The following is a 60,948-nucleotide window of genomic DNA, read 5'->3' as shown; positions in this document are numbered from 1 at the left end:
AAAACCACCCCCAGCTTCCCCCTCTCGTCCGTAAGCGGCAGCAAACAACAATTCACCTCCCCCAATGGCAAAAATAAAGTACACCTTTCTATTCCAGAATTATTTTTGAATTTCCTTTGAAACCTCTACGATATCAGCACATCTTTTCTTAGATAATGGTCCCACAACTGCTCATTGTGAGGACTTACGAAGCCTCAACATTACATCCCTGCTTTTGTATTCTCATCTCCAAAGCTTCAAACTGCAAATTAAACTTTAGGGAATCTTGCACAATCACAATTTGCTTTGCACCTCGATTTTTTGAATATTCTCCCATTTAGAATAGCCTATGTTTTTCTATTTTCTAACAAAGTGCATAACCATACACTTCCCGACACTGTATTCCACTCCTTTACACTTTCTCTTCATCTGTCGGTCCTTCTGCAGACTGTCTGCTTATGTAACACTATCTGCCCCTCTACTTATCGTTGTATCATCCACAAACTTGGCAAAAAGCCATCAATTCCATCCTCTGAATCATTGGCGCAAAGAGAAGCTGTCCCAACACATAGACTAGTGGAACAGCATCAGCCTCTTGCCTCTCTTTCACTCTTTGTATTTCAGAAGAAACTTTTCCTCTATAGTATTATTGGTTAGTTTACATTCCGATTCCATTGTTATGACTTTAGTTTCCTTTTCCAATCCTCTAACCCCACTATTTTTTGCTCTATTATATGCCCTTTGATGTATTTACCTTTTATTTTGCCGTTGTCTTCCTTTGTCCCCCTTTTCATTGGGGGAAAAAAACTTCAGGCTAAACTCCAGTCGCAGTTTGAAAAGAGTAACTTACTTATAAACTGATGCGGTTCATACATTGAGCGCGAACAAAACTTTATTCGTCGAAATAAATCGGCGAATTAAATCACGAGATATTGTTACAATAATAGCTACACTTAAATTAAATGCGGCAGACTTCAGAAATGGGTGAATGGAAAGACCAAGTCGACAAAGAGACCTGTATGAGTTGATTTTACATTAGGTTGAAACAAAGGATTTTTGGCGGGCTGTTTCAAATTCCAGTTTATTTTTTGGAGAGTGGCGGTTATTTTTCGCGCTTCTGCTGCCCTTTCTTGATTGGTGAATAAGGCAGCTCTCCGATTGGATTACTTTTTCTTTCCAATGATATGAAACGTTGTTCCACCAATTATAAACGATCTTCGCGCATTCTCCCAAAACATACAAGAACACTGAGGGCAGGAAGCATTTCCTCATTCGCTGTGAGAGTTTTGCTGAGATTGTGAAAATGAGTGGGCGAGGAAAAACCGGTGGCAAAGCTCGGTCCAAGGCCAAGTCTCGATCGTCTCGGGCAGGGCTGCAGTTCCCGGTGGGCCGTGTTCACAGGCTCTTGAGGAAGGGTAACTATGCTGAGCGGGTGGGTGCAGGCGCCCCGGTCTATCTGGCTGCTGTGCTCGAGTATCTGACGGCTGAAATCCTTGAGCTGGCCGGCAACGCGGCCCGGGACAACAAAAAGACCCGCATCATCCCCAGGCATCTGCAGCTGGCCGTCCGCAATGACGAGGAGCTTAACAAGCTGCTGGGAGGGGTGACCATCGCTCAGGGCGGGGTGCTGCCCAATATCCAGGCCGTGTTATTGCCCAAGAAAACCGGCGGAGCCAGCAAGTGAAGAGACAAAATCTGACCCAGTGACCCAAAGGCTCTTTTCAGAGCCGCTTACAGTGTCTGTGGAAGGGCTTCTCTACGGATGTCATGAGCCGGGGGAAAGGGCTCAGGTTCGCACTAGATTTTTACACAAATTGTTTGGCAAGATGCATTAAAATTGTCTGCTGCTGTGAAGCTCGCAGGGTTAGTGGTGAGTGTACAGTCTGAGAAAGCGGAGCTGGGTCTTCCGCCGGCTGTTGGAGTTGATCCGCCCCATTAAGGCTGCATTTATGCTATTGATGTCATGGATTTTAAACAGCTGGTTTTTCCCCACAATTGCGTGCGAGGTAAGCGTCATCTGTGCCCAGCTCCCGATGTGTATGACTCGCGGTCGGACTTCAGTCAGTTCGAAATGAGTCGCTGTCATTGGGAATAGTGATTTTTGCAGAAACATAAAATTTATCCTAACTTTATTTACATTTGCAATATCCCCCCCCCCCATTACCAACTATCTATACCACACCTCTGCGTTCAAAAATACCTAAATATGTACCGTAGGTGGAGGTGGAACTGTGTGGTGGTTTCTTTCGAACTTAACATTTTTGGACAATTTTTACTGTGCCCATGGTCTGTTTTCCTTTTTATCAATTATGATATTGTCTGCACTGTTGTAAATATATGTAACTATGTGGTTTAGTGTAGGTCTTGTAGCTTTAAGTTTTTGGTTTGTTGGATGGTAGAGTTGGTCTCCTGACTTGGTGTGCCTGGGTAGTCTTGTTTTGTCTGGTGTGTTCAGAGCTTCATTCCAGGGAACGCGTTAAGACGGCAGCGCGATATTAATACACAGCAGCCTCTCCGGACTCTGGATTTGGGTATTACCAAACGTTATGTGGATTTTCTGGTGTAGTCTGGTTTGACGTGAGCTTTTGTGATATCATTCTGGAGAACGTTGTCTCATTTTTTAACTGCCTTGTGTTTGTGGCTTCTAAATTACAATAAACTGAACTGAACTTAAAGGAACTATGAACAAACAAGTTAGCTTCGCCGATAAAATTACAAATAGCATCTGGGTCACTGCTCTCTGTGAGGTGGTGGGCGGCTCTTAGAAGAGCCTTTGTGTTGTGTTCAGGGGAACGGAGGTTTATTCAACCGCCGAAGCCGTAGAGCGTGCGGCCCTGGCGTTTCAGCGCGTACACCACATCCATGGCGGTGACTGTCTTGCGCTTGGCGTGCTCCGTGTAGGTGACGGCATCACGGATCACGTTTTCCAGGAAAACCTTCAGTACACCGCGGGTCTCCTCGTAGATTAGACCAGAGATCCGCTTAACGCCGCCACGGCGAGCCAGACGGCGGATAGCTGGTTTGGTGATGCCCTGGATGTTGTCACGGAGCACTTTACGGTGCCGCTTGGCTCCGCCTTTGCCGAGTCCTTTGCCTCCTTTTCCTCTGCCAGACATATTACCGCTTCACTGCAGACGCTGCTCAGTGACGAACTGACTGCTGCTGTCTTCTTTTATACACAGAGCTCCGACCTGCCCGAGAACTGTGCAAAAAGAGTGGCAGGAAGGGGTGGAGATAGAGTGACGCACAACGAGGTGTAGAGAGAGACGGGGAGGGATGGAGACAGGCTGATTTATACTTGTTAGACGGACGGGCATTGAGAGACCGGCCTCTCACTTTCCTGTCTACAACCGCCAATTCTTGACAGTTTATCCACAACGGGATACAATCTGTAAGATTACCACCAAATTCCCTGGGCAACTGAAGCCGTAACCTCTTGAGATTTGTCCACAATTCTCCGACAATTAAATGATAATCGTCAGAACACCACTAGTCACCGGCAGCCAACCAGAAAAAGCTCCCTTTATTCCAAATCTGTGCCTCCTGCCAAGCAGCCACTGCTTTATTCATGCTAGAATCGTTCCTGTAATACCATGGGCTCGTAGCTCGTTAAGCAGCTTCATGTCTGGCACTTTCTCAAAGGCCTTCTGAAAATCCAAGTGCACAACATCAACAGATTCTCCTTTGTCTGCCCTGCTTGTTATTTATTCAAAGAATTCCAACAGATTTGTGAGGCAATATTTTCCCTTGAGGAAAATCAGCCTTTTTTATCATGTGCCTCATTCTTAATAATCAATTCTAACATATTCCCAACGACTGAGCTCAGACTAACTGGCCTATAGTTTCCTTTAGAAACATAGCATACAAAATACAGGTTTGCTGTAGCACAATACAGGCCTTCACCCACAAAGCTGTGCCAAACATGTACTTACCTTAGAATACACAAAGTACAGTGCAGATGCTGTGGTCAAATCAACACATACAAACAAGCTGGATGAACTCAGCAGGTCAGGCAACATCCGTTGAAAGGAGCAGTCAATGTTTTGGGCCGAGACCGAATGCTTCCCAACCTGCTGAGTTTATCCAGCTTGTTTGTCAGTGTTGATCCTTACCTGAGAACTACATAGGCTTACCTATAGCCCTCTAATTTTTCTAAGCTCCATGTATCCATCCAGGAATCTCTTAAAAGACCCTATCATTTCTACCTCCACCACCGCCGCCGGCAGCCCATTCTATGCACTCAACACTCTCTGCATAAAAAAAAAACTTACCCCTGACATCTCCTTTCCAAGCACCTTAAAAATTGCCCTCCTGTGCTACCCATTTCAGGCCTGAGAAAAGGCATCTAATTATCCACAATATCAATGCCTCTCATTATCTTGTACACCTCTATGAGGTCACCTCTCATCCTCCATTGCTCCAAGGAGAAAAGGGCAAGTTCACTCAAACTATTCTCATAAGGCATGCTCCCCAATCCAGGCAACATCCTTGTAAGACTCCTCTGTACCCTTTCTATGGTTTCCACGTCCTTCCTGCAGTGAGGCAAGCAGAATTGAGCACAGTACTCCAAGTGGGGTCTGACCAGGGCCCTATATAGCTGTAACATTACTTCTCGGCTCTTAAACTCAATCCCACAATTGATGAAGAAGAATGCACCGTATGCCTTCTTAACCACAGAGTCAACCTGCATAGGTTTGAGTGTCCTATGGACTCAGGGCCCAAGATCCTTCTGATCCTCCACACTGCCAAGAGCCTTGCCATTAATGCTATGTGCTGCCATCATATTTGACTTACTAAAACAAATCACCTCACACTTGCATACCAAGCCTTCTTACTTTTTCAATAAGCCTTGCATAGGTACCTTATCAAATGCCTTGCAAAAATCCATATACACTACATCTAAGGCTCTACTTTCATCAATATGTTTAGTTACATCCTCAAAAAATTTAATCAGGCTCATAAGGCATGACATGCCTTGAACAAAGCCAAGCTGACTATGCCGAATCATATTATGCCTCCTCAAATGTTCATAAATGCTGCCTCTCAGGATCTTCTCCATCAAATTACCAACCACTGAAGTACGACTCATTGGTCTATAATTCCTGGGCTATCCCTGCTCCCTTTCTTGAATATGAGAACAACATCCACAATCCTCCAGAACCTCCCCTGTCCTCATTGATGATGTAAAAATCATCGCCAGAGGCTGAGCAATTTCCTCCCTTGCTTCCCACAGTAGCCTGGGGTATATCCCATCAGCCTCAGTAACATCCAACTTGATGCTTTCCAAAAGCTCCAGCACATCCTCTTCCTTAATATCTACATGCTCAAGATTTTCAGTCCAGTGCAAGTCATCCCTACATTCACCAAGATCCTTTTCTGTAGTGAATACTGAAGATAAGTATTTATTAAGTACCTCTGCTATCTCTTCCGGTTCCAACACTCTTTTCCACTGTCACACTTGATTGGTCCTATTCTCTCATATCTTCTCCTCTTGCTCTTCACGTACCTTTAGAATGCCTTAATCCCATCTGCCAAGGACTTCTCATGGCCCCTTCTGACTCTTCTAATTTCTTCTGCCCTTCTCCCTTCTTGAAGAGTGACACTTGCAAATTTTCAGTTTTCGAGAACCATTCCATAATTGAGTGATTCTTGAAAGATCATTACTAGTGCCTCCACAATTTCTTCAGCAACTTCTTTCAGAACATTGAGGTGTAAACCATCTGGTCTATTTACCTTTAGACCTTTCAGTTTCCCAAGAACCTTCTCTCTAATGATGGCAACTTCATACACTTCATGACCACTGGAAATTCTTCCATACTGCTAGTGTCTTCCACAGTGAAGATTGTTGCAAAATATTTCTTCATTTTGTCCTCTATTTCCTTATTCACGATTGCCTTAAGCTTCCTAATCAATTCCAGTTTGTTGCATAACATGCAATCCAGAATAGCTGATCCCTAGTGTGCTCCTGCATGAACTGCTCTAAAAGGCCATCTTTTAGGCACTCTAGAATACCCCCTCCTGGAATCTAGCACCAACCTGATTTGTCCAATCTACCTGCATATTGAAATCTTCCTTGACTATTGGAACATTGTCCTTTTGGCATGCATTTTCTATCTCCCATTGTCATTTGCAAAGGGCCTCCTTCTCCTCCTTATACAACTCCTATCAGGCTCATTTTACTCTTCCAGTTCCTTAGCCCTAACCATAATGATTCAATGCCTTTTTGACGCTATGTCATCTCTTTCTAATGATTTGATTTCATTTTATACTGAAAGGGCAGCACCACCCACTCTGCCTTCCTGCCTGTCCTTTTGGTATAATGTCTATCGTTGGACATGAAGCTCCCAGCTATAATTTTCATTCAGAAATGATTCAGTGACACCTACATCATATCTGCCTATCTGCAATTTTGCTAAAATTTCATCTACCTTATTCTGTATACTGTGCGCATTCAGTCCTGTGTTCACTCTTTTCAATTTTGTCTGCCTTTTATGTTGCAAATTTGCCCCATCAGCAGACTCTTCTCACTATACATTGCCTCTGTTTGTAAATCAGCTACCTCATCTTCAGTACTATTAACCACCTTCCCTATGATACCTCTTGCAGTGATATATATGCAGCTCAGCACACTAGTTGCCCCATGCTTAATCTTTTAATTTCTAACTTACGTCAAATCTCCATAACTTCTCCACTTACAACCGTGTAGTATGATCAAGCCTTCCTGCTAGGATATACATTCCCCTCTAGTTCAGTACAAACTGGGCCATTTGTACCAGTCCCACCTTCCATGGAAAATAATCTAATGATCATAAATGTTATGCCCTCCCTCCTACACCAATTCCTTAGCCACATATTAAACCAGCTAATCTTCCTACTTCTGGCCTCACTAGCATGTTCCATGGGTAACAATCTGGAGATTACGACTCCGGAGGTCCTGCCATTTAACATGGCACCTAACTCCCTGAACTACCGATACAGAACCTTGTCACTCATCCTGCCCATGTCATTGGTACTTACGTGCAGCACGACTTCTGTGTGGGAGCCAGGATGGGAGGAGGTTACACAGGACCAGAATCAGGTTTATTATCACCGAGATGTGACATGAAATTTGTTAACTTAGCAGCAGCAGTTCAGTGCAATACATAATCTAGCAGAGAGAAAAAAATAATAAATAAAATAATACATAAAAATAAATAAACAAGTAATCCTATTGTGTATATTGAATAGATTTAAAAAAACATGCAGAAGCACATATACAGTATATCTAATAAAAAGTGAGGTAGTGCCCAAAGCTTCAATTTAATTTAGGAATCGGATGGCAGAGGGGAAGAAGCTGTTCCTGAATCACTGGGTGTGTGTCTTCAGGCTTCTGTCCTCCTACCTGAGAAAAGGGCATACCCTGGGCACTGGAAGTCCTTAATGATGGATGCTGCCTTTCTGAGACACCACTCCCTAAAGATGTTCTGGGTACTTTGTAGACTGGTACCCAAGATGGAGTTGACTAGATTTACAACCTTGTTTTGGTCCTGTGTAGTAGCCCCTCCATACCAGACAGTGATGCAGCCTGTCAGAATGCTCTCCACGGTACAAATGTATACGTTTTTGAGTGTATTTGTTGACATCCCAAATCTCTTCAAACACCTAATAAAGTATAGCCACTATTTTGCCTTCTTTATGACTACATTGATATGTTGGGACCAAGTTAGACACCTTGATACCCAGGAGCTTGAAGCTGCTCACTCTCTCCACTTGTGATCTCTCTGAGGATTGGTACATTTTCCTTTGTCTTACCCTTCCTGAAGTCCACAATCAGTTCTTTTGTCTTACTAATATTGAGTGCCAGGTTGTTTCTGCGGCACCATACCACTAGTTGGCATATCTCACCCCTGTACACCCTCTCATCTGAGATTTTATCAGCAATAGTCGTATTGTCAGCAAATTTATAGATTTCAAGGAGGAATGTAATCCCAACAGTGAGAATGGGAAACCTGAGGCAGGGAGGCGGTGCAGTAAAGCACAGACAGCCACTCACTGTTCCTGGTCAGCAGTCAGGATGAGAAGAGGCAGATGCCTACAGTGGAGAAAAAGTCAACTCCCCCAGTCCATCCCCACATCTACATAGCAAAGGGAAAGAGCAAGGAGCAGCTCAGCGGATCCATTTGCCACCTTCTCCATCCCTCTCCATCAACCTGCAAACCATAGAAGCTAGTACATCACCACTCACTTTGCAAAACAACATGAGATATGGACTGACCCCACCTCAGTCCCTGCCACACTGCCAGGAGTGAAGACTCACCTCCAGCCCCAGGTCCCGGTAACTCCTGCAACCTCTGCCCAATGGCTAAGCATCATTCAAGCACACCAAGCACTCTTCTGGAAAGTATTCCACCACAGTCCCATTCACATTTGTATCAGTACAACCCCATATAGTACTAACATCATTAACATTTCCATACCTTATTAACCTATCTCTTCCACTTCCACCCACACCCTCCAAACCATCAGGTGTTAAATTTCCACAATGGTCATGAGGTATTTTTTTCCAATTTTCAACCACAGTTGACTCATAAACAGCGCCAATTTCCAAAATTCCGTGGTATCCTAGTTTTGACAAAGGTAGCCACTGCTCTTCCGTTACCAATTTTCCAATCATGTCTTCCATCAATGTAACCTTCTGCATGTGATAAGGATTTTTTTTCTGTCTTTCATTACCAAACAGCTTCGACCTTTGTAGCGAGTTTAGATTTTTTTATAATAAAATTATTACAATTCAAATTACAATTTAATTAATGTACATGTTTGATTATGCATATAGGGTACTGTGATTGCAAGTGTGATTTAAATATAATGTATTTGGTACATTCTTTTTTTTGATTCATAATATATATCTTCGTGTACTCTGTATTCTTCTATGTAAAAATTAATACAAATATCAAAGAAAAGCTTGTATTGTAAAACATGGTCAAGACCACGACCAGGTTTCCTGTACACATATAACATCAAGATTATTTGGTAAATACACACTGGGCCATTGCGACACCACCATCAAGAATGCCTACCGTGCTATTCCATACCCTCACTTCGGGATGTCTGATCACCTAGCTGTACTTCTACTCCCTGATTATAGGCAGATACTGAAGACTGCAGCACCAGCAGTGAAGACCAGAAAGGATTAGACAAGGAAAGCACAGAAGCACCTATGGGACTGCTTTGAATCAGTGAACTGGACAGTATTCAGGGATTCATCTTTGAATCAGGATGAATATGCTGCGGTTGTTACTGACTTCATTAAAACCTGGGTGTGCCTACAAAGACTTACTGTACATTCCAAAACCAAAAGCTGTGGATGAACCAAGAGGTGCATCATCTACTGAAAGCTTGGTCTGTGACATTCAGATCTGGTAACACAGGCCCTGTACCAGAAAAACAGGTATGATTTGTAGAGGGCTATTTCAAAAGTGAAGAGGCAATTTCTAATGATGTTGGAGGCGATATCAGATGCACTGTAACTCTGGCAGGGTCTGCAAGACATTACTTCCTCCAAAGTGAAACCCAACAGTTTGAATGGCAGTGATGCTTCACTACCAGATGAACTCAATGCCTTCCATGCACGCTTTGAAGGGCAGAACACGCCTACAGCTGTGATGATCTCTGCTGCACCTGATGACCCCGTTATCTCCATCCCAGAGGCCGATGTTAGACTGTCTTTAAAGAGAATGAACCCTCACAAGACAGAAGGTCATAGTCGAGTAACTGGTAAGATTCTGAAGACCTGTGTCATCCAACTAGCAGAAGTATTCAAGGCCATTTTCAACCTCTCATTACTATGGAAGAAGTTCCCATTTGCTTCAAAAAGGCATCAATTATACCAGTGCCAAAGAAGAATAATGTGGGCTGCCTTAATGACTATCAGCAGTGATGAAATGCATTAGAGAGGTTGGTTATGACTAGACTGAACTCCGGCCGCAGCAAGGACCTGGACTGATTGCAATTTGACTATCGCACAGTAGGTCAATGGCAGATGCAATCTCAATGGCTCTCCACCTGGCCTTAGACCACCTAGATAACAGAAACACCTACATCAGTATGCTGTTCATCGACTATAGTAGCTCAGCATTTAATAACATAATTCCCACAATCCTGATTGAGAAGTTGCAGAACATGAGCCTCTGTACCTGCCTCTGGAATTGGATCCTCAACTTTCTATGCAGCTTGGTGATAACATATCCTCCTCGATGGCACACCACAGGGGTATGTGCTTAGCCCACTGCTCTACTTTCTGTATACACGACTGTGTGGCTAGGTATAGCTCAAATACCATCAACAAACTGCTGACGATACAACCATTGTTGGTAGAACCTCAGATGGTCATGAGAAGGTGTATAGGAGTGAGATATGACAACTAGTGGAATGGTGCTGCAGCAAAAATCTGGCACTCAATGTCAGTAAGATGAAAGCTCATTGTGGACTTCAGGAATTTAAGACGATGGAGCACATACCAGTCCTCAAAGAGGGATCAGAAGTGGAAAGAGTGAGCAGCTTCAAATTCCTCGCTGTCAAGATCTCTGAGGATTTAACCTGGTCTCAACATGTCGATGTAGTCATAAAGAAGGCAAGACAGCAACTATACTTTATTAGAAGTTTAAAGAGATTTAGCATGTCAACAAATACACTCAAAAATTTATACTGTTGTACCTAATGCAATCATTCATATCACCTAAATTAACACTATCCAGCAACTTTTTTTTCCATCAAATTTAATCAAAAAGTGGGGGTAGTGTCATGACTAGCACAATGCTTTACAGTAAAGGTGACTAGGGTGCAATTCTCAACGCTGTCTGTAAGGAATTTATGCGTTCTCTTCCACCCCCCGCCCCCCCCATGACTGTGTGGGTTTCCTCCAGGTGCTCCAGTTTTTACCCACAGTCCAAAGACATACTGCATGGTAGGTTAATTGGTCAATATTACTTGTCCCGTGATTAGATAGGAATCACATCACATTTTACCCTTACAAACAGCTGCCAAACTTCTGGCGATGAAAACACCTCATAACTGATATAATTGAAACATATAACCCATATTACCTTAATTAATATTATCAGACAACTTTGTTCCATCAAATTTAATCAACACCGTTGAGCGGTCTATTCTAACTCTACCTTGAAACACATTTGGCATCCACAACTTTTCCCCAAAATAAATTATTTTTATCTAGAGACATTTCTGTGATTACTTCCCACTGTCATTCCATAAACTTACTTGGTGTTACTTTGTTTCTTACCACAGCTTTTAACTGCAAAGCTTTCGCACATTGGTTCCAAACGTTTAACTGTCATTCATACTTTGGGGCGCTCTTCTGTTTTTGTTGATGTTTGCAAAGAAAAAGAATTTCAGGATGTATATTGTATGAATTTCTCTGACATTAAATGTACCTATTGAAACCTATCTTTAAAGAACACTAATACCGCCTCGTCCCTTAAAGGTTTTGCACCCACAATATCTCTTTCAGTTTCTCTCTAGATACCCTCTCCCGAATCTGCTTCTAGATTCTCTTCCTTCCCACCTTTTTATTCTGGCATATTCCCTATTCCTTTCCAGTCCTGATGAAGGGCGCGAAATGTCGACTGTTTATTCCTTTCTATAGATGCTACCTGACCTGCCGAGTTCCTCCAGCATTTTGTGTGTGTTGCTTTGACTTCCAGCATTTGTAGAACTTCTTGTGTGTTTTTAAACTCTTCCTTCCTACTTCATTTAAATCCTGTTTTCTACCCTCCTCTTCCTTTTTTTAACGATTATCGTTAATTGTCACATGTGCTTTGAAACAGCTGGCAAAATGTCTCGTTTCCTTTTTTATTTAAATCCTGTCTACTTACCTACGTGACCGAACGTTAAACCACGACAATCCTCAATCTGTCGCTGATTTTCCCGTTTCCTAGAAACATGCCACTCGCATTGCTCCATACAACTCATAATATAGTCCGATCCTCAACAGCTCTGCTTCCGGTACCGGGACTTGCCCCCTCACTGGCCGGTTGCTGGGGGATGGCGGCAGGACTCCGATCGCTTTGTGATGTCGGCTCACAAATTGTTCGGCAAACGCAGTGCCTCGCGTGATTGGAGCCAAAAGAGGGGCGGAGCAAGCTGCCAATCAGAGGAGCCGTTGAGACCTATCGTAAATCACTTAATGAAGCTTTCTAACAAAATAGGTTCTTCATAGGGAGATATTTCCATGCAAAAGCGGTATCTGGGGAAGGAAATCGAAACTAAGCAAAACTGTACTGGTAGTGAAGGGGTTAATGGTGAGGTGGATGTAATGGTAGTGGAGAGGTAAATGGGTGGCTGTGTTGATCACCCTGGAAGCTTAAGAGAAGCAACTATTACTGAGTTTAGTGCTGATGCTGTGTTGCCTCTTCTCTGATTGGAGTCGGACAAACAGTCCATACGCAGATTAAGGATCCTTCATGATATTGCTGGCTTTCTTTTGGTATCTTTCTGCTATATGCCTTTGATAGCTGTTGACCCCAGGGGATCACGGGTTTGCACCTCTGGTGGACTGTGTTCTCTCCAGGGCAGAAGCCTGTGTGTGATGATTTGAAGGGCTGGCTGTTGCCCAGGCAGCAAGTTCCCTCTCTCCGCGTCACTGATGCAGTCCAAAGGAAGGGCAAGCGACGATGCAGCTTGGCAACAGTGTCATCACAAACGTTATCAAAGTGAAGTTGTAGACAACATCAAACTGGCTTAGGGACCACACCTCTGGTTTTCTTCCTCAGGGTTTACTCCTGGAGCCTTTCCCACTGGTGTTTATGACGGCAAGGCAGCAGAGGTTTAACATCAGAGTTTTCCTAGACTGCTGTCCAAGACAATGAGCTCCACCTGCCCGAAGCAACTGGTTTTGAGGCACCAGTGGTCCACCTTTGCCCCTCCTCGTCAGCAGAAACAGTTGTGCGTGCCTCGTAGCTAAGCCACATGTGACGGCCAAGAGTTGGACTTTGTTGTCAGAGGCTATAAGAGTCACACACCATTTGGAGCACTTTGTAGGTAGTGGGGGCTTATCCCCACTACCATCCCAGCTATGTCAACCTTAGGAACCTGTCTTTGATGGTGGGTAGGCTATAGATGGTAACTACAGCCACAAAATTAAATGGCACTTACTTCTAGGGAGGGCAGGAATGGAGCTGGAATGTGGAGGTGGGAGTGGGGACTACTGCACAGAATTGAAATAAGCTGCAGAACATTGAGATAAAATTAACAGTTTTATCATCAGTACTACCCTCTGTAGTATCCAAGACATCTTCAAGGAGTGGTGCCTCATAAAGGCATCATCCATCATTAGGACACTCCACCCCGGACATGTCCTTTTCTTACTATTATCATCACGAAGGAGGTACTGGAGCCTGAAAACACACATTCAGCAATTCAAGAACAGCTTCTTCCACTCTGCAATGTGATTTCTAAATGGACATTGTACCTGTGAACAGTATCTCACTACTTTTTTTGTTTCTGTTTTTGCACTACTTATTTTAATTTCTTCTTTTCAAAATATATCTATCATGTATTGCATTGTACTTCTGCTGCAAGTGATGCTATTGATAATAATTCAGATTCTATAAAAAAAACACTGACACTATTCCAAACATCGTGAGCTGCCAGAGCACAGCACCGGTCATAGACTATTACAACATGCAGCTTTCTAATAAAAGTACATAAATTTAACAAAATATAACACTGATAGCTGATAAACATCATTGGCATCATACTATAAAGGTACAGATGTTTACTACAACCAGTTGTAGAAACACATGAAATTCAAATGAGCTGCAACTGTCAGATATCTAAAACAAAAACGGGAACAGGTTGATTGCGAGAGGCTGTTTCCAAGTGAAGCGATGACTGTCAAGTGGAGGATTTTTTCCACCTAGGTGTTCAGGCTCAGCATTTTCCTGTTAGAGTGAAAGACAAAGTGCCAATGTTTAGAAGCACTCAGTAATGGGGGATACATGTGCAGTGCTTAGAGAAATGGAGGAGGCAGATGTCAGTTATCTGCAACTGGTATCAAGTGAAATCCATGAACAGGGTAAGATGTGTAAGAATACAACTCAGAGGGAGATCATGTATATTGTGAGTCTTGTGTATAAACTGTATATACTGACAGCAAAAGTGTATGTAGAGAAAGAATAGGTCCCCTTAAGGATCAAGGTAGTTGTCCATGTGTGGACTCACAGGATATGGACAAGGTCTTATATGAATATTTCTGAACTGTATTTACTGTGAGCAAAGTCATGGAAATGAAGGAATTAAGGGAAATGAATAAAAAGTTGTGGGACATACCTGCATTACAAATGAAAAGCCGCTTGCAGTGTTCAGGTATATTAATACGCATGAACCACCACAGCCTAATCAGATGTATCCTCGGAAATTATGGGAGACTTAGGAAGAATTGAAGAGATCCAGGTAGAAATATCTGCACCATCATTAGACTTCGGAGAGGGTGCAGAAGGGGTTTCCCAGGATGTTGCCTGGATTAGAGGGTACGCACAAAAAGCTTATCGCGGCAGTCGAGACACTGGATTGACAAATCTGAATGAGAATGGGAAGTGAATTAAAATGGGTAGCCACTGGGAGATCCCACTTCCTCTAGCAGACACGCAGGAGCTCGACGAAGCAATCTCCTAATCTACAACAGATCTCACTGACATACAGGAGCCCACACTGGGTCCCTTGTCCATTCATCTCTCTGCCTTGCAAGCTAACCAAGTGCTGCACCTTCCCCTACACCTCCACCCTCATCGCCATTCAGGGCCCCAAACAGTCCTTCCAGGGGAGGCAAAACTTCACCTGTGAATCTGTTGGGGTCATATCCTGTGTCCGGTGCTCCCAATTCTGCAAAAACGCTGGAGGATCTCAGCAGGTCAGGCAGCATCTATGGAAAGGAATAAACAGAAAATATTTTGGGCCGAGAATACGTAGACTGTTCATTCCCTAGGTGTGGGCTGACCTGTTGAATTCCACCAGCACTTTGTCTGTGTTGCTCTATAGTTCCAGCACGTCCAGAATCTCTTGTCATTTAAATCTGCATTTGAAAATGGATCGGACTTTAACGTTTGACACATGGAATGCCTGTTTGAGTTATAGAGTCAAAGAAAAATAGAGTACAGGAACAGACTCATCTAGTCCATGAGAAACCATTTAAAATGCCTAGTCCCATTGACTTGCACCTGTACTAAAGCCTTTCAAATCCCTACCATCCATGTACCTATCCAAACTTTTCTCAAACGTTCTAACTGAGCTCACATCCACACCTCTACTGCAGCTTGTTCTACTTTCTCACCACCCTGTGAGTGAAGAGGTTCTTCTTCGGACATTTAATGGGGGTTGGCAGTCTAACTTAAAGGAGCATTACCACTACTGACTGGACTGGAGTGTGGTTTAGGGAATTGTGAAATAATACCCCTACTAGTTCTTTATCAGATGAAAACTATATTACCCCCAAAGCCCCAAATACATTGCAAATAAAGAAAGAAATTTAATGAATTCAAGTCACTTCCACGACTTAGTAAAATTTTAAATGAAAACTATTAGACTCCGAAGAATAATGGTTGAGTGAAATATGCATTTGATTTCTTTCAGCTATTTTAAAGAATCTGTTCAACTATTCCATGACAAAACCATCCGCCCAGAGCAAAGTTTTCAAACAAGATAGAAATAATTAAGAATAGTATGCCCAATTCTAAATCGAGTCTTCTTGTTGTACCCTCTTCTCCCATCAACCAACTCAACAGTTTTATGCATTCTGTAAAAGTGTCTCTCCTTATGCCCATTATCCCACACGTCTTGTCATAGGCTCCTCAGGTTCCCGTTAACTACTTCATCTTTCACTCTGAACCCATGACATTCCACCAGTGGAAAAGCCCGCTGTCATTTACCCTATCTATACCTCTCATCATTGTTTATGTCTCTAACAAACGTCGCTTCAATCTTCTACGTTCCCAGGAATCAAGTCCTGACCTCATCAATATTTCTATGTAACTTAGATCTGATGCATAGGCGAAGGTGTCACAGAGCGGTCCCAATATCGCGCATGCGCTCAGAGGATAAATGTCTCGGGAGGATCGGCAGCAGGTAGGAATGTGTCTCTGGAGTTAATCAGTACTGGTGTCAGTCCGGACACCGTGGCACCTCGAGAAGGTCTCGGTTGTTTCCATCTTTCTCAGTCCCACGATCCGGACCCAAGCCCTTGGAAGCTTTCTGTTGAGGGGCGGAAATACTGGCGCTATTTTTGCAGCGCATGCCGCTGGGACTGTGATCGGTCTCTCGTTCGTCGGGATGGCTGGGTACAGAAGCGGCCATGGGGGAATCTTTCGCTGTCTTTGCTACCAGTCCGGTGGGAATGTTTGGAGGCACAGACGAAGTGAATGAGCACAGATAAATCTCCCAAACAATGCCGTGCTCTACCCATCTAAAGCCAAGGTTGAGGAACTCTGGACGAAAATATAGTGGGTTAATCTCGGATGAAGAGTATATTCCTGTCAATGAAAATGTCTCTTAGGATTGCGAGGAAAAAAAGAACAACATCCTTCCATCGGATTTAATTCTTAAGAAAATCACATTTGTTCGAGTTCCTCTTTTACTAGACTGTTCTATTGTGAGAACCTGTTTTCTCCCATTCTCTCTAGGTATATAATGATATCAAACGCCTTTGTCCTGGGTAATAAGAGACATGTTACTTCCACATCACAAAAGTGCCGCACTCCAATGAGAATTCATACTGCCCTCTCCTGCTTATTCATTGGTGTTACCATTGTTCAGATGATCACCAAAAATCACCGGGGGTGGGGGGAGGGTTGGGTGAGGCAGGGGGGGGAGGGGTGGGGGAAATGGGAGTAGTGGGGAGGGGGTTGAGTGGTGTCAGTAATTAGAAAGTCTCCAAGATCACTTGCTGTAATGGGTGAGCTGAGAGCTCAACCTAGAGACTAAAATTATCTCATTTAAAATATCATACTTCACACATTGATGTCTCTTTTTAGATTGGTAGCGACTGGGGACTTGCAAACACAACAACACGTCTGTTTTGCTGTTTCTGTCCAGATAATTATGAAGTGACCAGATATTTCCTTTGGATTATTTGTTATTGATCCTTGGAGATGACAAGTTATTTCATCCCAGTTGGGAATGTTCTTTGTATCTGAAATGAAGTTTTCTGTTGTAATTCAGTGAAATCGTCTGGAGCCAGGGAGCTGAGATCACATCAGCATTTGTTCACCAGAGATCCATCCTTCAAGTGCATTGACTCTGTGAGGGATTCACTTCGTCTGACATCCGACTTGATGCCAGAGAATTAATACAGAACTGTGCGAAAGGACTTACATGCTCCTGCCATCTGCAGAGACCCCAGCGAGTTCACACTGGGAAGAACCCTTTCACCATTCCAGATTGTGAGAAGGGATTTACTCGGTCATCTCAACTGAAGGTACATCAACGAATTCACACTGGGAAGAAGCCGTTTACCTGCTCAGACTATGAGAAGGCATTCAACTATTCATCTGACTTACTGGCACACCAGCATGTTCACACTGGGGAGAGACCATTCTCCTGCTCAGAATGTGGGAAAGGGTTCACTCAGTTAATCAACCCACACAGACACCAACAAGTTCACACTGGGGAGAGGCCATTTGCCTGCTCAGACTGTGGGAAGAGATTCACTCAGTCATCTCAACTATGGGCACATGAGTTAGTTCACACTAGAGAGAAGCCTTTCATCTGCTCCAATTGTGGGAAGGGATTCACACAATTATCCACCATTACACATTATCCAGACACCAGCGAGTTCACACTGGGGAGAGACCATTCACCTGTTCTATGTGTGGGAAGGGATTCACTCAGTCATCCAGTCTACATACGTACCAGTCAGTTCACTCTGGGCAGAGGCCTTTCACCTGTTGAGACTGTGCAAAGGGATTCACCCTGTCATTTGAACTGGAGATACACCAGTGAGTTTACACTAGGAACAAACCATTCACCTCCTTTTAATGTGGGAATACTCTCACTGATCCCACTTTGTGACACACTGCTGAGTTCACACTAAGGAAAACTTTAAGTAGGTGGCAAGCTTGATAGTGAACCATCGCAGTTGCTGCACTCTGGCATGGGAGGAAATTCTTCCGTCAATGTTTAATGGGACTGGATTTTCTTATTCTGGATCTGTGCCTAATATATCAGTGATATTTTAAACCCTCTCTAATGCATTTAGTGAATCTACAACACACCCAGTATACAGGAGAGAATCATCTCAGCCCAGCTGGTCCCTGTCAGTGTTTCCGTTTCCCAACAGTCCTTTTTAAAACCATCCCTGCTGTTCACCTCTCGCTCTCCCTGTGGTGATGGGTTCCTGATAAATGTTTCCCTTGTATTTCCTGCATGACTTTCTAAAGACTGAAGAAGACTACAAGCAGACTGCAGTTATGTCTGACATGTTCTTTGTCCCGCAAATTTCTTGACTGAGGAAAACCTATTGGTAGCTAATGTCCTCATTCCCAGCTCTTTTCAATGTTATGAGACAGTTTCACTGCTTCTAAAGTACTGAGTCTCACGAATACAGAGATCTTTGGATCAAAGTTCCTAGCTCCTTGAAAGTGGCTATACAAAATGGTATGTAAGAAGGCTTATAGAATATTTGCTTTTATTATAGAAGGCATTGCATTCAAAAGTCAGGAGGTTACATTGCAACATTATAAAACCATAGTTAGGCTGCACCTGGAGTGATTCATACAGTTCTGCTCGTCCTTCTACAGGGAGGACGTTGAGGCTTTGGAGAGGGTACAGAACAGGTTTATCAGGACACTGCCTGGTTTAGAGGGCATGCCTATCATAAGAGACCAAATAAACAGTTTACTTTCTCTGGATCGCCATAGGCTGAAGGAAGGTCTGATAGAGTTTTACAAGTTTACGAGAGGCATAGATGGAATGGACAGAGAGTATCTGTTTCCCAGCATTGAAGCATTGAAGCTGAGAGGGGGGAAGTTTTTTACTGAAAAATTGTCGATGTCTGGGATGCAATCCTTGGTATGGTGGTAGAGGCAAATACATTTGGGGACGTTAAGAGATGCTTGGATAGGCACATGGACATAAGGAAGATGGAGGGAGATGGATGTGTTGTATGTAGGAGGGATTAGTGTTTGGGTGTTTTTGATTTGCTTTTTAGCTGGTTCAAAACAATATTGTGGGTCAAATAGCCTGTTCCAGTGCTGCACTGTTTTATGTTCTATGTTGATGTTCCAGGGTTAAGTAGTGAGTCAATAAAATACCATTAGTGTAGATCTATTGTGCCACAGGCAAAATGGAACAAATCCAAGTCGCTTATCAAGCAAGAGTTGGTGTGCTTCATTATCAACCTCTCAAAGCACTTCATCATAGTGGATGTAAATGCTACTGGATGAAAAGCAATGAGACATATTACGACATTCTTCTTGGGCATCAGTATAATTGAAGCCTGGTTGTGGCAGGTGGGCACCTCAGACTGCTGAAGTGAGAGGTTAAAACTATTGGTAAGTTCTCCTGTACAGGGCCAGGACCAATAAACTCTCCTCAAACATTAACATTTTCATTCCCATAATAAATTTAGTGAAGCTCCTCTGGACACTCTCCAATGCCAGCACATCTTTTCCTAGATAACGGGTTCAAAACTGCTCACGGTACTCCAAGCTGAATGACAAATGCTTTATTATGCCTCAATATTATTTCCTTGCATTTATATTTTAAGCATCTTGAAATAGATACAAAGTTTTAATTTCCCTTCCGTACCACTGACATACCTTTCAAGTTAGCCTTCTGGAAACTTGCACAAGTCCAGTTGCCCTACTGATAACTGAATTTTCTCCATTGATCTGCTGCCCTTGGCCATGAAATAAGCAACTTACTGTACAGGTGCTCAAAAATGTTGCTAAGCATGGATATCTTCTTGAGATCCAAGATCATAGCTCCTTGAAAGTGGCTCCATCATCAGGGACCCTCACCACCCAGGACATGCTGTCTTCTCACTGTGCTATCAGAACAATGGTAAATGAGCCTCAGGACTCACACCATTGGTTTCTAAAATGCTTATTGTTCCTCAAACATCAGGCTCTTGAACCAAAGGGGATAAATTCACATCCTAATTGAAACGTTAACACAGCATGATCTCACTTTCAGTGACCCTTCAACTCATATTCTCAATGCGTATTGCTTAATAATTAATATTCTCTTTCCTTTTTATTGGCACAAGTTGCGTCATTTGCACACTGGTGGAATACCCACATTGAATACGGTCAACCATTTATTCTATGAAACCTAGTATTGTGTTACCCATGTATGGGGTATGCCCGCAAGAAATTGATTCATGCTTGTTGATGGTGACATATATGTACTTTATTAATAAATTTACTTTCACTTTTTCATCTGTGAGTTTATTTCAAGTCCATTTGTATTTAACACTTTCTTTGTTTAATGTCAGCCACAACTCTCGCTCTACACTCTTATCCCTTCTGCCGCAATAAACGGCATCGAGAAATGCCACAGGTTGGCAAGGTTCCCGTCCCGCAGACGGGGAGAGGCTTCTGATTGGTGGAGCGAGTGTCGATGGTTAATTCGCTTCTCCAAGCAGCCAATGAATATGCTCGGAAACCCCATTCCTTTATTAGCATACCACCGTCAGCATTTCCTATTTAAGTGCCGCTCCGTACGCTGTTCTCTTAGTTGAGTCTGACCAAGACAGCAGAAATGCCCGATCAGAAGCCTGCTCCTAAGAAAGGCGCTAAGAAAGCTCTGCCGAAGCCATCAGGCAAGTCCGGCAAGAAGCGCAGGAGGGTGAGGAAGGAGAGTTACGGCATTTACATCTACAAAGTGATGAAGCAGGTTCATCCCGACACCGGCATCTCCTCCAAGGCCATGAGCATCATGAACTCGTTCGTGAGCGATATTTTCGAGCGCATCGCCGGCGAGGCTTCCCGCCTAGCCCATTACAACAAGCGATCGACTATCAGCTCTCGGGAGATCCAGACCGCCGTGCGCCTGCTGCTGCCCGGGGAGCTGGCCAAGCACGCCGTGTCGGAGGGAACAAAGGCCGTGACCAAGTACACCAGCTCCAAGTGAAGAGTGCCGCCAAAACAAACCGAAAACCCAAAGGCTCTTTTAAGAGCCACTCAATCTTTCATTAACAGAGCTACATTGTTTCGTCGTATTATGTCAATTAAATTTCAATGCCAGACGGTATTTTCACCAATAATTTGTCTGAGCTCCAGCCGTAGTTTGAGAAGAGCTACTCGTTCGTAACATGATGCAGTTCACACAATGTCTGACCGGGGACAGTAACTGAGAATCGAATTTTATTCAGAGTAGGAATATCGTTAAATGAAAACCCCAGACGCAGCTTCAATTTCAGCGACACTCAAAACATTAAATGATGGCGGACTTCAGTAATTGGTTAATGCGCAGAATTATTTCACAAACAGATCTTCAATAATTTGATTTTAGATTAGGTTTGAACTAAGAATTTTTGGCGGGCTGTTTTCCAGTTTCAGCTAATTTTCGGCGGGTAAGAAGTTTTTGATTTTTGATTGGTAAATAAGTTGGCTCTCTCATTGGTTTATATTCTCTCTCCAATGTATTTAAGCGTTGTTGCACCAATCCTAAAATGCTTCAGTGCATCCCCACAGGAAATACAAGAAGGCCGAGGGCCGGAAGCATTTCCTCATTCTCTGTGTTGCTGAGCTGATTTTTTTTTGAAGTGAATGGACAAAGAAAAACCGGCGGGAAAGCTCGTTCTCGGCTGCACTGCTGTTCCCATTGGGTAGTGCTTATAGGCTCTTGAGAAAGGACAACTATGCTGAGCGGGTGAGTGTCGGATCCTTGATCTTTCTGGCTGCTGCGCTCCAGTGTCGGCTGAAATTCTTGAGCTGGCTAGCTACGTGAACGCAGACCACAAAGACAAGGAGCTAAGCAAGCTGCTGGGAAGGATGGCGAATGCCCAGGGCAGAGCGTTACCCTATATCCAGGCCGTGTTGTTGCCCAAGAAAACCGGCCGAGCTAGTAAGTGTGCAGACAGAATATGAAACCCAGCTTACCTAAAAGCTCTTTTCAGAGCCATTCACAGTGTCTGTGAAGGGGCTGTTCTGCGGATACCATGACTGCTGAGGAAAGGACTCGGGCTTCCCTGTCACTGCGAACAATTTCTGAGGAAGTTCTTTTTACAGAAACACGAAAATCATATTTATCTTCTACACGTTATTTTCTTTTCTAAACAAACTGAGGTGGTTTAGTGAATCGCTTCCGGAGCTGAGGATGCTTTCTGCTGTGTGTATGGATGTTCCCCGGAGAGATGATTAGGGTCAATTTTATTTTTACTCCGGTTCCATATTAAATGACTATATTACCGAATGTCCCGAATAACTGATATAAAAAAACTCTTCAGATTTGTACTCATTTCTCCGAAAATTAATCAATGATGTTCTGGAAAAAGAACAATTGCAGAGACCGAAGTCCTGAAATTCAGGTAAAACACTGCTCGGGTAGCAACTGTGAAAGTTTTTGGTCTTTCAGCCTCTTCAGATAATATTTTCTTGTCTGTGAACATTTAGAGAACATGCTTAATTGCATATTTAACTTGCAGAAAAGCATTTATTCCCACAATCTCCCCTCATTACCTCATCTTCACTACTTACATTCCCACCTCTCTTTGTAAGAGCCTCAAGTGTTTTCTGGGCAGATGTAGTTAGGTGACCAGAACTGCACGCAGTACTCTACATTAGGCCTTACCAATGTGTTATACAACATAACATCCCAACTTCTGTGCTCAATGTTTTGATTTATGAAGGCCAATGTGTCTAGACCTCTCTCTATGGGCTCACCTGTGACACCACCTTACTGAATAACTCCCACTGCAAGCTTTAATAGCTTCCTCGTTGTCTATTACATCACCAATCTTAGTGCCAATTCACAAATTTGTTGATCCGTGGTACAGTATTATCATCCAGATCATTGACGTAGATGACAAACAGACACTGACCCAGCACTGATCCCTGCTAAAGAGGGGAGATTGAATTAAATTCGCTTTATTTTTTATGTCCTTCATATACATGAGGAGTGAAAATCTTTATCTTACATTTCCATCTAAATGTGCAATGTGGAATCACAGTAATTTATAATAAATAGAACAGTCAATTAATATAGAGTACACACAAATCAGCAGGAATTCATCAGTCTGTTGGAAGAAGTGTCCCGGAACCTGTTGGTCCTGGCTTTTATGCTGCAGATCTGCTTCCCGGATGGTAGCAGCTGGAATAGATTGTGGTTGGGATGGCTTGGGTCCCCGATGATCTTATGGGCCCTTTTTACACACCTGTCCTTGTAAATGTCCTGAGTCATGGAACGTTCACAACTGCAGATACAGTGGACTATCCGCACAACTCTGTGCAGAGACCTGCGATAAAGGGAGGTAGAGTTCCCATACCAGGCAGTGATGCAGCCGGTCAGGATGCTCTCAATTGTGCCCCTGTAGAAAGTTATTGGGATTTGTGAGCCCATACCAAACTTCCTCTCCCGTCTGAGGTGAAAAAGGTGCTGTTCCTGCCCTTTTCATCACACAGCTGGTAAGTATAGATCACGTCAGGTTCTTGGTGATGTGGATGCTGAAGAACTTGAAGCTGTTTACCCTCACAACCCCAGATACATTGATCTTAACAGGGGTTAACCCATCTCCATTCCTCCTGTAATCCACAACCAGCTCCTTTGTTTTTGTGACATGAGGGAGAGGTTGTTTTCTTCACACCAGTTTGTCAGAGAAATGACTTCTTCCCTGTAGGCCACCACTTTATCATTTGAGATTAGGCCAATCAATGTAGTGTCATCGACATATTTAATTAGAACATTAGAGCTGTGGGTGGCTACACAGTCAATGGTATACAGGGAGTAAATGAAGGGACAGTACGCAGCCCCCAATGGGCTCCTGTATTGAGAGTTAGAGTGGTGAAGGTGAGGGGGCCCACTCTTACAACCCCTGGCGATCTGACAGGCAGTCCAGGATACAGCTGCACAAGACAGGGTCAAGGCCGGGCTCTCTGAGCTTCCTGTCGAGCCTCGATGGTATTGAATGCTGAACTGTCATCCAAGAACAGCATTCTCACATAAGCATCTTTATGTTGATTTCGGTATATAATATTATCGGGGGAGAGTTAGGGTAGATTGCAGAGTTTTCTCCCCATATCAGGAGTAGATAGACCTGCAGCACATGGGAGTTAGTTCGAGGGATGGTAACTGGAACACTCTACCAGACAGAGTTATGAAAACTGAGTAACTGATGGTAAGTTAGAAATGTCTTGTCATTCACTTGAATTACCCAGGCTACAGGACAAGAATTGGTAGAATGGATAAATATCGATGTAATGGGTCAAATGGCCTGTTGCAGTAAAGGTGGGAACCAATGAATCTCTGCTACTAGAAATGTGTGGAATTGATACAAATGATAACCCCATTAACCTGTTCCACCTGGATCTGTTATATACCGATATTAATTTCATCCCATCAATTTCTCCACCATTCTTTTCTGCTAATTAAACAAAAGCTTGCTTTACCCTCACTTTCCAAATTCTGACCTGAAACCTTCACACCCTTCAGTTTTCAGTGCTGATCCTGAGGTTGCTGACAATTTTGATAAGGGACACTAAAACTTTTCTCAAATATTGCTCTCATTCAGAAAGTTGTGTTGCTTGAATATGTCTTTCTCAAGTACCTTGCCTAGTAAGGGAAGCTTTGATCTAAGCCTGTAGTTAGTAAGTAGGGATTTTACAGCACAGTTTTGAAGGCACCTGGAAAAATTGCAGTTCAAAGGAAGTGTTAATAACTTTCCTAGCAGCTATTCAGAGGGTCGGGCAACCATCTGATATCCAAAGATAGGATTTGTCGTAATAATCCCGATGGTCATTCGTTCTCCATGTAGCCAATGAGCATACGCTGATACTCAATTCGTTATTAACATACTGATGCCATCGTTCCTATTTATGTGGCTCTCTGCGGTTTATCTGTTTACTTGAGTCTGAACTCCACTGGAGAAATGCCTGAGCAGAAAGTGGCTCCAAGAAGGGCGCTAAGAAAGCGCTGCCGAAGTCTTCAAGGAAGTCCGACAAGAAGCGCAGGAGGGTGAGGAAGCAGAGTTACTGCATCTACATCTACAAAGTCATGAAGCAGGTTCATCTCGTCATCGGCATCTCCTCCAAGGCCATGAGCATCATGAACCTTTTCGAGCGCATCGCTGGCTAGGCATCCCGCCTGGGCCATTACAACAAACGATCGACCATCAGCTCCCGGGAGATCCAGACCGCCGTGCGCCTGCTGCTGCCCGGGGAGCTGGCCAAGCACGCCGTGTCGGAAGGGACAAAGGCCGTGACCAAGTACACCAGCTCCAAGTGAAGAGTGCCGCCAAAACAAACCGAAAACCTAAAGGCTCTTTTAAGAGCCACTCAATCTTTCATTAACAGAGCTGCATGGTTTCGTTGTGTTCTCTGAGTTCAATTTCAATACCAGCCGGTACTGTAACCGATAATTTGTCCAAACTGCAGGCTCAACTCCAGCCATAGTTTGAGAAGAAAAACTCGGTCGTAACATGATGCAGTTCACACAATGTCTGACCGTGGGTAGCAACTGAAAATCGAATTTTGTTCCGAGCAGAGATATCGTTAAGTGAAATCCCGAGACATTGTTGCAATATTAGCTACATTAGATGTGCCGGAATTCAGTGATGGGTTGATGGGGAGAATTATTCCACAAGCAGATCTGCAATGATCTGATTTAAAATTAGGTTTGAGCAAAGGATTTTTGGCGGGCTGTTTTCAAGCTTCAGTTTATTTTCGGCGGGTAAGAAGTTCCTTCCGCGCTTTTGATTTTGCATGATAAGTAAGTGGCACTCTCATTGGTTTATTTGTTCTCCAATGAGCTTAAACTCTGTTGCACCAATCCTGAATGACTCCCTGCATCCCCACAGGATATACCAGAATGCCGAGGGCCGTATGTATTTCCTCATTCTCTGGCTTGTTGATGTGAATGGACAAAGTAAACCCGGCAGGAAAGCTTGTCCCCGGCCCAGTTCCCATTTGGCCCTGTTAATAGGCTCTTGAGAAAGGGCAAGTGTGCTGAGTCTGAGCAAGTGAGTGCCGGAGCCTCGGTCTTTCTGGGTTTTGTGCTCGAGTTTCTTGATCTGGCTGGCAACGCGGCCTGGAACAAGAAGAAGACCCACGTCAAATGGAGGAGTGACGATCGCCTGCTGTTACCCGATATCCAGGCTGTGTTGTTGCCCAAGAAAAACGGCGGAGTCAGTAAGTGAAGACACAGAATATGAAACCACCTACCCAAAGGCTCTTTTCAGAGCCTTGCACACTGTCAGTGAAGGAGCTGCCTTGTGGATACCGTGAGTGCGGAGGAAAGGATTCGGGTTTCGCTGTCACTGCGGAAGTTCTTAAGATAGAGACTGCTGTTTGGTCACAGCGAAATAGAATGAGAATGTGCTTTTTACAGAAATACGAAAATCATACTAATTTATCTTCTACAAGTTATTTTTCTTTTAAAAAAAAACTAGTTGGGATGTGCTGAAATGGTTTTCTGAATCGTTTCCTGAGCTGAGGAAATTTTCAGCTGCGCGTGTGTGTTCCCCGGAGAGATGGTTGGGGTCAATTTTATTTTCACTCCGCTTCCTTATTGAAGGTTAGTCTGTAACATTACTACCGAGCATCCTGAATAACTGATATAAAACCTCCTCAGCCTTTCATCAAATATTTTGCTGTTGTGAACATTTAGAGAACATGCGTAATTGCATATTTAACTTGCAAAAAATGTATTTATTCCCATAATCTCCCCTCATTACCCCATTTTCACTACTTACATTCCGGCCTCTCTTAGAGCTTCAAATGTTTTCTGCGACCGATGTGAAACTGTCGGCAGGCGACTGGAACAGTACTCTAAGTTAGGCCTCATCAATGTGTAATGCAATTTCATTATAACATGTTAAATTTATGTACTCATTAATGAAGGTCAATGTGCCTAGAGCTCTCTCTGTGGGCTCGCTACCTGTGTCTCCACATTCACGCAATAATTCCCAGGTCACACTGCACGCTTCAATAGCCTTCCTCGTTTTCCACTACACTATCTATTCTGGTGTCATCCGCAAATTTGTTGATCGTTGTTACAGTATTATTATCCATACAGTTGATGTAGATGGCAAACATACACTGACCGAGCACTGAGGGGAATTGATTTAGTTGTATGAAATTATCAGGGGTTGAATAGGGTAGGTTTCAGAGAGCATTCCCCATGTCAGGAGTCGATAGACCAGCAGGACATGGGAGGTAATTCATGAGGGTGAGTAACTCGAACACTCTACCAGAGAGAATGGTCACAGCAGAGTCCCTTTGGTATTTTGGAAATGTCTTGTCAATTACTTGAATTACCCAGGTTACAGGACAAGTGCTGGTAGAAGGGATAAGTATGGATAGATTCTAGCTGATTGGTATTGATGTAATGGGTTCATTCCGAAAGTTGTTCATTCACCCCGATACCAGCATCTTCTCCAATGCCATCAGCATCATAAGCTCGTTCGTGAAAGACAATTTTGGGCACATTATGGGTGATGCTTCCCATTTAACCCATTACAACAAGGGGTCAACCATAAGGTCCCGGGAGATCAAGACCTCCGTGTGCCTGCTGCTACGGGGATGTGGTGGGGGGTGGTGGTTGGCCAACTATACCATGTCAAAAGGGACAAAAGCAGTGACCAAGTACAGCAGTTCCAAGTGAAGCAGCTGAGTACTGATAAGACAAACCCAATGGCAATTTTAAGAGCCACTTACAGTTTCCGTGGAAGAGTTGTACTCATAATTCAGTATTAGATTGCTACAAGCTTCTCTTGAAGGTTTTACACTTAGAGGTAAATATTTATGTTGAGTAATCTTTCCAATGCTTTGTACAATCTTGTTGTCGCCGTTCCTGCTCACTGATCCAACACAGACATCTTGCTGTCTTGCTTCAGTCTGTCTGTTTATGTGTGATTTTCTCACACAAAACTTTACAAATAGAGCAGATAGAGATGAAGATGTTTGCTGTTGAAGTGGTTTAAATGCTTTGAATATGATGTATTAACTCTTATGTTTCAACTTTATATAGCTCTGCTTCTGCCTCATCTGGAGTATTGCATACAGTTCTGGTTGCTTTATTATAAAAAAGAATGTTGAGACTTTGGAGAGGGTGAGAAAAGTGGTTTACTGCAAATTTCTTGACATATGGCAGTGATATTAAACCTGATTCTGATTGTGAATGTGGCCTGAATTAGAAGGCATGTGCTACAATGAGAAGTTGGACAAAATTTGGTTGTTTTCTTTGGAGTGGCAGGGGAGATCTGATAGGTTGATAACATTGCAAGAGACATACGTAGAACAAACAAATAATATCTTCTCAGGGCTGAAATGTCTAATCCAGAAGCAATCTCGTAAGGGGGTCCTTACAAAGGAGATGTGAGGGTTTTTGTTTACACAGTCTGGTGCATGCTGGGGTCATGGTAGAGGCAGATATATTAGGGCCTTTTCAGAGAGTTTACATAGGTATGTGAATGTGAGGAAACATATGGGTAATATGTAGGCACACTTTTCTTTGGTCATTTGATTACTAATTTAATTAGGTTGACAAAACTTTGTGGAACAAAGCACCTCTCCCTGTCTTGTGCTGGTCTATGTTCAACACTTCATCCTTTCTTACATAAGGAACTCATAACTGCTCACAATACCCCAAATACTGTCTGACTAGTGCCTCACAGAGCCTCAGCATGACATTCCTGGTAAAACATTTTTGTGCAGGAAGTCTCAGCCTGAAATATTGACTGTTTATTTCTTTCCAGAGATGCTGTCTAACCAGCTGAGATCTTCCAGCATTTTGTATGAGTTAATCTCGATTTCCACAATGCAGAATCTCATTATATTCTTGCTTTTATATTTGAGTCCTCTGGAAATGAATGCGAACATGGCATTTGTCTTCCTTCCCACCAATTAAAGCTGCAAGTTAAATTTTACAGGATCCAGTCTTATTGCAACTCTGAATTCAAAATTTGCTAAACATGAAAGATCCTGCAGGGCTGGAAATACAGAGCCACATTCAGTGCTGGAACTCAGCAGGTCAGATATCATCTATGGACATCAATAAACTGTCAGAGTTTCAGGCTAAGACCCTTCCTAAATGGTCCTGCCCTAATGCTGTCCTATAAACCCCTTGGAACATTGTCTATAAACGGGATATAAATGCAGTGGGATGCTCACGTCTCCTCTGGTAACATTTGGCTAGTGTGTCTACTGGGTCAACTCTGTAAACACCTATAACACTGATTGCATTTTTCAGTTCCTCACTTGTTTCCTCACCATATCATTGTATATCTGGCAAAGCTGAGTGTACATTTGTGTGTAAACACATTATAATCAATTTCCTTCCTCAGAGTCATCTAGGCCATGTATTATTCTCTGATGACTAGTTGCTTGGAAAATCTCTCAAGGGTAGTCTCCGAGCACATACCTCCCAATATCCTTAGTAATATCTCTAAGCTGTTGTACCCCAAATGGTGTGGTGTATGCTATATTCTGATTTTGATTTGCTCTCCCTGTTCCCCCCCCCCCCCCCCCCGATAGTAACTAGGGGTGCCAATCATGCAGACGGTAGGATTGGCTGCCATTGGTAGGGTGTCGATGGGAGTTCCTCGGGATTTGGTGCTTTGGAATTATCATAACCATATCCAGTAGAACCGAAGAGCAGGAGCCAAAGAATGGGAATACTGGAGGCCTCTTCTGGTTAGCTGCCAGTGGCTGGTGGTTTACTGCCAGGTTTAGTGTTGAGACCACTACTTTTCATGTTATATGTAGTTGATTTGGATAATGGAATTGATGGCTTTGTGGCCAGCTTCTGAATCAAAACCAGAGTCATGTTTAGTATCACTGACATGTGACATGAAATTTAATACCTGAGCAGCAGCAGTTCATTGCAATGAATAATCTAGATTAAAACAACTAAAAAATAATTAATAAATCAATAAATGAATGAAAGTATGCATATGTTGAATAGTTTTTAATGAAAGTGCAGAATACAGAAATATATTATATTAAAAATTGAGGTAGTATTTAGGAATCAAATGGCAGAGAAACTGTTTAAGGAGCTTTTCCTGAATCGTTGAGTGTGTGCTTTTTGGCTTCTGTACCTCCTCCCTGATGGTCACAGTGAGAAGAGGGCATGCCCTGGGTGCTGGAGATCCTTAATAATGGACGCTTTCTTTTGAAACACCACTCTATGAAAATGTCTTGCATATTTTGTAGGCTAGTAACCAAAGTGGAGCTGACTAGTTTTATAACCCTCTGCAGCTTCTTTCAGACATTGTAATGGATGAAACAAATATAGATGGACAGGCAGTCAGTTTTAAAGAAGCTGGGAGTCTGCAAAAGGTCTTAGACAGATTTGAAGAATGGACAAAGAAGTGTCAGTTGCAATAGAATGTTTTGAAGTGTTTGGTCATGTACTTTGGTAGAAGAAAAGGCATAGATTATTTTCTAAGGTGGGAGAAGATTCAAAAATCAGAAGTGCAAAGAGACTTGGGAGTACTTGTGCAGGATTCCATAAAGGACATCTTGCTGGTTGAGTCTGCAGGGAAATTCAAAGTTGGTATTCATTTTGACTGGGCGAGAACATCAAAGCAAGACATAAAGATGAGTCTTTTTTTTATAAGGCTTTGGTTAGACCATACTTCAGTATTGTGAGCAGTTTTTAGCCTATTATCTAAGATGAGTTGTGCTGGCATTCAAGAGGGGCCAGAGGAAGTTCACAGCAATGACTCCAGGAGTACTTGGTGGCACTGGGCCTCAACTCATTGGAGTTCAAAAGAAAGAGGGGTGATCTTATTGAAACTTATCAATAAGGATTTTTCCTGTAGTGGGTGAGCATAAGACCAAATGGCACAGACACAGAATAGAGATTACTATTGAGAACAGAGATGGGGAGGAATTTCTTTAGCCAGTGGGTAGTTATTCAGTGGAGCTCGTTGTTACAGACAGTTGTGGACTCTAAGTCATTGAGCATATTTAAAATGGAATATAATAGGTGCTTGACTAGTCAGAGAGTCAAAGGTTACAGGGAAAAGGCCGAAGAATGTGATTGATAGGGATAATAACTCAGATGTGATGAAATGGCAGTAAAATAGATGTACTGACTGACCATTTTCTGTTCTTATGGCCTAATTCTATTCAGGAGTATTCTGGATGAGGCCTAACTAGTCTCTTACTGGACTTTCATACTCTAATCTTCTTTGCCTTCATTCTGAATACTGATGCTTGCTCTGTTGTTTGCATGAATTGATTTGTTTTTTTTTATTATCTCTCCATAGATTGGGTGTTGATCTTTTCTTTAAATTGAATACACTTCCAGAAGAGACCTAGATTCCACTCCAGGGATGGCCTAGCTATTTTTTTATTAGCATAACACCACCCAGGTCATGCTCTCTTCTCAGTCTGCTATCAGGACAAAGGCAAAAGAGCATCAGGACTCACACCATCAGTTTCAGGAATTATTATAATGCTCACAAGAAAGCGAATTGTGCTTGGTGACATATATGTACTTTAATAATAAATTTACTTTGAATTTATCAACAGAAAGTAAGTTTTTAATTTGTATTACTACTTTACACTTTCCTCTGTTTAATATCAGCTACAATCTCAGGATTACTGGCTGTGCCATGTGACAGTGAGTATAGGAATAGAATGACGAGGAGGATAAATGCAAGGCTGAGGGATTGATGCAGAGGCTAGGTATTCAGTTTTCTGCATCATTGAGACCGCTCCTGTGTGGTGTGACGTACAAAATCACTTGAATCTGCACGAGGTTGCACTTGAATCTGAGGGAATAAATATCCTGGCGGGGAGGTTTGCAAAGGCTATTGGGAAGAGTTTAATCTAGAATTGCTGGGGGGTGGGAACCAAACTGAAGTAATGGAGTTTGGCCTACAATAGAGAAAGCTTGGGGACAGTGAAAAAGGGACGATAGGCAGATAGGATGATAGAGAAGAGACAATCTCAGACAGCTGGTTTAAGGTATGTCTATTTTAATACAAGGAGTATTATGAATAAAGTGGAGGAGCTTAGACCGTGGATCAGCATTTGGAGCTATGATGTTGGGGCCATTACAGAGACTTGGATGGTGCAGGGGCAGGAATAGCTACTTCAAGTGCCAGGCTTTAGATGTTTCAGCAAAGACAGGGAGGGAGGCAAAAGAGATGGGGGTGTGGCACTGTTGATCACAGATAGTTTCACAGCTGAAGAAAAGGAGGAAGTCATGGAGAGGTTGTCTATGGGGTCTCTGTGGGTGGAAGTTAGGAACAGGAAGGGGTCAATAATTCTACTGGGTGTTTATTTTTTATAGACCACCCAATAGTAACAGGGACATTGAGGTGCAGATGGGAGACAGATTCTGGAAAGGAGTAATAATAACAGGGTTGTTATGTGAGAGATTTTAATTTCCCAAATTTTGATTGGTCTTTCCCTAGAGTGAGGGGTTTAGATGGGGTGGAGTTTCTTAGGTGTGTCCAGGAAGGTTTCTTGACACAATATGTACATGAGCCTTCAAGAGGAGAGGCTGTACTTGATCAGGTATTGGGAAATGAACCTGGTCAGGTGTCAGGTCTCTCAATGGGAGAGAATGTTGGAGATGCTGATCACAATTCTATCTCCTTTACCATAGCATTGAAGAGGCATAGGAACAGATATGTTAAGGAAAGGTTTAATTGGAGTAAGGGGAAATATGAGGCTATCAGACAGTGTCGTAGAGGCATAAGTTGGAAACATATGTCCTCAGGGATACATACGGAAGGAATATGGCAAATGTTCAGGCCATATTTGCATGGGGTTCTGCATAGATACATTCTAATGAGAGAGGGAACGGATGGTAGTGTACAGTAACCATAGTGTATAAATGTTGTTGTAAGTTTAGTTAAGAAGAAAAGACGAGCTTACGAAAGATTCAAAAAAACAAGGTTATGATAGCGATCTAGAAGATTATAAGGCTAGAACGAAGAACCTTAAGAATGAAATTAGGAGAGCCATAAGGGGCCTTAATAAGGCCTTGGTGGACAGGATAAAGGAAAACCCCAAGGCATTCTACAAGTATGTGAAGAGCAAGAAGATAAGTCATGACAGAATAGGACCAATCAAATGTGCTAGTGGAAAAGTATGTATGGAACTGGAGTTGATGGTAGAGGTACTTAATGAATACTTTGATTCACTATTCACTATGGAAAAGGATCTTGGCGATTGTAGAGTTGACTTGCAGCGGACTGTAAAGCTTGAGCATGTTGATATTAAGGAAGAGGATGTGCTGGAGTTTTTGGAAAGTATCCAGTTGGATAAGTCACCAGAACTGGATGAGATGTACCCCAGACTACTGTGGGAATTGAGGGAGTAGACTGCTGAGCCTCCAGTGATGATCTTTGATTCATCAATGAGGACAGGAGAGGTTCCGAGGATTGGAGGTTTGCAGATGTTGTTCCCTTATTCAAGAAAGATAGTAGGGATAATCCAGGAAATTAATGACCAGAGAGTCGGTGGTTGGTAAACTGATGGAGAAGATCCTGAGAACAGAAATAAGGAGGAATTTCTTGAGTCAGTGTTAGTAATTCCGTGTTATTTTTGTCACAGACAGCTGTGGAGGTCAAGTCATTGAGCATATTTAAAGCACAATATGACAGGTTTTTTATTTGTCAGGGAGTCAAAGGTTACAGAGAGAAGGCCAAGAACTGTGAAAAATGTAACTCAAATATGTTGGAATGACAGAGCAAATCAATGGACTGAATGATCTATTTCTGTTCTTATGGCCTGAATCCTCTCCAAAGTCTGGAATTATATAATCTAATCCTCTTTGGCTTCAAGGTTTATGGACTCAATTTCATTCTGAATGCCGATGCTTGCTTTATTGTTTGCACAAATTGATTTGTGTTTTTTTTTAAATCTCTCTGTAGATCTAAAATCTTCATTTTAGATTGGGCTTTGTGGTTGCCTGTAAACTGACAAATCCCAAGATTGAATAATATATACAAACTTTGATAATAAAATGTACTTTGAACTTTAAACTTTGAGAAAGCTGAACTAGATTTTTAACAGCTCTCCAGAGAAGTCTTAGCTAGACTTTTAGCTCTTCTCCACAGCAGTCCTATCTAGAGTTTTGTACGACTCCAGAAGAGGCCTAGACTTCACTCCAGAGAAGGTCCAACTAATTTTTTTAGTATAACACCACTCAGGATATGCTTTCCTCTCAGTCTGCTATTCAGACAAAGGTTCTGCCTAAGGACTCACACCATCTGTTTCAGGAATGGTGCTTATGCCCGCAAGAAAATGAATCATGCTTCTTGATGGTTACATATATATACTTTGATAATAAATTTACTTTAAACTTTTCATCTGAATGTGATTTTATTTCTTCTGCAACTGTATATTACGTTTTCCTAAGTTTAATGTCAGCCCCAAATTTCTCCCTACCCTCTTACCCCTGCTGTCGGAGAGAAGTGCATTAGATCTGTCATTGGCGGTAAGGTTCGCGGTCCAAAAACTAGGAGAGGCTTCTGGTTGGTGGAACAAGCAATCAATGATGTCTAAATATAGGATTTATAGAAATAATTTCGATGGCGATTCGCCTCTCTAGGTAGCCAATGAATATTCTCTGATACTCTATTCCTTGATTAGCATATTGACGTCAGCGTTTCCTATTTAAGGGACGCTCACGGAACTACTGCTTATTTGAGTCTAAACTTCACCGGAGAAATGGCCGATCAGAAGCCTGCTTCCAAGAAGGGCGCTAAGAAAGCGCTGCCGAAATCTTCAGCTAAGTCTGGGAAGAAGCGCAGAAGCAGGAGGAAGGAGAGTTACGCCATTTACATCTACAAAGTGATGAAGCAGGTTCACCCCGACACCGGCATCTCCTCCAAGGCCATGAGCATCATGAACTCGTTCGTGAGCGATATTTTCGAGCGCATCGCTGGCGAGGCTTCCCGCCTAGCCCATTACAACAAGCGATCGACCATCAGCTCCCGGGAGATCCAGACCGCCGTGCGCCTGTTGCTGCCCGGGGAGCTGGCCAAGCACGCCGTGTCGGAGGGAACAAAGGCCGTGACCAAGTACACCAGCTCCAAGTGAAGAGTGCCGCCAAAACAAACCACAAACCCAAAGGCTCTTTTAAGAGCCACTCACTATTTCATTAACAGAGCTGCATTTCTTTGTCATATTCTGCGAATTCAATTTTAATGCCAGAAAGTACCCTCACTAATAATTTGTCAAAACTGCAGGCTAACTTCCATCCATAGTTTGATAAAAAGCACTCGGTTGTAACATGATGTTCACACAATGACTGACCAGGGGCAGCAATTGAGAATCGAAATTTGAGTAGAGATATCGTTCAATGAAGTCCCCAGACAGCTCTGCAATATTACCTGCACTCAAACGTTAGACTTCAGTAATGGGTTAGTCGGGGGAATTATTCCAGAAGCAGAGCTGTAGATTCAGTTTGAACAAAGGATTTTTGGCGGGCAGTTTTCAAGTTTCGGTTTACTTTCGGCGGGTAAACTGTTCCTTCCGCGCTTTTGATTTTGATTGTTAAATAAATCGGCTCTCTCATTGGTTTATTTGTTCCCCATTGAGTTTAAGCGTTGTTGCACCAATCCTGAACGTCTCACTACATCCCCACAGGACAGACAAGAATGCCGGGGGCCGGACGCATTTCCTCATTCTCTGGGTGTTGCTCAGTTTATAGAAATGAATGTACAAAATAAAACCAGCAGGAAAGCTTGTCCCCGGCCCAGTTCCAATTAGGCCGTGTTAATAGGTTTTTGAGAAAGGGCAACTATGATGAGTGAGTGGGTGCCGGAGCCTCGGTCTTTCTGGCTTCTGTGCAAGAGTATCTGTCAGCTGAAATTCTTGAACTGGCTGACATCGCGGCAAGACCCAACTTAAGCACTTGGGTTTGTAAAGTATCTCACTCGGCTTCAAATTTTTGCCTGTGGTAATATATTTTGCTGGGCTTCTACTTTATGCCAACATTCATTTTCCGATTCTAATCTGTGCCATTCTGCTTTAGTATTTTGTCATAACTCTATCAAATCCTCAATTAAACAGCCAGCTGCTACTGGTTTTTGTAATTGTTTAAACTTCCCGTTCAATAGCTTCCCTTGGGGGATTTTCCATAGGGCATCACCAGCAGTTTTCCCTTCACAGCCAGTGTGACTAACGAACTCCTCATATTGTGGCCACTTCCCCCAATGCAGGAGGAATCCTCTCGAATCAAAAATTTTCCTGAATTCTTCATCCTGGGCCTCTAACTGCTAACTAGCCAGCCCCAGATCTCTGTACCTCACTCACGAGGTCTGACTCGAGTCTCCCGCAGAGCAAAGAGCTTTATCCACGAGCCCACCCGGGGATGCCAATGCTGTTACAAGAAATGCCCCTTGTAATAATGATCAGTAAGGCACAGAAAATCTTTATTTGCCAACAAGTAACTTTTATTTTTTCAACTAAAAAACATGCTGGTTGAGACTCCAATCTACCTGTGTGCTCCGTACTAGAATCCTGATACTCCATGAACAGTCAATGAAGAGAAAATGTATTAACCAGGAAAGGAGTCTACCCCGAACAGGCGTTCCTCATGGTCCCAATCTCCACATGTCCATGGGGTCCTCCTTATCCACAATGGTTGGTCTTTGGCTGCTGGAGAATTATTATACCTTTGTATTTTGATCTCCTGCATCTAATACTGTTCCTCATCAATTATACATCTCCATTCAGTTGGCACAAGGTCACCTAATCTACCTGGGTCACTGTTTACTGATCATTGTACAGAGTGACACCCAACATTGTTTCAAGACTCTGCCCATCCCAACCCTGTGTATTTATGCACAGGTCCAAACCAGTTAAATGAGGTTTAACTCATTTGTGCACAGATCCAAACCAGTTAAACCAGACAGAGTCTAATGAGACCATAGATTGCAATTCTGGCATTTTACTAGACAAGTAGCTACTCCTCTGAAAATGGTCTCGGGTTTGTTGCTCTGATTAGATTGTCCCAGAGTCAAAAATCAGATCAGAGTCCATCCCCTTATATAACAAATGGCTACTTGTTTGGGAATGGTCTCAGTTTTAGCAGATCATTACTTGAACCTGTGTCCACACTCAGTTGCTCTGATTAAGATTATCCAACTGCAAGAATCAATTCAGAGTCCATAAAAAGGGTGAAACAAAGACATCTGGATTGTCTGCTTCCCCTGTCCTTGTTTCGACTGCAGTTTCCTCTAGCCAACAACTTTGTGCACCCATGCTGAGCTGATCAATATCAGGTAGTAACAAGGGACAAGGGAATTAAAGATCAACTAAAAATTACTTTTTCACAGTTTTCACTGTAGAAGAAACTAGTAGTATAACAGAAGTTGAAGAGAGTCAGGGGACATAAGTGACAGCAGTTGCTATTGGAGGGAGAAGGTGCTTGAGCAATTGGAATGTCTTAAGGTAGATAATTCAACTGGACCAAATGAGATCTGAAAGGATTAGCCAAAGAGATTGTGGAGGCAATAATAATGATCTTTCAAGAAACACTAAATTCAAGAATATTTCCAGAGAACTGGAAAATTGAAAATGTCATTCCACTTTTAAGAAGGGAGGGAGGCAGAAGGAAGGAAATTATAGACTAATTAGTCTGACTTCAGTGGTTGGGTAGATGTTGGAGTCCATTGTTATTGATGAATTTTCAGGGTACTTGAAGGCACATGATAAAATAGGCAAAGTTAGCAGGGTTTTCAAAAGGAGAGATTTGCCTGTCAAACCTATTACAAATCTTTGAGGAAATAACATGTGAAATGGACAAAGAGAGTCAGAAAATGATTATTATCACGGGCTTGTGACGTGAAATTTGATAACTTAGCACAAGGAGTTCAATGCAGTGCATAATCTAGGAGAGAAAAATAAATGGACAAAATAAAAATTAATAATAAATAAACATGTAAATCAATTACAGTATACATAGAATAGATTTTTTAAAGTGCAAAAAACAGAAGTACTTTATATTTTTTAAAAAAGTGAGGTACTGTCCAAGGATTCAATGTTATTTAGTAATTGACTGGCAGAGGAGCTGCTTCAGGAGCTTTTCCTTAATCACTGAGTGTGTGCTTTCAGGTTTATGTACCTCCTACCTGATGGTTACAGTGAGAAGCGGGCATGCCTTGAGTGCTGGAGGTCCTTAATAAAGGATACTATCTTTTGAGACACCTCTCTCTGAAGATGTCCTGCGTCCTTTGTAGGCAGGTACCCAAGATGGAGCTGACTAGATTTATTACCCTCTGTAGCTCCTTTCGGTCCTGCTAATGGATGATGCAAAAATAGATGGAGAGGTAGGAAGTTTTGAAAAAGCTGAGAGTCTGCAAAAGAACAGACAGACTTGGAGAATGGACAAAGAAGTTACAGTTACAATATAGGCAAAACACACAAAATGCTAGTAGAATGCAGCAGGTCAGGCAGCATCTATAGGGAGAAGCACTGTCAATGTTTCGGGCCGAGGCCCTTCCTCAGGACTAACTGAGATCTCTACTATGCTGCCTGACCTGTTGCATTCCACCAGCATTTTGTGTGTGTTGCTTGAATTTCCAGCATTTGCAGATTTCCTCGTGAGATGCAATATAGTATATTAAATTGTATGTTCATATACTTTGGTAGAAGAAAAAAAGCACAGACTGTTTTCTAAAGAACAAGAAGACTTAAAAATCAGAGGTGCAAAGGGACTTGGGAGTACTGTGCAGGATTCCATAGAGCACATCTTGCTGGTTGAGTCAGAGATAAGGGAGGAAAATTCAATGTTATTCATGTTTGTCAGGACGAAAACAGAAAAGAAAGGATGTAAAGCTGAATCTTTTATAAGGCATTGGTTAGACTGCACTTGAGCAGTTTTTAGCTTATTATCTGAGAAGAGTTGTGCTGGCATTCAAGAGGGTCCAGAGGAGACTCAGAAGAATGATTCTAGGAGTGAACGTTTGAATGTATTTTGTGCATTTGATGGCTCTGGGCCTCAACTCATTGGAGTTCAGAAGAATGAGGGGGAATGTTATTGAACCCTATTAAATAATAAAAAGCCTGAATACAGTAGATGTGCTGAGGATGTTTCATGTAATGGGTGAGTCCAGGACCAAATGGCACAGCTACAGAATAGAGAAATTGCTATTGAGAACAGAGATGAGGAGGACTTTCTTGAGCCAGTCAGTAGTTATTCAGTGGAGTTCAATGTCACAGACAGTTGTGGAGCTCAATCATTGAGCATATTTAAAACGGATTATGATAGGTGCTTGACTAGTCAGGGAGTCAAAGGTTACAGGGAAAAGGCCAAAGAATGTGATTGACAGGGATAATAACTCGAATATGATGGAATGACAGAGCAAAATCAATGGACTGAATGACCTGTTCCTGTTCTTATGGCCTAAATCTATTCTGAATCCTCTCCAAAGTCTTCACTTCTTTCCTATAATGCCCCAACCAGACTTGAATGTAGTTTTCCAGAGAAGGCCGAACTGGACTTTTATACTCTAATCCTCTTCAGCTTCAAGTCTATAGTATCAATTTCATTTTGAAAACTGACACTTACTTTATTGTTTGCAAGAATTGATTTGATTTTTTAACCTTTGTTGATTGGGTGTTGATCTTTTTTATTAAATTGTGTTTTGCGGCTTCTTGTAACCAGGTGAATCCCAAGATTCAATAATTTATACATATGTTGATAATAAAATGCACTCTGAACTTTAAACTTTGAGAAGGCTGAATAAGATTTTTGAACTGCACTCCAGAGAAGGCCGAAGTAGAATTTCAGCTGAACTCCACAACAATCCTAACTAAACTATAGACTCCATTCCAGAAGAGGCCAAACTAGAGTTTTATATGACTCCAGAAGAGGCCTAGACTCCACTCCAATAACAGCCTAACTAAATTTTTTATTAGTTTAACACCACCCAGGTTATGCTGTATTCTCAGTCTGCTATCAGAACAATGGTAAAAAGATTCAGGACTCACAGTATCAGTTTCAGGAGTGGTTATTATCCTTCAACAGTCATGTTCTTGAACCAAAGAGGATAAATGTTCTTCATCATTGAAACGTTTCTACAACTTGATTTCACTTTCAGGGACCCTTCAACTTCTCTCTCTCTCTCTCTCTCTCCACAATTTGTGTCTTTTGCACATTGGTTGAATGCCAAATTGATATAGTCTCCCATTTATTCTACTTTAGAGTGCATTCTGTTTTTCATGTACTAAATATGCCCACAAGAAAATGAATCATGCTTTGGTGATATATATGTACTTTGATAATAAATTTACTTTGAGCTTTGCTATGAAGGTGAGTTTATTCCAAAAGCATTTTTATTTTACGTTTTCTTTTGTTTCATGTCAGCCACAGCCCTCTGCCTTCCTATCCTCTCTGTCGCAATAAACCGCACGGAGCAGTCAGGGGTGGGCAAGGTTCTCTTTCCTCAGACTGGGAGAGCTTCCGATTGGTGGAGCGAGCGAATGTCCTTAAACCCTCTGATATCCAATGATAGGGGTTGTCGTAATAATCCCGATGGTGATTCGTTCTCCATGTAGCCAATGAACATCGTCTGAAACTCCATTCCTTGATTAACATACTGACGTCATCGGTTCCTATTTAAGTGGCACTCTGAATCAAATCTGTTCACTCGAATCTGATTTCGACCGACGAAATGCCTGAGCAGAAGGTGGCTCCCAAGAAGGGCGCTAAGAAAGCGCTGCCGAAGTCTTCAAGCAAGTCCGGCAAGAGGCGTAGGAGGGTGAGGAAGGAGAGTTACGGCATCTACATCTACAAAGTGATGAAGCAGGTTCATCCCGACACCGGCATCTCCTCCAAGGCCATGAGCATCATGAACTCGTTCGTAAACGATATTTTCGAGCGCATCGCCGGCGAGGCTTCCCGCCTAGCCCATTACAACAAGCGATCGACCATCAGCTCTCGGGAGATCCAGACGGCCGTGCGCCTGCTGCTGCCCGGTGAGCTGGCCAAGCACGCCGTGTCGGAGGGAACAAAGGCCGTGACCAAGTACACTAGCTCCAAGTGAGAAGTGCCGCCAAAACAAACCAAAAACCCAAAGGCTCTTTTAAGAGCCACTCAATCTTTCTTTAACAGAGCTGTGTTTTTTCTCATGTTATCTGAATTCAATTTTAATATCAAGCAGAATTTTGTCAACTGCAAGCTAAACTCCAACTGTAGTTCGAGAACAACTCGTTCATAACATGATGTAGTTCACATAATGACCGGGAACAACAACTGAGAATCCAATTTTATTCTGAGTACAGATGTTGAATTAAATCGCCACTTAAAGCAATTTTAGCTACGCTCAAACATTAGAGGTGCCGGACTTCAGTAATGAGTTAATACGGAGAATTGGTCGACAATCAAATCTGCCATCATTTGATTTTAGAATAGATTTGAACAGGATTTTTGGCGGGCTATTGTCAAGTTTAAGTTTATTTTCGGCTGGTAAGCAGTTACGTACTTGCTTTTGATTTTAATTGGTATATATGTCGGCTCTCTGATTGGTTAATTTGCTCTCCATTGAGCTAGGGTGTTGTTGCACCGATGCTGAAAGTCTCACTGTATTCCCACAGGACACAAAAAAAAAGGCAAGAGGACCGGAAGCATTTCCTTATTTTCTGGGTGTTGCTGAGCTTGTTGAAATGAATGGACAAAATGTACAGAAACACGAAAATCATACCACTTTTATCTTCTACAGGTTATATTTTTTCTAAACAAGCCGTGTTGGGATGTACCGAGGTGGTTTTGATCAATTTTCTTTTCACTCCGGTTCCATATTAAAGGTTAGTATGTAACATTACAACATAATGTCCTGAATAACTGATACAAACCCTCTTAAGATTTGTACTCAAAACTCCGAAAACTACACCGTAAATCATGGTGCCATCCGCAAATTTATTGATCGGTATTACAGTCTGATAATCGTTGATGTAGTTGGAAAACCTACACTGACCCAGCTCTGATCCCTGCTTTCGAGGAGAGATGATTCAGGTGTAGAAAATTATTATGGGTTGACATAGGGTCGGTGGCAGAGAGCTTCCCCCATATCGGGAGTAGATCGACCTGCAGGACATGGGAGGTTAGTTGAGGGTGAGTAACTGGAACACCCTACCAGAGAAAGGGGTGAAAGCAGAGTCCCTGGTGAAGCAGCTGAGTGCTGATAAGACAAACCCAATGGCACTTTTAAGGGCCACTTACAGTTTTCGTGGAAGAGTTGTACTCATAATTCGATATTAGATCACTAGAAGCTTGTCTGCAACGTTTTACACTTGGAGGTAAATGCTTCTGTTGATGAACCTTTCCACTGCTTCATACAATTTCATTGTCACTGTTCCTGCCCATTGCTCTAATACAGACATTTTGCGCTCTCACTTCAGTCAGTTTGTCACAATTTTCTCACACAAAACTTTACACATAGAGCAGATAGAGATGAAGATGTTTGCTGTTGTTGAAGTGATTTAATAGCTGTGAGTATGATGTATTAACTATTATATTTCAACTTTATAGAACTCTGGTTTTGCCTCATGGACTGCTGTATACAGTTCTTTTTGCTTGATTATAAGAAGGATGTTGAGGCTTGGAGAGGGTGAGAAAAAAGGATTACAACACATTTCCCAACATATACCAATGATATTAAAAATGATTATGATTCTGAATGTTGACTGAGTTAGAAGGCATGGGCTGCAATGAGAGGTTGGACAAAATTGGGTGGTTTTCTTTGGAGTGGCAGTGATTGAGGGGAGGTCTGATATCTTTATAAGATTGCGAGAGACATTGAGTAGACAAATAATAACTTCTCAGGGTGGAATTGTCTAATACCAGAGACAATCATGTAAGTGGAGCATTTCAAAGGCGGTGTGTGGGTTTTTTGTAACAGAGTATTGTGGATGCTGGGGTGATGGTAGAGGAAGATATATTAGATAGGTTAGATGGGATATCTATATAGATATATTAGATATTCAGAGAGTTTAGATAGGTACATGAATGTAAGGAAGGATATGGGTACTATAGAGGCAGACATTTATTTGTTCATTTGGTTATTAATTTAATTAGTTTGACAAAACATTGTGGGCCATAGAGCCTGTTCCTAAAATGAGCTGTTCCATGTTCAATATTCCATCCTTTCTTACATAAGGGACTCATAACTGCTCACAATATCCCAAATGCAGTTTGACCAGTGCTTCACAGAGCCTCAGCATGACGATCCTGATGTAATTTTTTATGCAGAAAGTCTCAGCCTGAAATATCAACTGTTTGTTCCTTTCCAGAGATGCTGTCTAACCAGCTGAGATCTTCCAGCATTTTGTATAAGTTATTCACGATTTCCACCATGCAGAATCTCATTATATCCTTGCTTTTATATTTGAGTCCTCAGGAAATGCATGTGAACATCACATTTGCCTTCCTTACCACCAATTCCAGCTGCAAGTTAAGTTTTACAGAATCCAGCATGAGGGTCCCCAGTCTTTTTGCAAATCTGAATTTTGAAGTTCCTAAACATGAGAGATCCTGCAGATGCTGGAAATCCAGAGCAACACTTAAATAAGAATGCTGGAGGAACAAGGCAGGTCAGGCAGCAATTATGGACATCAATAAACCGTTGGCGTTTCAGACTGAGACCCTCTTTAGGACTGAAATGAGAGAGGGAAATTGCCATAATAGATAGGTAGGTGGTGGTTGAGGGTGGTAGTAGGAACAAGGAATGGCTAGACAGTTATTGGTGATGGGTATGTGGAACAGCCCATGTTCCAAGCCTTCACAGTAATGCTGCCCGTCTCATCTTGCACCACATAATGATTGCATTGGTTCTGCTTCATGCACCCATGCTGAGCTTCTCAATATCAGGTAGTAATTGGGGGGGGGGGGGGCAAGGGAATTACAGATGAATGAAAATATTGTTTTGCATTAATCTGTACTGTAAAAGAAGCTAGCAGTATGATAGGAACTGGAGGGTGTAAGGGGACTTAAGTGAATACATTTGATACTGGAGGGAGAGGGTGCTTAGGCAACTAGAATGTCTTAAGGTGGTTAAGTCAACTAGACCAAATGGGATCTGAAAAAGTCAGCTGAAGAGATTGTGGAGGCATTAATAATGATCTTTCAAAATTCACTAGATTCAGGAATAGTTCCAGAGGTCTGTATAATTGAAAATGTCATTCCACATCTTATGAAGGGAGGGAGGCAGAAGAAAGGAATTTATAGACTGCTTAGTCTAACTTCAGCAGGGAAGATGTTGGAGTCCATTTTCAGAGTACTTGACGGCACATGATAAAATAGGCCAAAGTGCACAGGGTTTTCAAAAGGAGAAATCTTGCCTGACAAATCTGATGCAATTCGTTGAGGAAATAACATGCAAAATAGATAAAGGACAGTCAGCAGGTGTTGTTTATTTGGATTTTCGTAAAGGTTTCACAAGTTGCTGAATATGCAGTTGCTTAAGAAGGTAAGAACCCATGGTATTATAGGAATGGTATTAGTATGAATAGAAGATTGTTCAACTAGCAGGAGGCAAAGAGGGGGAATGATGGAGGCCTTTTCTGGTTAGCTGCAAGGTTTGTTCATGAGACTGCTCATTTTCATGTTACATGTAAATGATTTGGATGATGGAATTGATGGTTTGTGGCCAGGGTAATGGATGATAAAAATGTAGGTGAAGAGGCAGAAAGTTTTGAAAAAGCAGGGAGTCTGCAAAAGGACTTAGAGAGATTTGGAGAATGGACAAAGAAGTTGCAGATGCAATATACTGCATGAAAGTGTATGGTAATGTACTACGGTAGAAGGAAAAAAAAAGAATGTACAAAGACATGTCAGTTGCAATAGAGTGTTCTGAAGTGTTTGGTCATGCACTTTAGTAGGAAAATAAAATGGCATAGACTGTTTTTTTAAGGAGGGAGAAGATTCAAAAATCAGAAGTGCATAGAGACTTGGGAGTACTTGTGCAGGACACTGTAAAGGGTATCTTGCCAGTTGAGTGAGTAATAAGAAATGGAAATTCAACGTTAGTATTGATTTTGACAGGATGAGAACATAAAAGCAGGGATGTAAAGTTGAGGCTTTTTTTATAAGGCAATGGTTAAACTGCACTTGCAGTATTGTGAGCAGATTTTGGCCTATTATCTAAGAAGAGTTGTGATGGCATTCAAGAAGGTCCGGAGGGGGGCTCACAAGAATTATTCCAGGAGTGAAAGTGTGAATGTATTCTGAGCATTTGATGGCTCTGGGCCTCAGCTCATTGGAGTTCAGAAGGATGAGGGGTGATCTTATTGAAACCTATCAAATATTATAAGGCCTCAATACAGTAGATATGGTGAGGATGTTTCCTGTAGTGGGTGAGTCTTGGATTAAAATGGCATAGCCACAGAATGGAGAGATGTCTACTGAGAACAAAGTTGAGGAGGAATTTCTTTAGCCAGTGGGTAGTCATTCAATGGAATTCATTGTCACAGACAACTGTGGAGGGCCACATATTGGGCATATTTAAAACGGAATATGATAGGTTTTTGATTAGTCAGGGAGTCAAAGGTTACGTGGAGAAAGCCGAAGAATATGATTGACAGGGATAATAACTCAGCTATAATGGCATGACAGACCAAAATCGATGGACTAAATGTCATTAATCTATTCTGAATCCTCTTTCCTATAACGCAACAACCAGACTTGAATGTAGTATTCCAGAAGAGGCCTAACTACTGTCTTAGACTCTAATCCAGAGGCTGAACTGGACTTTCCTACTCTAACCATCTTTGGCTTCTGGTTTTTGGACTTATTGGCATTCTGAATGCTGATACTTGCTTTACATGTTTGCATGAATAGATTTGTTGTTTTTTTTATCTCTCTCCAGATTGGTGTTGGTTTTTTCCTAAAATTGTGTTTTGTGTCTGTCATTTACACGCAACCCTGTAAAAATATAAGCAGCAATAGAACACACCTGGAGAGAAAGAAAAAAAGGGAGGGGGGGAAAAACCTAAATATATCAGGGATGGGGTAAGAAGGGGAGGAGGGGCATTAACAGAAGTTAGAGAAGTCAATGTTCATGCCATCAGGTTTGAGGCTACCCAGCTGGTACATAAGGTGTTGTTCCTCCAAACTAAGTGTGGCTACATTTCCCACTCACCTCACTTTTTTTCTTTCTCTCTCTGCCCATCACCCTGCCTGTTCTCCATCTCCCTCTGGTGCTCCCCTCCCCCTTTCTTTCTCCCTAGGCCTCCCGTCCCATGATCCTTTCCCTTCTCTATCTCTGTATCCCTGTTGCCAATCACCATTCTGGCTCTCAACTTCATCCTACCTCCTCCAGTCTTCTCCTATCATTTTGCATTTTCCCCTCCCCCTCCTACTTTCAAATCTCTTACTATCTTTCCTTTCAGTTAGTCCTGACGAAGGGTCTCGGCCCGAAACATCAACAGTGCTTCTCCCTATAGATATAGAAGGAACTGGTTAGACAGCACTTGCAGTATTGTGAGCAATTTTTAGGCTATTTAAGAAGAGTTGTGCTGGCATTTGAGAGGGTCCAGTGGAGGCTCACAATAATGATTCCAGGAGTGAAAGTGAGATTGTATTTTCTGCATTTTATGGCTCTGGGCCTCGACTCATTGGAGTTCAGAAGAATGAGGGATGATCTTATTGAAACCGATCAAATATTAAAAGGCCTGAAAAGAGCATATGTGGTGAGGATGTTTCCTGTAGTAGGTGAGTCCAGGACCAAATGGCACAGCCACATATTACAGAGATTACTATTGAAAACAGAGATGAGGAGAAACTTCTTTATCCAGAGGGTAGCTATTCAGTGGAATTCATTGTCACAGACAGCTGTGGAGGTCAAGTCATTTACCATATTTAAAATAAAATATGATAGTTTTTGATTAGTCAGGGAGTCAAAAGTTGCAGGGACAAGGCCAAAGAATGCGATTGACAGGGATAATCGTGGATATGATGGAATAACAGAGCAAAATCAATGGATTGAATGACTTATTTCTGTTCTAATGGCCTAAATCTGTTCTGAATCCTCTCCAAAGTCTTCAAATCTTTCCTATAATACACCAACCAGACTTCAATGCAGTATTCCAGAGGAGCCCTAACTAGTCTCTTGGGCTACAATCCAGAGGAGCCCGAACTTGGCTTTTATACTCGCGGCTTCGAGGTGTATGATCTCAATTTCATTCTGAATGCTGTTGCTTGCTTTATTGTTTGCATGAATAATTTGTTTTATTTTCTCTCTATAGATTAGGAGTTCATCTTTTTTTTTAAATTGGGTTTTGTGGCTGCCTGTAAGCAGATGAATCCCAAGATTGTATAATTTATACATACTTTGATTAGAAAATTGTCTTTGAGGCTTTGAGAAGGCTGAACTAGATTTTTGATCAGCACTGCAGAGGAGACTTAACTGGTATTGTAAACTCTACTCCAGGGAAGGGCAAACTAGACATTTGACTCAACTCCGCAGGAGTCCTAACTAGACCTTAGACTCCACTCCAGATAAGGTCTAATTAGAGTTTTAGGCTACTCCAGATATGGCCTAACTAGTTTTGTTTTTATCCTGAAGAGGTCTAAGCTACTGCAGTGGAGGCCTACCTAGACTTTTAGATTCCATAGCAGGTCTAACTGGAGTTTTTGACTCTACTCCAAGGGAAGTCTAGAAAGTACTCCATAGAAGGCCTAACTAGACTTATGGACTATTCCAGAGGATGCTCAGACAGTACTCCAGAGCTGGCCTCAGTATATTCCAAACTAAAACTACAACATAACTTCCTGACTCCTGCAGTCACCTCAGCTGATCAATTCAAGCAAGTAAAACGCCTTCTTTACCAGGTGAACAACATGTGTAGCCATGGATTCGGACTCCAACATCCCTCTGCATATCAACATTGCTCAGAGGTTTCATAGGTAAATTTAATGTCAGAGAAATGTTTAGAATATACATCTTGAAATGTTTTTTTCTTCACAACCATGCATGAAAACAGAGGAGTGCCCCAAAGAATGAACAACAGTCAAATGTTAAAACCCCAAAGTCCCTCCCACATGTAAGCAGCAGGAAGCAACAAACCTACTCCCCCACCAGCAAAAAGGAAGCATCAACACCTGCCACCGAGCACTCAAGTGTGCAGCGAAGCAACAGGAAAATCACGGACTTGCAGTTACCCCAAAGGCTGCATTGTTCACCCAGATTCGACGTACCACAGGTTCTCTTTCTCCCCAATAAGGGAGAAAGAGGTGTGTCCGTTTTCACAGTGAGTGGGGAGACATAACAAACAACTCGCTGGTTTACTGTGTTAAAAGTCCACTGCGTTGCTTTTTTCGAGCTCTGTACCCAAAGAGCTCGAGTCTCTGGGCACAAAGCTGCAGATATTCTGACTCACCGATGACATTCAGGTCTCCTGTTGTGATAATGACCTTCGATCTGGCCATCTCTGGCGGTCCAAAATCCTAGGCCTCCAAAGCCGAGCCACACACTTAAACCAAGCCCCTGGTGTGCAGAACAGCAGCCAGTCCTGAAACCCCAAGAGTGTGTCCCATTCCCGCAAAGAACCATAGTTAGCATGTAACTTCAGGTCAGGGTCTTCCAGAAAGGGAAAAATAAAGATATTAAAGATGGAAATAGAGCTATTTCCAAAGACAAGGGTGTTGCCAAACACTGTGTACTTTCCTTGCACTGCACACTCTCTTAAGATATAATGATATATTCTGCATTTTGATTTTGTTTTTCCTTTTCTACTACCTCAATGTACTTGGGCTTAGAATTACTCTCGTTGAATGAACTTGGGGATCTAGGCATGTATATCGATTTCTCCTTCAGGTAATTATTTTCCCTCTCCCATCCCTCTTCTGTTCCTCACTCTGTCCCCTTATCTCTTCTTCTCATTTGCCTGTCACCTCTGCCTGATGCCCTCCTATTACCTTTCTCCCATGGTCCACACTCGTTTCCTATGAGATTACTTCTTCTCCATCACTTTACTTTCCCCATCAACCTGGCTTAACGTATCACCTTCTAGCCATTCCTCCTTCCAATCTCCCTACTTTTTTTTTATTCTGGCATCTTCCCCCTTCATTTCCAGTACTGAATAAGGACTTTGCACTGTAATGTTGATTGTTCATTCATTTCCATAGAAATGACCCGCTGAGTTCCTCCAGCATTTTGTGTATGTGTGTGTGGATTTCCAATTTGCAGAAAGTCCTGTGTTTATAACAATATGTTTGACTGAGAGTCTCTTATGTGATTAACTGGACTCTGAAACATTGCATCATTCCTCAAATACAATCTACTTTATTGAGTAAATTGTTTTGTATTATATAGGGAACAGCTTGGCCCTTTCAGATTCTGAAATCTGAAAAAAACATTGCTATTTTTATTCTGAAATCAATTTGCTGTATACCGATATTGGTTTGATAGATACTGCACTTTTGAATTGCATCAATTTCCTGTTTAAGTATCAATCATAACGCATAATGTATGTATTAGAGGCCAATAAGGCTTGAGAATTAGTGAAATAACTGTCACTGAGTAGCTGTTACCCTTGAATCATTTGTTTCCATCTTTATCATGCTATTCTTGGTGACCTTGATTCAGGAAAGTTGTACAAAGAAGAGTTAGGTTTTCAAGGGTCACGTTCACCTGTCTAATTGCACTATGTCCACACACTGTCTCTGACAGTTTATCATTGTGACTACAGCATAACTGAACTTTTACACTCACAAAGGCTGCACAGAGGGAAGCCCAGCTCTTGAAATTTTGTTTCAGCTTGTGACTGTACAGTGTCTGCCCTCAGTTCTATCACCAGTCTCTGGCTAAAGAAATTCATCCTCATTTCAATTCTATACGATCTTCTGTATATTCTGAGGTTGTTCCAGCTGGTCTCTGACTCCCCCACTACAGGAAACATCCTCTCCACATCCACTCTATCTGAGACTTCCAACTTTCAATAGGTTTCAATGAGATCCCCCTCATTCTTCTAAATTCAAGTGAGTACAGAGCTACTAAACTCTCCTCAAACATTAACATCTTCATTCCCATGATAAATCGCATAAATCTCCTCTAGATACTCTCCAATGCAACATATCCTTTCTTAGATAACAGGCTCACGGTCCTCCAAGCTGTCTGACAAATGCTTTGCTATGCCTCAATATTATTTCCTTGCATTTATATTTTAAGCATCTTGACATACAAATTAACTTTTTGGAAACTTGTGTAAATCCCTTTGCCCTTCTGATATCTAAATTTTCTCCATCAGCCCCTGCTGCCTTTGGTCACGAAGTAAGCAGTACAGGTCCTTAACAGTGTTGCCAAGCAGGGAATCCTGGGATCTAAGGTCATAGCTCCTTGAAAGTGGTTCCATCATCAGGGACCGCCCCCACCCAGGACATGCTCTCTTCTCACTCTGCTATCAGGACAAAGGTAAAAGAGACGAGTCCTCACACCGTTAGTTTCAGTAATGGTTTTTATCCCCCAAACATCAGACACTTGAACCAAAGGGGATAAATTCACTTCATCATTGAAACGTTTCTACAACGTGATCTCACTTTCAGGGCACATTCAACTCATATTCTCAATATATATTGCTTATTAATTATTAATATTCACTCTTAATTTTTTATTTGCTCAATTTGTTTATTTTGCACACTGGTTGAATGCCCAAATTGATAGGATCTCTCATTTACTCTACGAAACCTAGTATTCTGTTTTCCATTTATTGAGTATGCCCACAAGAAAATGAATCATGCTTCTAGATGGTGACATACATTGTACTTTGATAATAAATTTCCTCTGAACTTTTCATCTGAGTGTGAGTTCATTTCATCTGCATTTGTATTTTACGTTTTCCATTGTTTAATGTCAGCCACAACCCTCTCTTCCTCTTATCCCTTCGGTCGCAATAAATGCCACCGCGGACAGTCACGGGTTGGCAAGGATCCCGGCCGCAGACTGGGAGCGGCTTTAGCTTGGTAGAGCGAGCGATTGTGATTTGTTCCCTCTGATGTCCAAGTACAGGATTTGTCGTAAAAATACCGATGTGATTCGTCTCTCCAGGCAGCCAATGAACATGCACTGCTTCTCCATTCCTTGATTAGCATATCGCCGTCAGCGCTTCCTATTTAAAGGGCGCTCCGCCCATCATTTTGCCTAATTGAGTCTGAACACGACTGAAGAAATGCCGGATCAGAAGACTGCTTCCAAGAAGGGCGCTAAGAAAGCGCTGCCGAAGCCATCAGGCAAGTCCGGCAAGAAGCGCAGGAGGGTGAGGAAGGAGAGTTACGCCATTTACATCTACAAAGTGATGAAGCAGGTTCACCCCGACACCGGCATTTCCTCCAAGGCCATGGGCATCATGAACTCGTTCGTGAGCGATATTTTCGAGCGCATCGCCGGCGAGGCTTCCCGCCTAGCCCATTACAACAAACGATCGACTATCAGCTCTCGGGAGATCCAGACCGCCGTGCGCCTGCTGCTGCCCGGGGAGCTGGCCAAGCACGCCGTGTCGGAGGGAACAAAGGCCGTGACCAAGTACACCAGCTCCAAGTGAAGAGTGCCGCCAAAACAAACCACAGACCCAAAGGCTCTTTTAAGAGCCACTCAATCTTTCATTAACAGAGCTGCATTTCTTTGTCATATTCTGTGAATCCCATTTCAATGCCAAATGGTTCTTTGACGAATATTTTGCGAAATCTGCTGGCTAAACTGGAGCCGTAGTTGGAGAAGAGCAATGAAATCCCCAGATACATCTGTAATATTAGCTACACTCAAACATTAGATGTGGTGGACGTCAGTAATGGGTTAATGCAGAGAATTAGTCCACAAGCAGATCCGCAATTATTTGATTTTAGATTAGGTTTGAACAAAGGATTTTTGGCGGTATGGTTTCAAATTTCAGTTTATTTTCGGCGGGTAAACAGGTACTTCCGCGCTTTTGATTTCGTTTGGTAAATAAGTCGGCTCTCTCACTGGTTGATTTGCTCTCTGTGATGTACTTAAGCGTTGTTGCACCAATCCTGAATGTCTCATTGCATCCCCACAGGACATACAAGAAGGCCGAGGACAGGAAACATTTCCTCAATCTCTGTTGCTGCAGAGCTTGTTGAAATGATTGAACAAGTTAAAACTGGCGGGAAAGCTCATCCTCGGCTCAGTTCTCATTGCGCCGGGTTCACCGGCTCTTCAGAAAGTGCAACTTGAGCCGGTGGATGCCGGAGCCTCGGTCTTTGTGGCTGCTGTGCTCGAGTATCTGACGACTGAAATTCTTGAACTGCTGGCAACGCGACCCGGAACAAAAAGAAGACCCACAACGTCCGGATGGGCGACGATCGCCTAAGATGGAGTGTTACTCAATATCCAGGCCGTGCTGTTGTCCGAGTAAACCGGCGGAGCCGGTAGGTGAATCGATAGAATATGAAACCCAGTTACCCAAAGGCTCTTTTCAGAGCCACTCACAGTATCTGTGAGGGGCTGCCCTACGGATACAATGAGCGCGGAGGAAAGGACTCGGGTTTCACTGTCACTGAGAAAGATTTCTGAGGAAGTTCTTTTTACAGAAACACGAAAATCATACTAAATTATCTTATCCTAGTTATTTTCTTCTAAACAAGCTGCGATGGTTTTCTGAATCTCTTCCGGAGCTGAGTAAGTTTTCTGCTGCGTGTGTACGTTCCCCGGAGAGATGGTTGTGATCAATTTTATTTTCACACCGTTTCTATATTGAAGGTTAGTCTGTAACATTACTACCGAACGAATAAGGAATATAAGAACTCTTGAGACTTGTACTCATTTCTGCGAAAAGTAATCAATGATATTCTGAAAAAAGAACAAATTCGGAGACAGGAGTCCTGAAATTCAGGGAAAACACAGCTCGGCAACAACCGTGAAAGCTTTTAAACTTTCAGCCAGTTCATCAGATAATATTTTTGTTGTCTGTGAACATTTAGAAAACGTTCATTATGGCACATTTTCCCTGCCAAAATGTTCTTACTCCTGTAATCTCCGTCATTACATAAGGACATTAGAAATAGAAGCCAGCGATCGAGCCTGCCCGCGATTCAATAAGATCCTCGAGGTAAAGAGTAATTTCTAATGTTGAATTTTTGGCGTACTTGAAGCCACATGATAAAATAGGCCCAAGTCAGCAGGGTTTTCATAGCAACATAGAAACGTAGAAAACATATAGCACAAAACAGGCCCTTCAGCCCACAAAGTTGTGCCGAATATGTCCTTACCTTAGAAATTTCTAGGCTTACTCATAGCCCTCTATTTTTCTAAGCTCCATGTACCTATTTGAAAGTCTCTTAAAAGACCCTATCATATCTGCCTCCACCACTGTTGCCGGCAGCCCTTTTCACGCACCCACACTCTCTGAGTAAAAAACTTACCCCTGACCTCAGCACCTTAAATCTGTGTTCTTTTGTGGCAACCATTTCAGCCCTGGGAAAAAGCCTCTGACTATCCATATGGTCAATGCCTCTCATCAACTTATACACCTCTATCAGGTCATCTCTCTATCTCCCTCGCTCCAAGGAGATCACTCAACCTATTCTCTTAAGGCATACTCCCCAATCCAGGCAACATCGTTGTAGCTCTCCTCTGTATGTTTTCTATGGCTTCCACTTCCTTCCTGTAGTGAGGCAACCAGAACTGAGCACAGTACTACTTCAAACGGGGTCTGACCAGGGTCCTATATAGCTGCAACATTACCTCTCAGCTCCTAAATTCAATTCCATGACTGATGAAGGCCATGCAGAATATGACCCATCTACAACCACTCTTGCCAGTTCTGGATTCCCAAAGAAATGTCCCCTTGGATCCCATGCCTCCTTACTTTCTCAATAAGCCTTGCATGGGGTACCTTATCAAATGCCTTCCTGAAATCCATATGCACTACATCTACTGCTCTTCCTTCATCAATGTGTTTAGTCACATCCTCAAAAAATTCAGTCAGACTCATAAGGCAAAACCTGCCCTTGACAAAGCCATGCTGACTATTCCTAATCATATTATGCCTCTCCAAGAGTTCATAAATCCTGCCTCTCAGGATCTTCTCCATCAACTTACCAACCACTGAAGTAAGTCTCACTGGTTTATAATTTCCTGGGCTATCTCTACTCCCTTTCTTGAATAAAGGAAAACATTTGCAACCTTCCAATTCTCCGAACCTCTCCCGGCCCATTCATAATGCAAAGATAATTACCAGAGCCTCAGCAATTGCCTCCCTTGCCTCCCACAATAGCCTGAGGTACATCTCATCTGGTCCCGGGAACTTACCCAACTTGATGCTTTCCAAAAGCTCCAGCACATCCTCGTTCTTAATATCTACATGCTCAACCTTTTCAGTCTGCTTCAAGTCATCACTACTGTCTCCAAAATTCTTTTCTACAGTGAATACTGAAGCAAAGTACTCATTTAGTACCTCTGCTATTTTCTCCAGTTCCATACATACTTTCCCACTGTCGCACTTGATAGGTCTTATTCTTTCACGCCTTATCCTTTTGCTCTTCACATACTTGTAGAATGCCTTGGCATTTTCCTTAATCCTTCCTGCCAAGACCTTCTTATGGCCCCTTCTGGCTCTCCTATTTCCCTTCTTAAGCTCCTTCTTATTAGCCTTATAATCTTCTAGATCTCTAACATTAACTAGCTCTCTGAACCTTTTGTAAGCCTTTCTTTTCTTCTGGACTAGATTTATTACAGCCTTTGTACACCACAGTTTCTCTACCCCACCTTAAATTCCCTGTCTTATTGGAAAGTACCTATACAGAACTCCACACAAATATTCCCTGAACATTTGCCACATTTCTTCCCTACATTTCCCTGAGAACATCTGTTTCCAGCTTAAGCTTCCAATTTCCTGCCTGATAGCCTCATAATTCCCCATACCCCAATTAAACAATTTTCTGACTTGTCTGTTCCTATCTCCCTCCAATGCTATTGTAAAGGAGATAGAATTATGATCACTATCTCCAAAATGCTCTTCCACTGAGAGATCTGACACCCAACCAGGTTCATTTCCCAATACCAAATCAAGTACAGCCTCTCCTCTTGTAGGCTTATCTACATATTGTGTCAAAAAACCTTCTTGAACACACCTAACAAACTCCACCCCATTTAAACACCTTACTCTAGTCTAGGGAGATGCCCATCGATATTAGGGAAATTAACATCTCCCATCACAACAACTCTGTTGTAATTACACCTTTCCAGGATCTGTTTTCCTATCTGCACCTCGATATCCCTGTAATTATTGGATGGCCTATAAAAAAAACACCCAGTAAAGTTATTGACCCCTTCTTGTTCTGAATCTCCACCCACAGAGACTGCATAGACAATCCATCCATAGCGTCCACCTTTTCTGCAGCTGTGACACTACCTTTGATCAACTGTACCATGTCCCCATCTCTTTTGCCTCCCTCCCTGTCCTTTCTGAAACATCTAAAAAACAGCACTTGAAGCAACCATTCCTGTCCCTGAGCCAACCAATTCTCTGTAATGGCCACTACATCATATCTCCAAGTATTGATCCACGCTCTAAGCTCATCTGCTTTGTTCACAAAGGTGATGAGATATCTCCTTTTGGTTTTCAAAAGAAGATACCTTGCCTCACAAATTTGTTACAAATCTTTGAGGAAATAACAGACAAAATAGGTCAACAAAAGTTTATTCAGATTTTTAAAAAGGCTTGTGCAACTGGCTGAACAAGCGGTTGTTTAAGAAGGTAAGAACCCATGGTATTACAGGAAAGGTACTTGTATGGATAAAAGATTGTCTGACCAGCAGGAGGCAAAGAGTGGGAATAATCGAGGCCTTTTCTGTTTAGCTGTCAATGACTAGTGGTTTACTGCAAGGTTTAGTGCTCGGACCGCTCCTTTTCATGATATATGTAAATGATTTGGATGGTAGAATTTAAAAATGCAAACACAAGGAAATCTGCAGATGCTGGAAATTCAAGCCACACACACAAAATTCTGGTGGAACGCAGCAAGGCAGGCAGCATCTATAGGAAGAAGTATAGTCGATATTTTGGGCTGAGACCCTTCTTCCTATAGATGCTGCCTGGCCTGTTGCATTCTACCAGCATTTTGTGTGTGTTGGACGATGGAATTATTGGCTTTCCAGCCAGGTTCAGAATCTGAATCAGGTTTATTGTCACTGGTATGTGATGTGAAATTTGAAACCTAGCAGCAACATTTCAATGCAATACATAATCCAGAAAAGAGAAAGAAATAAAAATAATAAGAATAAACAAGTAAATCAATTACAGTATGTGTATATTGAATGGATTTTTAATAAAACATGCAAAAAACAGAAATGCTATATATTAAAAAAGTGAGGTAGTGTCCAAGGATTCACTGTCCATTTAGGAATCGGATGGCTAAGGGGCTGTTTCAGGAGCAGTTCCTGAATCGCTGAGAATGAGCCTTCAGGATTCTGAACCTCCTACCGGATGGTAACAGTGAGGAAAGGGCATGCCCTGGGTGCTGAAGGTCCTTAATAATGGACGCTGTCTTACTGAGACACCACTCCCTGAAGATGTCCTGGGTACTTTGTAGGCTATTACCCTAGATGGAGCCAACTAGATATACAAACATCTGCTGCTTCAATCAGTCCTGTTAAGGGATGATACAAATACAGGCAGAGAGACAGGAAATTTTGAAGAAGCTGGGAGTCTGCAAAAGAGACAAATTTGGAGAATGGACAAAGAATTGCATATGCAATATAGTGTATGGAAGTGTATGGTTATGTACTTTGGTAGAAGGAATAAAAGCATAGTCTATTTTCTAAAAAGGCAAAAGATTCAAAAATCAGAGGTGCAAAGGGACTTCCATGCAGGATTCCGTAAAAGTTAACTTGCCAGCTGAGTCAGTGGTAAGGAAGGGAAATTCAATGTTAGTATTCATGTTGAGAGGACGAGAAGATAAAAGGAAAGATGTAAAGCTGAGGCTATTTTATAAGGTATTGGTTAGACTGCACTTGCAGTATTGTGAGCAGTTTTAAGCCTATTATCTAAGAAGAATTGTGCTGGTGTTCAAGAGTGTCCAGAAGAGGTTCACAAGAATGATTCCAGGAGTGAAACCTATCAAATATTAAAAGGACTGAATAGAGTAGATCTGGTGAAGATGTTTCCTGTCGTAGGTGATTCTAGGACCAAATGTCCAGTCAATCATGGCTGATCCAATTCTTCCAGTCATCCCAATTCCCCTGCCTTGTCCGCATATCCTTTGATGAGGGCATGCAGACAATCACATGGAATACTGTACGTCCTTCTCCACTTCTTGCCTCCCTTGCTTTACATTTTGGACTCTGCTTTTCCCGTGCCCTTCTCAGCAGCTTTGGACGGCTTAGGCATTTCTTCAATCAGTTTAAGACACAGAAAAAATGGAAATTAAAAAATGCCAATTAAATAGGCAGCATAGGTCAAATATGATGGCAGAATATGGTATTAATGGTAGGACTCTTGGCAGCGTGGATGATCAGAGTTATGTTGGGGCCCGAGTCCATAGAACGCTCAAAGCGGCTGCACAGGTTGACTCTGTGGTTAAGAAGACCTATGGTGTATTGGCCTTCATCAATCATGGAATATAATTTAAGAGCCGAGAGGTAATGTTGCAGCTATATAGGACCCTGGTCAGACCCCTCTTGGAGTACCCTGCTCAGTTCTGGTCGCCTCACAAAAATTTGCAGATTTATTTGCCCTTAGGGTTGGTGGATCCGCCGGTTTTCTTCGGCAATAGTACGGCCTGGATATTGGGCAGCACCCCACTCTGAGTGATGGTCACCCTCCCAGGAGCTTGATGAGATCCTCGTCGTTGCGGGCAGCCAGCTGCAAACGTCTGGGGACGATGCCTGTCTTTTTGTTGTCCCGGGCCGCGTTGCCCAATTTTGGAGGAGGTAAGCGGTGGGAAGGTAGTTGCAGGTGCAGGTCGGGAAGCGCCCGGGCTGCTCTCGCCGTCACAGATCGCCCGCACGCAAGCGCCTCCCTCCTTGGTCCCAGCCCGGAGCTCCGCCGTGGGGCCCGCGCCTCCCGAAACGGCCGGAAGCGTCTGAAGCAACAGACACAAAATGCTGGCGGAAGAGTGACCTGTCTACGTTTCGGGATGAAGGGCCCGAATCGTCGGCTTTATACTTTCCCATTGACGTTGTCTGGCCTGCCGAACTCCTCCAGCATTTTGTGTGTGTTGCTTGGATTTCCAGCACCTGCAAACTTTCTCGTGGAAACGTTTGAAAGTGCTTTGCGTTTTCGCCGTGAAGTATGCCTGCGGGAAAAATAACCTCGGGCTTGTACGTGGTAATATTAAATTTCACGTTACACATTTGACCTTTGAACTCCCTCTCCGAGCTGGCCGCCCACGCGCAGTACAGCTGGGCAGATTAATATGGAGACCAGAGGCTCTGACGTTCCCGAACTGATGAGGGTTTCTTCCTCAGTATCACAGTGCAGGAGGCACTATTCACTGTTCCCTATCCCTCATTTTTGATCCACCCGCTTAAGCAGATTGATGGCTGCTGCAATAACATTAACAGTGAATATGAGGGTGACCGACCAATCTTTGTTTCGTTTCTCCAGTGTAGGCGAGACCACGGTGTGATCACCGAATACAGCGGACTAGACTGGAAAAAGTACGACTGGATTACCGCTTCACCTGGAAAAAAAAAGTTCAGGACCGTGGATTGGGGGGCGCGGGACAAGGTGAGAGCACAGAATCGGGTCGTTCGACCCATCTAGTTTGTACTGACCTGTTTTTCTCCCATTTTCCTGCACACGGACCATATCCCTCTCATGCATGTCGCTATCCAAACTATTCATACTTGGCTGCATTAAAATTCCTTCTGTCATTTTGCCAGCTGGTCCAGATCACGTTGCAAGCTTCGATACACTTCCTCGCTGTCCACTATGTCTCACATTTTATTGTCATCCTGATCCTGATCTAAATCGTCGATATAAATGATAAACAAGAATGGACCAAGCACCAGTCACTGCGGTGCACCAGTGTAACCGGCCTCCAGTTAGACAGACAACCATCTACTCCCACAATTTCCTCCTGTACGCTAAGCCATTTAACATTCAGGCTGTCATAGGCCTTGCTAATGTCCACTTACACAACGTTCACCGTCTCTCCTACATCAACCTTCTTCATAACAATTCAAAGTCTATATAAGGTTAGTTAGCAATGTACCTGATAGGGGTTTATCTATATTAACTATTCCTAATCGAGAGATGTCTAGCCAAATACTTATATGTTCAGTTGCAAAGAATACTTTCGAATAATTTACTCACAGCTGATGTCAGACTTTCCCGGTTTATTCTTAGAGCCTTTCCTAAACAATGGAACAGTTGCTGTCTTCCAGTCCACTGGCACCTCAGCTGTGGTATGGGTTTTTTAAGTGTCTCTGTTAAGCCCCATGCAACTTCTGGACTAGCCTCCTGCAAGGTGGAGGGAACACCTTGCAGGCCTTGGGGATTTATCCACCCTATTTGACTTCAGACAGCAAGCACCTCCTTTTCTGTGATTGTGGTAAGTTCCAGCACCTGATTACTCTTAAGCCTCAGTCGGTTTGATAGATCCTGTGTATTTCTTTATGGTAAATACAAATGCAAACAATTCCCTTAAGATCTTTCCCTTCCCTTTTGGTTCTGCGGGTAGATCTCCACACTGATCTTTCTTTATTTACTTGCTATCCTTAGTCTTTGATATATGTAAAGAAGCCCTTGGGATTCTCTTCCACCTTATCAGCAGAGCAACCTCATGTCCCCACCTAGCCTTCCTGATTTCTCCCTTAAGTTGCAGGGGGGGTGGGAACCAGAGTGCCGGAACAGATAGCAGAGAGGTTGTGGGGACAGATGTTGTTAAAACCTCAGTCAAAGTCAGGAATCAAAAGGCTGAGCATGATCTGACTAATAAGCTGAGCTGTGTTCAGTTCGGTGCAAGGAGAATTGCAGGAAAGGCAGATAAGCTCAGGGCATGGATCGGCACCTGGCATTATGATATTGTAGCATTAGTGAGGCTTGGTTGCAGGAGGGGCTGGTCTGACAGCTCAATATTCGGGGGCTCCGATGTTTTAGACACAACAGTGGGAGTGACAAAAGATGATGTTACTAGTTGGGGAAAATGTTCTGGCAGTGCTGAGTCACAACAGACTAGCGAACTCGTCTACTGAGGCGATATGAGTGGAACTGAGTAATAAGAAAGTTATGGCCACATTAGTGGGGCTATATTACAGACCACCCAACAGTCCGAGGAACTTAGAGGAACAACTTTGTAGAGAGATTGCCAGACTGTTGGAAGAATCACAGGGTTGTTTCAAACTCAGGTTGAATTTTTTTTTTTATTTTCCACGTATTGACTGGGACTCCCACACTGTGTAAGGACTAGCTGGGATAGAGTTTGTCAAATGTGTTCAGGAAAGTTTCCTTAATCAGTACGTCCCGATGAGACGTTGATTTTCAAGAGATACTGAGGCCCTATTTTTGAAAATAAAAAGAAGGTGCATAGGCAGGTTGAAAGGAATGAAGTGACTAGGGAGTGTAATAAAATGCAAGGGAACCCTTATGAAATCAGGGCTAAAAGAAAGTATGAGGTTGCCTTAGCAGACAAGGTGAGGGAGAATCCTAAGGAATTCTACAGATATGTTAAGAACAAAAGGATTGCAAGGGATAAAGTTGGTCCTCTGGAAGATCAGAATAGTGATCCATGCATGGACGCAAAAGAGATGGGACTGATCTGGAATGCACTTTTTGCATCTGTATTTACTCAGCAGACGGACACAGAGTCTATAGAAGGGAGGCAAAGCGGCATCAACTTCCTGGACCCAGTACAGGTTACAGGTGCTTGCTGTCTTGAGGCAAATTAGGGTGG

At 42.6% G+C, this 60,948-nt stretch overlaps 6 protein-coding genes across 13 annotated transcripts in view; 5 read left to right on the top strand and 1 right to left on the bottom strand.

The window, feature by feature from the left end:
• Positions 1 to 1,282: 1,282 nt before the first annotated feature.
• LOC132380505 (histone H2AX-like) lies at positions 1,283 to 1,663 on the top strand. The gene has a single exon (XM_059949362.1). It carries the CDS (start codon positions 1,283 to 1,285, stop codon positions 1,661 to 1,663), a length of 381 nt encoding a protein of 126 aa, XP_059805345.1.
• A 1,120-nt stretch (positions 1,664 to 2,783) lies between these two features.
• Positions 2,784 to 7,058, bottom strand: LOC132380525 (histone H4). The gene is made up of 2 exons (XM_059949403.1): positions 6,997 to 7,058; positions 2,784 to 3,181 (listed from the first exon to the last, which is right to left on the bottom strand). The coding sequence occupies exon 2, from the start codon at positions 3,093 to 3,095 to the stop codon at positions 2,784 to 2,786; it is 312 nt and encodes a 103-aa protein (XP_059805386.1). The 5' UTR covers positions 3,096 to 3,181; positions 6,997 to 7,058.
• A 13,672-nt stretch (positions 7,059 to 20,730) lies between these two features.
• LOC132380769 (histone H2B 1/2-like) lies at positions 20,731 to 21,182 on the top strand. Its single transcript, XM_059949755.1, has one exon. The coding sequence runs from the start codon at positions 20,731 to 20,733 to the stop codon at positions 21,100 to 21,102; it is 372 nt and encodes a 123-aa protein (XP_059805738.1). The 3' UTR covers positions 21,103 to 21,182.
• Positions 21,183 to 34,820: 13,638 nt separating this feature from the next.
• Positions 34,821 to 35,494, top strand: LOC132380684 (late histone H2B.L4-like). Its single transcript, XM_059949670.1, has one exon. The coding sequence runs from the start codon at positions 34,821 to 34,823 to the stop codon at positions 35,190 to 35,192; it is 372 nt and encodes a 123-aa protein (XP_059805653.1). The 3' UTR covers positions 35,193 to 35,494.
• A 5,271-nt stretch (positions 35,495 to 40,765) lies between these two features.
• On the top strand, positions 40,766 to 52,106 carry LOC132380517 (histone H2B 1/2-like). Of its 3 annotated transcripts, none has more exons than XR_009507797.1 (3): positions 40,766 to 41,142; positions 41,697 to 41,906; positions 51,143 to 51,217. XR_009507797.1 is itself a non-coding variant. In XM_059949395.1 (3 exons), the coding sequence occupies exon 3, from the start codon at positions 51,264 to 51,266 to the stop codon at positions 51,633 to 51,635; it is 372 nt and encodes a 123-aa protein (XP_059805378.1). In that variant the 5' UTR covers positions 41,147 to 41,568; positions 41,697 to 41,906; positions 51,143 to 51,263; the 3' UTR covers positions 51,636 to 52,106. The 3 variants fall into 3 exon arrangements, 1 of the variants encoding a protein (XP_059805378.1); XR_009507798.1 differs by having other exon boundaries at positions 41,822 to 41,906; positions 51,143 to 51,213; XM_059949395.1 differs by lacking the exon at positions 40,766 to 41,142 and adding an exon at positions 41,147 to 41,568 and having other exon boundaries at positions 51,143 to 52,106.
• Positions 52,107 to 56,088: 3,982 nt separating this feature from the next.
• LOC132380507 (zinc finger protein 239-like) overlaps positions 56,089 to 60,948 on the top strand; it is a 10,100-nt gene continuing 5,240 nt past the window's right edge. The window contains exons 1-2 of one of the 6 annotated variants that reach the window (XM_059949371.1): positions 56,089 to 57,982; positions 58,659 to 58,781. The gene's annotated coding sequence lies outside the window, so the exon portion shown is untranslated. Of the gene's footprint in view, positions 57,983 to 58,029; positions 58,380 to 58,421; positions 58,782 to 59,402; positions 59,608 to 60,948 lie in introns of those variants that run through there. The other 5 variants (XM_059949373.1, XM_059949370.1, XM_059949372.1 and 2 more) reach the window with 5 other exon arrangements.

This window comes from Hypanus sabinus, chromosome 24 (assembly GCF_030144855.1).
Source record: "Hypanus sabinus isolate sHypSab1 chromosome 24, sHypSab1.hap1, whole genome shotgun sequence".
Lineage (NCBI taxonomy): Eukaryota > Metazoa > Chordata > Chondrichthyes > Myliobatiformes > Dasyatidae > Hypanus > Hypanus sabinus.
Note: the sequence above shows the minus strand (reverse complement) of the source record. Positions and strands in the feature narration are given on the sequence as shown.

Coding starts and splice junctions, on each gene's coding strand:
- LOC132380505 (XM_059949362.1), top strand. CDS start 1,283: ATGAGTGGGCGAGGAAAAACCGGTGGCAAAGCTCGGTCCAAGGCCAAG.
- LOC132380525 (XM_059949403.1), bottom strand. CDS start 3,095: ATGTCTGGCAGAGGAAAAGGAGGCAAAGGACTCGGCAAAGGCGGAGCC.
- LOC132380769 (XM_059949755.1), top strand. CDS start 20,731: ATGCCCGATCAGAAGCCTGCTCCTAAGAAAGGCGCTAAGAAAGCTCTG.
- LOC132380684 (XM_059949670.1), top strand. CDS start 34,821: ATGGCCGATCAGAAGCCTGCTTCCAAGAAGGGCGCTAAGAAAGCGCTG.
- LOC132380517 (XM_059949395.1), top strand. CDS start 51,264: ATGCCGGATCAGAAGACTGCTTCCAAGAAGGGCGCTAAGAAAGCGCTG.